Source organism: Cannabis sativa, chromosome 2 (genome assembly GCF_029168945.1).
Source record: "Cannabis sativa cultivar Pink pepper isolate KNU-18-1 chromosome 2, ASM2916894v1, whole genome shotgun sequence".
In the NCBI taxonomy this organism is placed as follows: domain Eukaryota; kingdom Viridiplantae; phylum Streptophyta; class Magnoliopsida; order Rosales; family Cannabaceae; genus Cannabis; species Cannabis sativa.
In genome coordinates, this window is record NC_083602.1 from 65097348 (window position 1) to 65169436 (window position 72089).

General features: G+C 29.8%; 1 protein-coding gene and 2 long non-coding RNA genes across 3 annotated transcripts; 2 read left to right on the plus strand and 1 right to left on the minus strand.

Annotated features, from left to right (window-relative positions):
• Positions 1-22880: 22880 nt before the first annotated feature.
• LOC133035077 (uncharacterized) lies at positions 22881-46928 on the minus strand. Its single transcript, XR_009686358.1, has 3 exons — positions 46328-46928; positions 23938-24027; positions 22881-23745 (listed from the first exon to the last, which is right to left on the minus strand). It is a non-coding gene; the product is annotated as an uncharacterized LOC133035077 (long non-coding RNA).
• On the plus strand, positions 23771-26217 carry LOC115720364 (WUSCHEL-related homeobox 2). The gene is made up of 2 exons (XM_030649516.2): positions 23771-24282; positions 25641-26217. Exons 1-2 carry the CDS (start codon positions 23913-23915, stop codon positions 26111-26113), a joined length of 843 nt encoding a protein of 280 aa, XP_030505376.2. The 5' UTR covers positions 23771-23912; the 3' UTR covers positions 26114-26217.
• A 12645-nt stretch (positions 46929-59573) lies between the features above and the next one.
• On the plus strand, positions 59574-61948 carry LOC133035078 (uncharacterized). Its single transcript, XR_009686359.1, has 3 exons — positions 59574-59893; positions 60749-60811; positions 61707-61948. It is a non-coding gene; the product is annotated as an uncharacterized LOC133035078 (long non-coding RNA).
• Positions 61949-72089: the final 10141 nt, after the last annotated feature.

A 72089-nucleotide genomic window follows, 5' to 3' on the forward strand; every position in this document is an offset into this window, starting at 1 on the left:
CTCTTTAATTTTTTATTAATTTCATATATATTAATTAATATTAAATATATTTTTTCCTTAATTTATTTTTTTTAAAAATATATTAAATAGTTATTAACTTCTTTTTGCCACGTTGTGGCTTCTGTTTTTTTTTTTTTTATATATAAATTAAAATTTTAAAAAATAATATACAATTAATAGTTTTGTTTATTATAGTTTTTAATGAGTGTGCATTGTGATATGAGCATATGGAAAGAGGCTCTTGCTCTTAATCTAGGGTCAATGACTTTAGATATGTAAATCTCTAATGAACTTTTTTTTGAACTGTAATAAATTATTTGGATAATAACTTTTATAATTTTAAAATACAAAAAGGTTTGTCATCATAACAATGCCACTTGAACTATGACATGTACCAAATCATGTCCCCTAAACTCTTGACGACCCGAAATGGTAAACAATCATTGAAATAGTACATAAACAATCACTGAAATAGTAAAATTGAATGAAATTATATAAAAGTCCTTAAATCCAACAATCTCAATAGTTCAGGGGTATTTTTAACGACCTGAAAAGTTCAAAGGGCATGATTTGGTACATGTCAAAGTCCAAAGGACAAAAATACTAATTAGCCTTTTTATTTTTATGGTAAAATTTTTCTCTTATATATTATATCACTTTTTTCTGCATTAATATTCCAAATTAATGTTTCACATTAGTGCTATGCTAGCAAATTAATTAAGAAAATGAACAAAAATAAATAAAGATAGCATTTGCAATATAGTTAGAGTTTAGGAAAAAAATTCAAAAAAGTTCAGGAAAAGATAGTTTAGAAAAAATATATTCTATTTATTATTGTAATTGTTACATTTTTTTGTATTATTTTTGTCATTTTATATTATAACTATTATTATTTTACACATTAACTCTCAATGCTCATTGTACTAAAAAAAAAAGTCTATATGATCAGATTAGCAGACACGGTTCATAAATAATCTAACAATAGTAGAGTTATTATAATGGGGCATATTTATAAAATCAATTGAGTATATTATTTTTATTTTTGTAAATTAAGATAGAAATGTTATTAACATATTTTTATATAAATAATTGAAAATATTTATAAACCTCACGCGAAGCGCGGTTTGTTTCCTAGTTATATTAAATGACAATATTATTTAATAATTTATTTTAGTTATTAAATAATTAGTTTTGGCATTTAAGTGGTTAGTATTGGAAAATTGACGTTTTTGAGAAAATAGAAATGAAAATTGTCAAAATTGCAAAATACCAAGTGGGGCCCATTAACTCTATGGCCGACCACTTGATGAGGCTTTTTCCAATTATTATTTTTATTATTTTAATGCCAAGTAATTGCTAACATAAACCTAGTGGTTACCTATAAATAGATAGTGATGGCTCACACTTAACAAGAGATTGAAAATCAGAAATTTTTGCCTTCAGAAAAATTGAGCCTCCTATCCTAGACACTATAGCCGAATCTCTCTCTCCCTCTTTTCTTCTTCAATTTTCGAAAACCTTGAGTGATAGAGTAGTGCCCACACACATCAAGTGGTATCTCAATCATAGTCTAGAAGATTGTGAAGAATCCAAACTGAAGAGAAGGATATTCGGGCTCAAATCTTGGTGATACTCTGCGACAGAAAGGATACAAGGGTTAGAGATCTGAGTGGAAGGAGACATATTATTCCGCTGCAACCACTGTAAGGTTTCTCATACTTTATATGCGTTTATTTATTATCGTTTCAGAAGTTCATATTTAGGATGTTAAACAACATACTTGTTAGTAAATCTAAGATCCTGGTAAAATATTTCCAACAACATGTAAAAGCCTATGTGAATGTTTTTTGACTATTTTATTTATAAAATATATCAAATTAAATGGATAATTATCTTTTAATTATTTTAATAAATATATTATAAGATAATGTATTTAAAAATATAAAATAAAAGGATATAACTTATTTTGTTATACAGTTATACAATATTTGTTTTTGATCTTTTTTTTAGAAATATTTAATTTTAAATTTAAATTAAAATAAATATTATCTTTTTATTTTATAAGATTAAAAGTGTTTTAAATATATTTTTAAATTTATATATATTTGATATACATAGTAAGAGAAAAATATACAATACGATACAACAATAGAAAGATAATAGTTGAACACAACTTTTCAAACTCTCTCTCTCTCTCTCTCTCTCTCTCTCTCTCTCTCTCTCTCTCTCTCTCTCTCTCTCTCTCTCTCTCTCTCTCTCTCTCCACTTAACACACATACACACATTAGTGTATTGGGTGTTTTCCAAATCTCAATCACAGTGTCCCATAAGTTGAGAATATACTGTGATCAAAAAATTATTTCATCTCGTTAAATCTAAAAGCCCACTCTTTTCCTGAGTGTTGATGCTAATCTAGAAGACTGGTATGAAGTCTTCGATGAGTTCTTATACTGGATTGAATGTTCATTTTGTTTATATGAAAAGTAGTGAGGAAATCCTGATTAGCAACAAGAGGTAAATCTATATACTAATTAATTAGGTTTGTATTATGTATTATTGTGTTAAGATATAGGATTTAAGGTTCATATCAAATTCAACAAATATTTTTTTAACTAAATACGGTTCTGATCTTTCGTTGCGACTTTGATATGAACCCTAAAAATTAACAGGTAGACACTTCCTAGGGTTCGATCTCCAAAACAACAATAAATCTCCTTTTTCCTAAACTACGAGTATTGCCACAAAGGGATGATCAGTACTTGTGTGGCACATTAGTTCCCCCTTTAAGGGCTTCTCTCATTTGTTAAACGATCATTGAGCTTGAGAAAACCATTTAGCCACCATTCTCCTCGGTCTTCACCTTGGGCAAGCACTAACCATTCTTAAGTATCAGTGCTCGTGTGTTATGTGAGTACTGCCCCTGGGAAGTGTCAGTACTCGTGTAACACAATTGTTCTCTATTTCTTGTGTAACTATTATTTTAAGGTTCAATTCTTAGTGCATGCATGTGATATTGTGTTTAGAGTGTCAATTCTCCTTGAGAGTGACACCAAATAATGCGCAATAGTCGTGTATGACTTCTTCTTTTGTATTTGATGATGTCATCTTGTCCTTTGTACTCTTGTACTCCCAACAAGTTAAGTACTTTTAGCTACTTGTTGGTTTCTTCTCGTATTAAGGTTTCGAGGTAAGTTACCTTTTCTTGGATTGATTAGAAGATAAACCCTAGGGGTGCGATTATTGACAGCCCATTATGGGCAGTAATCGGCCATGACTCCTTCTATGTCACGTGGCACTTAATTTTGTCTTTTGTCACTTGGTCGATGTCTTCTTTTTTATGTTGGAAATTATTTTACCAGGATCTTAGATCTACTCACAAGTATGTTTATTAACATCCTAAATAAGAACTTTCTAAAACGATAAATTAAACACATATAAAGTTTAGGAAACCTTACATTGGGTGCAGCGGAATATAATGACTCCTTCCGTTCAGATATCTAGCCCTTGATTCCTTTCTGTAGCAGAGCATTATCAATATCTGAACCTGGATCTCTTTCTCTGAATCTTTGATGTTGAATCTCCTTTGCTGATGATCTTTCTTCACGATCTTCCTCACTATGATTGAGGTATCACTTGATGTGTGTGGGCACTACTCTAATCACTAACGATTTCGAAATTCAAAGGAAGAAGAAAGAAGAAGTGGTAGCTAAAGATAGGGAGAAAGAAGGCTCAATTTTTTTCTGATTCAGAAAGTGTCAGAAGAAAAGTCTTATTTTTCTGAAGCCTTCACTATCTATTTATAGCATTCCACTAGGGTTAGGTTTGAATTATATGGCATTAAAATAATGAAAAAATCAACTTAAAAACCTACAATAGGTGGCCGGCGAAGCATTAGTGGATTGGGCCTTGGGCTTTGCAATTTTGCAATTTTAACACCTTTTGTATCTGATTTTCTCAAAAATGCCAATTTCCTAATTCAACCATTTAAATGCCAATTCTAACTATTTAATAACTATAAATAATTATTAAATAATATGGTCATTTATCATATTTATTAATTGAACCATACAAAGTATCATAATTAACAAATATGCCCCCATAAACTCTTTCTTTACAATTTCGCCCTTACTTAGTGAAAAATTCACAAATAGACATAGTCTAATTTGAGAATTATAATTGATTAATCAAAACCAATTACATGAGTCTTACAAGCAATATTATCTCAACTAGTGGGGGGACCATGGGTCTATATAACCGAGCTTCCAATAAGTAGATCAAGAATTTAGCACTAAAATTCACTAACTTATTAATTCTTCGTTGAATCCACGCATAGAACTTAGAATTGCACTCTCAGTATATAGAATGCTCTATATGTTCCACCATATAGACACATCATTAGTTATCCATTGTTATAATCCTAATGTGATCAATGATCCTCTATATGAATGATCTACACTGTAAAGGGATTAAATTACCGTTACACCCTACAATGTATTTATTCCTTAAAACACTTGACCCCGTATAAATGATATTTCAGCTTATGTGAAATGAGTACTCCACCATTTATGTTCGTTTGGTCAAGCTCGAAGGAGATCATCCTTTGCTTACTATTCGCCAGATAGAAGCTATAGATTCCATGTTTATGCTAGCGCTCCCACTCAATTGCACTACCGCGTTCCCAAAATGTACGTATCACCCTGACCTAAAAGTAGGCTTAACTAACAAATCAAAGAACACGAATAGCCTTTCAAGATTGAGCCTAATCATAACAGGATTAAGAACATTTGATCTAGGATCAACTTGGCGATATTAACTTGAATAGATTTTACGGTAAGTTTAATTAAATCTAAGTCAAAGTTCAATATCGGTCCCTTCCGATGCATACTCCATGCATCCAACCTGAGCTTTACTTTAACCAATGCTCTGGAAAGAACATAGCACTTCTCCAAATGCAAGTAAACTCTGTTGTAGATTATCATATCAGTAAAACCCTATGTCTGATAAATCTAGGAAACTTTATTCACATAGTCATGTTTACTTTCCAATGTGTTGACGGCACAATAAACAGGATCAAGTATGTGAAAAGGGTTTCAGATGAATTTATACATTATGTACATATAATCATGAAATAAATCATCTGAACCATGCAACATTAAATGTTATTTCTGATCTATATTAATAAGTAAATCTGATTATATTGAAATGAGTTTTATTTAGGGCATAAAACCCAACAAACTCCCACCTGCACTAATATAAAACAAAAGGTGCGTTTCAAATAATCTCAACACCTTGATATTCAAATCAAGTGTAGTAGTAGTAAACTCCTCGTAATAGGATCTGAAAGGTTGAATTAACCACAACCTTTTCTCCACCATTACTCTTCCTTTAATCACAAAATCATTGATAATGTGAAATTCCTCTCTATATGTATACTCTCTTGGGATACTGGATTCTATACCTTTGGCAACTACTTTTGGTTAATCAGGAAATTAACACTAGTAGTTTAAGGCAATTTGGAATGGTGCCAAGATGTATAGAACTTTCCTTAGACTGAATAAGTACCTTTCCTGCAGCTTTAACATTCAGTCTCTCTCTGGTAGACCTAGAGACTTCAAATAGGTTTTTACACTTCTCCAAAATCACTATTCCACCCCCAGAGTAATCACCATCTTATCAGAAAGATTTTCTAGCACAAAGGCAAATTTCGAAATCTGATATGGTGTAGTCTAAGAGTTTTAAACACACCCTTATAGACTAACATATAGTTCCTCTTCTTTATCTTAAGATTTACTTGATTGTCTTCCAATGTTCTTCTCTTGGATTAATCTGATACCTACTCATTACTCCCACTCAACAGCAGGTGTCTGGTCTAAGGCATACAAAAGCATATCTAAGACCTCTCACTGTTGATATAAGAAATTCTTTCATGGCTTTATCTTTTCTGGAATAGTTAAGACTTTTCCTTAGATAAATAAAATCTATACCTAAGAAGTTGTGAAGCTTCTATAGATTGCCATTAGAAAGAAAATGCTTCAGCATCTTACTAAAGTAAGTTGCTTGCATTAGAGTAAGTAATTACCAGGTATACCACAAGCCATAGGTTTAGATAAACTCAAACCTATAATACTAAGAACATGAAGTTTGTTAAGTCCATTGAATAGACTTATAAACAAAAATTTCCTTTTATGTCCTTGTAATAGAAAACTTTAGGTTATTCCATGTGAATGGATTAAACCATAGTTCTATTGGCTTTCTTCTTAGTTTCTTATCTTGACAAACCATTACTTGTTTAAACTCACAATGGATTTTAATCACTAGTGTCTCCCAAGTCATAAGAAGGTGAGTTCCTAGAAACTCCCCCACTACGACGAGGTACCGTGAATTATGTCTAAGAAAACTAAATGGTATTGATCTCTTCGGTTGTAACAAGACAACAGAGGCAGTGGGATCATCATATATCAAATAAGATGATAGAACACTTTTGGAATCAAGAATTAAATATCTCCTTTATTCGCTACTTGTTTTCAGACTTAGTCATTATCTTAGAAAAGTAGTATTTGTTTGAACAAACACTTTCTTATCTATTGACAATGGGATGGTCCACCCCTAATCACTTAGAACAGCTAACAAACCATGGTTAACAGTTCTAGCTTTTCTTAAGATTTTGATTAGGTCATCCATGAATCTAGTAATGATTTACATTAAGTATACAACCATTACATCATTCTGAAATTGTATTACCATAGAAGGAATTAGGCAACGACTAGTAACTAATCATCAACATGCAACTCGAAATTTCTGGGGAGGTAAGTTTGGATATAATTCAAAAATCAATTTAATGATCTTTGAACTGCATATCTACTAACTATTTCTCCACCCCTATCAGTTCGCAAGATCTTTAACCACTTACCTTAATGGTTTTAACCATTGCTAGAAATTAATGAAATATTTAAACATTTCAAATTTCTTGCTAAAAGGTATAATCTAGAGTTATCGTTTTAAGAATACAACGAAAAACTCATATCCACCCCTGAATGTACATCCATCTGCGAATGAGATGAACTACTTTCAGTGGATATGGGCATATTAACTCTTTGCAGAGATTGATCTTGTCAAATCCACTATGAACAAGATACAAATGCCATAGATTAAAAAAAATGTGGTAGTGTCGTTTGATGACTTAGATTTATAAAAGAATTCTTAGAATAGTGCAAGTGGATCCTGGTCACAGAATACCTAACTCATATTCCATACAGTTTGAATCCATTAATAAAATATGGATATTAAACACTTGAGAAAGTGTAACTGTATTATATCTGGAATTAGAAATATAAGAAAATTTCTGTTTGGATTGTAAAATTAAAGTCAAAGACTTAAATTCAACCAAATATAATGAGTAATTCTTTCTTGGACCACCACTACTAATACAAACTCTAAGTCAGATTTGCCCATACAAGTAGGAGATTTCTAAGATTGAGGATTTATATCAATTGGGAATAGAATTTCGGGATTATAATCATATGCGTCATATAAAATGACATGAAATGATTTATAGACCATTCATCCAATGATATGTTTTTAAAGCTAATTCGAAATGAATAAGCTAAGAGGAATTAGGATAATTTCGTTTAAAATAAGAATCCAACGATGCTTCTATTAGCAAAAGTCAAAGTAATCTTATTTATACAATCTTCTTGTTTCATATCGTAAACATACTAGTCTAAGGTGTCATCAATTGATGAACAGCTAGATGTCGCATATACAATATTTATCTTTCGAGATCTAACACTATTATGTATGTCTAATGGTAAAATCCACTAGGGATTTATCTCATTAGATAAACAAGCCAAGTTAGACCAACAATGAAGATTCGAAATTAAACTACAACTTAATAACAGAAAATAACATGGTTCAATATAAATTCATACACAATTCAGAAATTATAAACATATAGCAAGTAGGAATGACTAGTGAAAATACTAAAACATACAATCCTAAATAATTTCCAAGGTTTTCAACAAACTGATACAAAGGTCCCTAAGGCGAGAGTCAAAGCATCATTTATTGAATAGAGTTGTCAACTCATCTAAAATAGAAACCATTCTAGCAACGTTTTATTCGATCAAAATAAGAATCCAACGTTGTCCCGGTAGGCGAGAGTCAAGGTTATTCTCATTTTATGAGCTTCCACCATTGTTTCATGTTTTATGAGTTTATCTCTAAGTAGTCACCGTAGGGGAGAGTCTAAATAGAGACGAAAACTCACAAGACACTTATCAAATGAAATCTTACGGTGTTAAATGCGTTCAACGAATAACCATCCATAGGGGGACGAAGTCTAGCGTCTCGAGGTTATATTGAAAACATTTAACTTTTGTAAGACCAACAATGGAGATCGAATATCTTAATAATAATCAAGCTCATTATTTAAAGTGAGTTGTATTTTCTTTGATTCTCTTTATTTAATTTATTTATTTTAAATATATATTTATTTAAAATTTCCAATTTAGAATGAAAAATTCTAAATATAAATTTTAATTTAATATTTATAAATTTTACTTAGATGGATATGAAAATAACATGAATTATTTCCATCTTAGTAATAATTTCCAATAAATATTTAGAAAAATATTCAATTTAAGTTGTTACAAAATTAATTTAAATTAATTTACAACTCAAATTTAATTTTCTATAAATATATATTGCATTTCGAAAAATTAAAGTATATAAGAATACAATTTTCAAAAAATGCATATTAAAATAAAAAATAAATCCTGGAAAAATTATTCTAATTCAATGTTGGCCCAAAATTAATTAATAAAATTAATTTACAACAAAAAATATAATTTTCCTATTTAATTAAATATATAAGAAAAATTTCAAATATTTAAGTATGATGATGAAAATCAACTTAAATATTAATTTTCTATTTAATTAAATACACTAGAAAAATACTTCAAGCAAAAATATCACCTATCTAGATTTTCCTTTGACTAATTAATTCAATTTCTAATAATATACTTTAATTCAATTTATTTTAAATTAATCAATAAATGAAAAAAATCATTGATTTAAGTTGATCCAAGAATTAATTAAAATAATTAATTTACAACTTAATCTATTTTTCAAGATAAAATTCGAAATTCTAGCATTTAAGAAATGCAATTTCGAAAATTGATTAATAAAATAATAAAAAAAATATATTTTGAAAATTATTTAAATTTAGTTGAAAAAATAAATTTCAACTAAAAATAATTTTCTATTTAATTAAATGTCATGAAAAAGAAATATTTAAGTATGATGATAAAAATCAACTTAGATATTTAATTTTCAAATTAATTAAATGTATTAAATTCAAGAAATAAATAATTAAGTGTAGAGAAGGCTTAATTATTAATTTCTAGTTTAATACTAGGAAAAATATACTTAAAATAAATTGTACCAAAATTAATTAAATAATTAATTTCACAATTTATAATATTTTCCTATTTAATATTAGAAATAATAAGTAGTCTAGAAATAACTATCTAGAAAATATCTTATTTGACTAAGTATCTTTCCACAAAATTTGAAAAAAAAATATCTAATTTAAGTTGTATTAGAAAAAAATCTAGAACTTAAATATTTTTCAAATTTAAATTTAATTAAATATCAAAAATTAAGTTGTAACCACTTAATTTGAAAATATTCCATTTTAAGTTAATATTCGAAAAGATATTAACCTAAAAAATATCTAAAGAATCTTAATAACCAATGCCTAAAATTCCTCAACTTAATTTTGAAATTTTGAATTCAAAAGATATTGAGATTTAAGTTGGTTAGTTGAAGATAACTAAATATCAACTTAAATAGGAATATTTAATGAAAATTTTAAATTAAGTTTCAGAAAGAATCTAGATGGTTATAATTCTATATTTAATTAAATACGAGAAAATACATATAGTTTAGCTTAGAATATAAAATTCTTTAAACTAGGATTTTCTAAATTAATTTCAAAATAAATGAAATTAATTATGTTGCTAATCAATTTTAATTAGGTTAAACTAGTGTAATTAACCTAGTACAGTCATTCAAATCAGGCAAATGGGCCTTCACAATTGGGGTGGTTTGTGTGAGGGGGTGCTGGGTTCAGTATGTCGTACCCACTTCTATGGCTCCCAACTCTCACACAAGGCCCAAAAGAGAGGAATTTAACCTTAATAAGAACAACTGTTATTAATTGAATAAGCCCAATAACTAAATGGGCCTAAATAAATTCTATCAAGAACTATGATAATTTATTTTAGCAACAACAACCTATATGTATCTATAATCAAATTAAACACATAGGCTCACACAGGCACAGTTTGGATGGGTCCTATCATGTTGCTAGGTCATACACAGATGAAAGAAGATTGTATATATACCTGTTACAAATTATTATCTTGACCAAGGGAACCATCAGATCATTAGATCTGGCAAAAGGTAACCATGACTATTTGCAATCAAGTAATAATAGGTTTTAAAAAACTTACATACAAGCTAAAACCACATACTCCTGCAACAAGGTTAGCTGGATAGTTGGATGTAGGATTTATTTAATTTTAAATTAAATTTTTAATTTTGAAAATAATTAATTAAATAATAAAAAAAAATCGAAAATTTTTAAAAAAAATTTGAAAAATTCGAATTTTTTTTTAAAAAAAATTAAATTTAAAATTAAACCTACAATTTTTGAAAAATTAGGTTTCAACCAACCTAAATATCATTTCAAAAATTTGCTAACTACTTTTAAATTTTAAATGTTATTTTATAAATAAAAATTAAATAAAAAATTAGAAAAGATAAATAAATATCTTTTCAGATTTTAAATTTAATTTAAATAAATAAAATAACAAAATTTAAAAGTTAGCAAAATATCTTACATCTATTTAAAATTACATGATTATAAATATCTTATTTTAAATTTAAATAAGGTCAAAATATCTAAAAAGATTTAATTTTAAAAAAAATCTTAAAAGATAAGATATAATTAAAAATATCTTAAAAGATAAGATATCTTAAAAATATCTTAAAAGATTTTATAAATATCTTATAAAATCTGACCTTAAATTTAAAAAAAAAAATAAGATATAATCAAATTTAAAAATAAGATAGATTTTTAAGCAAGAAGATAGATACTAATTCTATTCAAATTCAAATTACACTAATATCTTGAATTAAATTTAAAAAATATTAAATTAATTCAAAATGATAATTAGAATTGAATTAGGAATAGTAATAGTATAAATACAAAACTATACAAAAAATTGGAAGTTAATTCCATGAAAAAGCATGAAAAATCGAAGAAAAACAAAAAAATTCGAAACTGTACGGACAGATTTGCGATCGCAAGAAAAAATCAGCACAGCCTCGATTTTTTCAAATCTTCAAAAAATCATAACTAATTCAAATAAAATCCAAATTAAGTTCTTTAAAAGGCTAACTTGCTTAATTTTTTCCATACTATCCAATAAAAATAATTCCAAATATAAAATCGCAATTATTGTTCACGAAAATTTCACAAACATCAATCAATCATCAAATAACACTCAATACAACATGATACCATCCAAAGAACATACAAACAATCGTTTTAAAGTCCAAATTTCTTGCAAGTAAATCAATTAACCTGGCTCTGAGGCCAGTTGTTGGAAATTATTTTACCAGGATCTTAGATCTACTCACAAGTATGTTTATTAACATCCTAAATAAGAACTTTCTAAAACGATAAATTAAACACATATAAAGTTTAGGAAACCTTACATTGGGTGCAGCGGAATATAATGACTCCTTCCGTTCAGATATCTAGCCCTTGATTCCTTTCTGTAGCAGAGCATTATCAATATCTGAACCTGGATCTCTTTCTCTGAATCTTTGATGCTGAATCTCCTTTGCTGATGATCTTTCTTCACGATCTTCCTCACTATGATTGAGGTATCACTTGATGTGTGTGGGCACTACTCTAATCACTAAGGATTTCGAAATTCAAAGGAAGAAGAAAGAAGAAGTGGTAGCTAAAGATAGGGAGAAAGAAGGCTCAATTTTTTTCTGATTCAGAAAGTGTCAGAAGAAAATTCTTATTTTTCTGAAGCCTTCACTATCTATTTATAGCATTCCACTAGGGTTAGGTTTGAATTATATGGCATTAAAATAATGAAAAAATCAACTTAAAAACCTACAATAGGTGGCCGGCGAAGCATTAGTGGATTGGGCCTTGGGCTTTGCAATTTTGCAATTTTAACACCTTTTGTATCTGATTTTCTCAAAAATGCCAATTTCCTAATTCAACCATTTAAATGTCAATTCTAACTATTTAATAACTATAAATAATTATTAAATAATATTGTCATTTATCATATTTATTAATTGAACCATACAAAGTATCATAATTAACAAATATGCCCCCATAAACTCTTTCTTTACAATTTCGCCCTTACTTAGTGAAAAATTCACAAATAGACATAGTCTAATTTGAGAATTATAATTGATTAATCAAAACCAATTACATGAGTCTTACAAGCAATATTATCTCAACTAGTGGGGGGACCATGGGTCTATATAACCGAGCTTCCAATAAGTAGATCAAGAATTTAGCACTAAAATTCACTAACTTATTAATTCTTCGTTGAATCCACGCATAGAACTTAGAATTGCACTCTCAGTATATAGAATGCTCTATATGTTCCACCATATAGACACATCATTAGTAATCCATTGTTATAATCCTAATGTGATCAATGATCCTCTATATGAATGATCTACACTGTAAAGGGATTAAATTACCGTTACACCCTACAATGTATTTATTCCTTAAAACACTTGACCCCGTATAAATGATATTTCAGCTTATGTGAAATGAGTACTCCACCATTTATGTTCGTTTGGTCAAGCTCGAAGGAGATCATCCTTTGCTTACTATTCGCCAGATAGAAGCTATAGATTCCATGTTTATGCTAGCGCTCCCACTCAATTGCACTACCGTGTTCCCAAAATGTACGTATCACCCTGACCTAAAAGTAGGCTTAACTAACAAATCAAAGAACATGAATAGCCTTTCAAGATTGAGCCTAATCATAACAGGATTAAGAACATTTGATCTAGGATCAACTTGGCGATATTAACTTGAATAGATTTTACGGTAAGTTTAATTAAATCTAAGTCAAAGTTCAATATCGGTCCCTTCCGATGCATACTCCATGCATCCAACCTGAGCTTTACTTTAACCAATGCTCTGGAAAGAACATAGCACTTCTCCAAATGCAAGTAAACTCTGTTGTATATTATCATATCAGTAAAACCCTATGTCTGATAAATCTAGGAAACTTTATTCACATAGTCATGTTTACTTTCCAATGTGTTGACGGCACAATAAACAGGATCAAGTATGTGAAAAGGGTTTCAGATGAATTTATACATTATGTACATATAATCATGAAATAAATCATCTGAACCATGCAACATTAAATATTATTTCTGATCTATATTAATAAGTAAATCTGATTATATTGAAATGAGTTTTATTTAGGGCATAAAACCCAACAAACTCCCACTTGCACTAATATAAAACAAAAAGTGCGTTTCAAATAATCTCAACACCTTGATATTCAAATCAAGTGTAGTAGTAGTAAACTCCTCGTAATAGGATCTGAAAGGTTGAATTAACCACAACCTTTTCTCCACCATTACTCTTCCTTTAATCACAAAATCATTGATAATGTGAAATTCCTCTCTATATGTATACTCTCTTGGGATACTGGATTCTATACCTTTGGCAACTACTTTTGGTTAATCAGGAAATTAACACTAGTAGTTTAAGGCAATTTGGAATGGTGCCAAGATGTATAGAACTTTCCTTAGACTGAATAAGTACCTTTCCTGCAGCTTTAACATTCAGTCTCTCTCTGGTAGACCTAGAGACTTCAAATAGGTTTTTACACTTCTCCAAAATCACTATTCCACCCCCAGAGTAATCACCATCTTATCAGAAAGATTTTCTAGCACAAAGGCAAATTTCGAAATCTGATATGGTGTAGTCTAAGAGTTTTAAACACACCCTTATAGACTAACATATAGTTCCTCTTCTTTATCTTAAGATTTACTTGATTGTCTTCCAATGTTCTTCTCTTGGATTAATCTGATACCTACTCATTACTCCCACTCAACAGCAGGTGTCTGGTCTAAGGCATACAAAAGCATATCTAAGACCTCTCACTGTTGATATAAGAAATTCTTTCATGGCTTTATCTTTTCTGGAATAGTTAAGACTTTTCCTTAGATAAATAAAATCTATACCTAAGAAGTTGTGAAGCTTCTATAGATTGCCATTAGAAAGAAAATGCTTCAGCATCTTACTAAAGTAAGTTGCTTGCATTAGAGTAAGTAATTACCAGGTATACCACAAGCCATAGGTTTAGATAAACTCAAACCTATAATACTAAGAACATGAAGTTTGTTAAGTCCATTGAATAGACTTATAAACAAAAATTTCCTTTTATGTCCTTGTAATAGAAAACTTTAGGTTATTCCATGTGAATGGATTAAACCATAGTTCTATTGGCTTTCTTCTTAGTTTCTTATCTTGACAATCCATTACTTGTTTAAACTCACAATGGATTTTAATCACTAGTGTCTCCCAAGTCATAAGAAGGTGGGTTCCTAGAAACTCCCCCACTACGACGAGGTACCGTGAATTATGTCTAAGAAAACTAAATGGTATTGATCTCTTCGGTTGTAACAAGACAACAGAGGCAGTGGGATCATCATATATCAAATAAGATGATAGAACACTTTTGGAATCAAGAATTAAATATCTCCTTTATTCGCTACTTGTTTTCAGACTTAGTCATTATCTTAGAAAAGTAGTATTTGTTTGAACAAACACTTTCTTATCTATTGACAATGGGATGGTCCACCCCTAATCACTTAGAACAGCTAACAAACCATGGTTAACAGTTCTAGCTTTTCTTAAGATTTTGATTAGGTCATCCATGAATCTAGTAATGATTTACATTAAGTATACAACCATTACATCATTCTGAAATTGTATTACCATAGAAGGAATTAGGCAACGACTAGTAACTAATCATCAACATGCAACTCGAAATTTCTGGGGAGGTAAGTTTGGATATAATTCAAAAATCAATTTAATGATCTTTGAACTGCATATCTACTAACTATTTCTCCACCCCTATCAGTTCGCAAGATCTTTAACCACTTACCTTAATGGTTTTAACCATTGCTAGAAATTAATGAAATATTTAAACATTTCAAATTTCTTGCTAAAAGGTATAATCTAGAGTTATCGTTTTAAGAATACAACGAAAAACTCATATCCACCCCTGAATGTACATCCATCTGCGAATGAGATGAACTACTTTCAGTGGATATGGGCATATTAACTCTTTGCAGAGATTGATCTTGTCAAATCCACTATGAACAAGATACAAATGCCATAGATTAAAAAAAATGTGGTAGTGTCGTTTGATGACTTAGATTTATAAAAGAATTCTTAGAATAGTGCAAGTGGATCCTGGTCACAGAATACCTAACTCATATTCCATACAGTTTGAATCCATTAATAAAAGATGGATATTAAACACTTGAGAAAGTGTAACTGTATTATATCTGGAATTAGAAATATAAGAAAATTTCTGTTTGGATTCTAAAATTAAAGTCAAAGACTTAAATTCAACCAAATATAATGAGTAATTCTTTCTTGGACCACCACTACTAATACAAACTCTAAGTCAGATTTGCCCATACAAGTAGGAGATTTCTAAGATTGAGGATTTATATCAATTGGGAATAGAATTTCGGGATTATAATCATATGCGTCATATAAAATGACAGATTTATAGACCATTCATCCAATGATATGTTTTTAAAGCTAATTCGAAATGAATAAGCTAAGAGGAATTAGGATAATTTCATTTAAAATAAGAATCCAACGATGCTTCTATTAGCGAAAGTCAAAGTAATCTTATTTATACAATCTTCTTGTTTCATATCGTAAACATACTAGTCTAAGGTGTCATCAATTGATGAACAGCTAGATGTCGCATATACAATATTTATCTTTCGAGATCTAACACTATTATGTATGTCTAATGGTAAAATCCACTAGGGATTTATCTCATTAGATAAACAAGCCAAGTTAGACCAACAATGAAGATTCGAAATTAAACTACAACTTAATAACAGAAAATAACATGGTTCAATATAAATTCATACACAATTCAGAAATTATAAACATATAGCAAGTAGGAATGACTAGTGAAAATACTAAAACATACAATCCTAAATAATTTCCAAGGTTTTCAACAAACTGATACAGTGTCCCGGTAGGCGAGAGTCAAAGCATCATTTATTGAATAGAGTTGTCAACTCATCTAAAATAGAAACCATTCTAGCAACGTTTTATTCGATCAAAATAAGAATCCAACGTTGTCCCGGTAGGCGAGAGTCAAGGTTATTCTCATTTTATGAGCTTCCACCATTGTTTCATGTTTTATGAGTTTATCTCTAAGTAGTCACCGTAGGGGAGAGTCTAAATAGAGACGAAAACTCACAAGACACTTATCAAATGAAATCTTACGGTGTTAAATGCGTTCAACGAATAACCATCCATAGGGGGACGAAGTCTAGCGTCTCGAGGTTATATTGAAAACATTTAACTTTTGTAAGACCAACAATGGAGATCGAATATCTTAATAATAATCAAGCTCATTATTTAAAGTGAGTTGTGTTTTCTTTGATTCTCTTTATTTAATTTATTTATTTTAAATATATATTTATTTAAAATTTCCAATTTAGAATGAAAAATTCTAAATATAAATTTTAATTTAATATTTATAAATTTTACTTAGATGGATATGAAAATAACATGAATTATTTCCATCTTAGTAATAATTTCCAATAAATATTTAGAAAAATATTCAATTTAAGTTGTTACAAAATTAATTTAAATTAATTTACAACTCAAATTTAATTTTCTATAAATATATATTGCATTTCGAAAAATTAAAGTATATAAGAATACAATTTTCAAAAAATGCATATTAAAATAAAAAATAAATCCTGGAAAAATTATTCTAATTTAATGTTGGCCCAAAATTAATTAATAAAATTAATTTACAACAAAAAATATAATTTTCCTATTTAATTAAATATATAAGAAAAATTTCAAATATTTAAGTATGATGATGAAAATCAACTTAAATATTAATTTTCTATTTAATTAAATACACTAGAAAAATACTTCAAGCAAAAATATCACCTATCTAGATTTTCCTTTGACTAATTAATTCAATTTCTAATAATATACTTTAATTCAATTTATTTTAAATTAATCAATAAATGAAAAAAATCATTGATTTAAGTTGATCCAAGAATTAATTAAAATAATTAATTTACAACTTAATCTATTTTTCAAGATAAAATTCGAAATTCTAGCATTTAAGAAATGCAATTTCGAAAATTGATTAATAAAATAATAAAAAAAATATTTTGAAAATTATTTAAATTTAGTTGAAAAAATAAATTTCAACTAAAAATAATTTTCTATTTAATTAAATGTCATGAAAAAGAAATATTTAAGTATGATGATAAAAATCAACTTAGATATTTAATTTTCAAATTAATTAAATGTATTAAATTCAAGAAATAAATAATTAAGTGTAGAGAAGGCTTAATTATTAATTTCTAGTTTAATACTAGGAAAAATATACTTAAAATAAATTGTACCAAAATTAATTAAATAATTAATTTCACAATTTATAATATTTTCCTATTTAATATTAGAAATAATAAGTAGTCTAGAAATAACTATCTAGAAAATATCTTATTTGACTAAGTATCTTTCCACAAAATTTGAAAAAAAAATATCTAATTTAAGTTGTATTAGAAAAAAATCTAGAACTTAAATATTTTTCAAATTTAAATTTAATTAAATATCAAAAATTAAGTTGTAACCACTTAATTTGAAAATATTCCATTTTAAGTTAATATTCGAAAAGATATTAACCTAAAAAATATCTAAAGAATCTTAATAACCAATGCCTAAAATTCCTCAACTTAATTTTGAAATTTTGAATTCAAAAGATATTGAGATTTAAGTTGGTTAGTTGAAGATAACTAAATATCAACTTAAATAGGAATATTTAATGAAAATTTTAAATTAAGTTTCAGAAAGAATCTAGATGGTTATAATTCTATATTTAATTAAATACGAGAAAATACATATAGTTTAGCTTAGAATATAAAATTCTTTAAACTAGGATTTTCTAAATTAATTTCAAAATAAATGAAATTAATTATGTTGCTAATCAATTTTAATTAGGTTAAACTAGTGTAATTAACCTAGTACAGTCATTCAAATCAGGCAAATGGGCCTTCACAATTGGGGTGGTTTGTGTGAGGGGAGTCTTGGGTTCAGTATGTCGTACCCACTTCTATGGCTCCCAACTCTCACACAAGGCCCAAAAGAGAGGAATTTAACCTTAATAAGAACAACTGTTATTAATTGAATAAGCCCAATAACTAAATGGGCCTAAATAAATTCTATCAAGAACTATGATAATTTATTTTAGCAACAACAACCTATATGTATCTATAATCAAATTAAACACATAGGCTCACACAGGCACAGTTTGGATGGGTCCTATCATGTTGCTAGGTCATACACAGATGAAAGAAGATTGTATATATACCTGTTACAAATTATTATCTTGACCAAGGGAACCATCAGATCATTAGATCTGGCAAAAGGTAACCATGACTATTTGCAATCAAGTAATAATAGGTTTTAAAAAACTTACATACAAGCTAAAACCACATACTCCTGCAACAAGGTTAGCTGGATAGTTGGATGTAGGATTTATTTAATTTTAAATTAAATTTTTAATTTTGAAAATAATTAATTAAATAATAAAAAAAAATCGAAAATTTTTAAAAAAAATTTGAAAAATTCGAATTTTTTTTTAAAAAAAATTAAATTTAAAATTAAACCTACAATTTTTGAAAAATTAGGTTTCAACCAACCTAAATATCATTTCAAAAATTTGCTAACTACTTTTAAATTTTAAATGTTATTTTATAAATAAAAATTAAATAAAAAATTAGAAAAGATAAATAAATATCTTTTCAGATTTTAAATTTAATTTAAATAAATAAAATAACAAAATTTAAAAGTTAGCAAAATATCTTACATCTATTTAAAATTACATGATTATAAATATCTTATTTTAAATTTAAATAAGGTCAAAATATCTAAAAAGATTTAATTTTAAAAAAAATCTTAAAAGATAAGATATAATTAAAAATATCTTAAAAGATAAGATATCTTAAAAATATCTTAAAAGATTTTATAAATATCTTATAAAATCTGACCTTAAATTTAAAAAAAAATAAGATATAATCAAATTTAAAAATAAGATAGATTTTTAAGCAAGAAGATAGATACTAATTCTATTCAAATTCAAATTACACTAATATCTTGAATTAAATTTAAAAAATATTAAATTAATTCAAAATGATAATTAGAATTGAATTAGGAATAGTAATAGTATAAATACAAAACTATACAAAAAATTGGAAGTTAATTCCATGAAAAAGCATGAAAAATCGAAGAAAAACAAAAAAAATTCGAAACTGTACGGACAGATTTGCGATCGCAAGAAAAAATCAGCACAGCCTCGATTTTTTCAAATCTTAAAAAAATCATAACTAATTCAAATAAAATCCAAATTAAGTTCTTTAAAAGGCTTGCTTAATTTTTTCCATACTATCCAATAAAAATAATTCCAAATATAAAATCGCAATTATTGTTCACGAAAATTTCACAAACATCAATCAATCATCAAATAACACTCAATACAACATGATACCATCCAAAGAACATACAAACAATCGTTTTAAAGTCCAAATTTCTTGCAAGTAAATCAATTAACCTGGCTCTGAGGCCAGTTGTTGGAAATTATTTTACCAGGATCTTAGATCTACTCACAAGTATGTTTATTAACATCCTAAATAAGAACTTTCTAAAACGATAAATTAAACACATATAAAGTTTAGGAAACCTTACATTGGGTGCAGCGGAATATAATGACTCCTTCCGTTCAGATATCTAGCCCTTGATTCCTTTCTGTAGCAGAGCATTATCAATATCTGAACCTGGATCTCTTTCTCTGAATCTTTGATGCTGAATCTCCTTTGCTGATGATCTTTCTTCACGATCTTCCTCACTATGATTGAGGTATCACTTGATGTGTGTGGGCACTACTCTAATCACTAAGGATTTCGAAATTCAAAGGAAGAAGAAAGAAGAAGTGGTAGCTAAAGATAGGGAGAAAGAAGGCTCAATTTTTTTCTGATTCAGAAAGTGTCAGAAGAAAAGTCTTATTTTTCTGAAGCCTTCACTATCTATTTATAGCATTCCACTAGGGTTAGGTTTGAATTATATGGCATTAAAATAATGAAAAAATCAACTTAAAAACCTACAATAGGTGGCCGGCGAAGCATTAGTGGATTGGGCCTTGGGCTTTGCAATTTTGCAATTTTAACACCTTTTGTATCTGATTTTCTCAAAAATGTCAATTTCCTAATTCAACCATTTAAATGCCAATTCTAACTATTTAATAACTATAAATAATTATTAAATAATATTTTCATTTATCATATTTGTTAATTGAACCATACAAAGTATCATAATTAACAAATATGCCCCCATAAACTCTTTCTTTACAATTTCGCCCTTACTTAGTGAAAAATTCACAAATAGACATAGTCTAATTTGAGAATTATAATTGATTAATCAAAACCAATTACATGAGTCTTACAAGCAATATTATCTCAACTAGTGGGGGGACCATGGGTCTATATAACCGAGCTTCCAATAAGTAGATCAAGAATTTAGCACTAAAATTCACTAACTTATTAATTCTTCGTTGAATCCACGCATAGAACTTAGAATTGCACTCTCAGTATATAGAATGCTCTATATGTTCCACCATATAGACACATCATTAGTTATCCATTGTTATAATCCTAATGTGATCAATGATCCTCTATATGAATGATCTACACTGTAAAGGGATTAAATTACCGTTACACCCTACAATGTATTTATTCCTTAAAACACTTGACCCCGTATAAATGATATTTCAGCTTATGTGAAATGAGTACTCCACCATTTATGTTCGTTTGGTCAAGCTCGAAGGAGATCATCCTTTGCTTACTATTCGCCAGATAGAAGCTATAGATTCCATGTTTATGCTAGCGCTCCCACTCAATTGCACTACCGTGTTCCCAAAATGTACGTATCACCCTGACCTAAAAGTAGGCTTAACTAACAAATCAAAGAACACGAATAGCCTTTCAAGATTGAGCCTAATCATAACAGGATTAAGAACATTTGATCTAGGATCAACTTGGCGATATTAACTTGAATAGATTTTACGGTAAGTTTAATTAAATCTAAGTCAAAGTTCAATATCGGTCCCTTCCGATGCATACTCCATGCATCCAACCTGAGCTTTACTTTAACCAATGCTCTGGAAAGAACATAACACTTCTCCAAATGCAAGCAAACTCTGTTGTAGATTATCATATCAGTAAAACCCTATGTCTGATAAATCTAGGAAACTTTATTCACATAGTCATGTTTACTTTCCAATGTGTTGACGGCACAATAAACAGGATCAAGTATGTGAAAAGGGTTTCAGATGAATTTATACATTATGTACATATAATCATGAAATAAATTATCTGAACCATGCAACATTAAATGTTATTTCTGATCTATATTAATAAGTAAATCTGATTATATTGAAATGAGTTTTATTTAGGGCATAAAACCCAACATTTTAACCTTTTGGTTTTCAAGGTGTATTCTTGGCGTGTGGGCCCTCATGGGGTATAATTAATTTTTTGCCAAACTTGGGTATAACAATTTAATTTAACAATTGATCATTGGATTAGATTTTGAAGCCTAATTAGATTGGATCAGATGATTATTTTCTAGTACAATTATTAATTGGATTGGATTTAATTTGAAGAAAAAAGTTGGAATGAATTAGACGCCCACTCTTTCTTATACGAAAACTCACAAACAAAATATGTTGGGATATAATTTGGCAAAATTATATTTCTAGGAACATTTTGTAGTTCTGCCACTAAAAAATCAATAAGACTATCTTCAATGGGAGATGTAAAAATTGTGCTATATTTGGCACAAATTGTAGTTCTGTGATAAATTTACACCAAATCTTAGCTTTGTGCTCCAATGCATAATTGCAAAATTTTGATGTAAAATTTAAAATCTAATTAATATTTTATTAAAAAAAATTCATAACTTTATAATCATTTTTATTATCATCTTAATATGTAAGACAATAAAAAAAGAATATAAATATTTTATAATTGAGAAATGCTAAAGGGCACCACTGGTGCCTAGCATCCTCCTACGTGTCAATATCGCTATTGGTGCAATTAAGTATCGGGTCCCATATAGTTTAATATAATAATTTTTATAGAGTATCGTTAGCCAATTGCAAGTCGACACATTTAGAAGGTGCTAGGCACCACTGGTGCCCAATAGCAATGCTCTTTATAATTTAATGTTATAGTTAAATATACTAATAAAATAATAAAAATAACATAAATGTAAATGAAAAAGTAGTGCATTTATTGTGGTGTAAATTTTACATCATAGCAAATGTTGTGCCAAATTTGGCACAAAATTTAATACGTGTCAAATTTAATTACATCACTTTTTGTCACACTATATTAAAATTCATTTGTTTTTGTTAAATGAGCTATATTTTAACTTTTCATCACTTATTTACACCTTCATTGGAGATGCTCCGAGTCCGGCCGGTTACAAATATATGACATAATTTTTACATATTGGTAGATGGTGTAGAATGGTATGAAAATTATTATTGCATCTTCATTGACACCCTCATTCTTAAATACATGACAAGTGGATATTATTGTTTACTTTTTTTTGATGAAACAGCTGAAAGTGGATATTATTATACTGTTGTTATACCTTACAAATCATTAGTAAAATATATGAGGTATTCATTGATTTGAGAGAGTGGGTGTAATTAGATCTCTTTGTATATTCGGTGCTAAGTCAAGTTGAGGCCATGCGCGGGCCATGAGGTTCACCACCCAAGCCCCTACCAAGTATCAACACGGCAACACCTTCACACTAGCTTCTTCATCTTCATCACCTGCGCAGTTCTTGTCCTGTGCTCCTCTCTCTCTCTCTCTCTGTTCCAACTTCAATTCCCAAAGCCTACCTATTACCTACACCTTATAACCCAACCGGCTGTCGTTTTCCCTTTCCCAATTCTCTCCTCACTGATCAACATGTCATTCCCAAGAATCTTACGTACGTAATACCCTTTTCACTCTCAACATTATTTCTACAACTTGCCTTATTTCTACTCTCTCCATTTCTATAAATAATTTGCCAGAGGGTACCATTGTCATTTCCTTCTCTATATTTTACTTCCACTGTTTTACTCCAAACGGCAAAAATAATTAAAACTCCACCTCTTCGGTTAATCTTTATTAGCCGCTACCCGCCATGTTTTCAGAGATTTGTAGCACCAATAACAATACGCATGTCCATCTCCCTTTTACTCTTTAACTCTTTAACTCTTTAACTCTTACTCTTATCTCTGCTCTCCCTCATTTGTTTGACTCTCTGTCTTTTCTCTATAAAACGGTGCAAAAGCCATGCAAACGAGTTAGCCCCATTTGTTATTTGTTTGTTTGTATCCTTCCTTCTCTCCTCTTCTCTTTTTCTCATTTTATATATATAGTACTTATAGTCTTTCTCTTAGGTATACACCACTAAACCTTGGCTAGCAATAATATCAAATATGGAAGATGATCATGATTATGTACCGGAACTGAACGACGGTACTGTTTGTGATGGTAACGAATCTGGTACTGGGAGTAGTAGTGGGCCTCAGGTCAACACATCTCGATGGAACCCTACGAAGGAGCAGATTAATTTACTTGAGAGTTTGTATAAGCAAGGAATAAGAACTCCCAGTGCTGACCAAATACAGCAGATAACCGCAAGGTTAAGAGCTTTTGGTCACATTGAGGGTAAGAATGTCTTTTACTGGTTTCAAAATCACAAAGCCAGGCAAAGACAGAAGAAGAAGCAAGAGACCATGGCCTATATTAACCGATATATCCATAGGAGCCCTCGCCCAATTTTCCCTACAAATAATTCCCCAAGTGGTATAATATATAAACTATATCAGTACATATATAAGTACTGATCTTATTATTATTGTTATATATCTCTGCTGTTTAAAAGATTATATTCACGTATGTGTTATCCGCTTCTTCAGTACATGGGATCACAACCGAGCCCATACTGTGGCAATTTTCTTCACAGTTAGACTACTCTTTTCTCTGGAATTATTACTATTTATCATGGAAAAAATAAAGATAATATAAAGCTTTTTCAAGATCAAATGTTTCTTTTATTGAATTTTTTCTATATTTTATATACATAGGAAAGAAAAAAGTAAAACGAAATAAAAATGATTACTGATCGTTTCTATTTTGTTGTTTTTTATTTGACTGAGTTGGTAGATAATATATGCTCTAGTAATAGTATATGTGTATATATAAATATAGAAAGATATATACATATATATATATAATATAAAGCCTTTTCAAGATCAAATATTTCTTTGTCATTGAATTGTTTAGATATTTTCTATATATGAGAAAAAATAAAAATAAAACGAAATAAAAATGATTACTGATCGTTTCTATTTTGTTGCTTTTTAGTTGACTGAGTTGGTATATATATGTATATAATATATGCTAGTATATGTGTATATATAAAGATAATATAAAGCTTTTTCGAGATCAAATATTTCTTTGTTATTGGATTGTTTATATATTTTCCATATATAAGAAAAAGAAAAGTACAACGAAATAAAAAAATGATTACTGATCGTTTCTATTTTGTTGCTGTTTATTTGACTGAGTTGGTATATATGTATACAACATATGCTAGTATATGTGTATACATAACCATATATGAAGATAATAGAAAGCTTTTTTCAAGATCAAATATCTTTGTTATTGAACTGTTTAATTATATGTATTTTCTATAAATTAGTAAAAAGAAAAGAAAAAATGATTACTGCAGATCGTTTCTGTCTTGTTGTTTTATTTGAGTACTACTGTGTTGGTATATATATATTTATATATAAATATTATATGTGTATATATAATCATATATGTGTGAGAGTAAGATCTTAGACTGGGACATCCACGCTGTCTCTTCATGCAGATGGACTCGATATACGTGTTATAGCGTACTTATTCGAATGTTTGTTGTAAACTCTAGCTGTAGGTTTTTGATATGAGTTGACGAGAAATAGTAGTTTTCTCTTCTTCCTTTGACTCATCCCATCATCTTTACATATTTTATAGCCAATCATATTCTTTGACTTTCTTTCGAAGGTAGTCAAAGCTTATGCAGTATGATGTAATAATAGTTAAAACATGTATATGCTTTACGCTTTTAGTATCTTATGTTTATTAATATATATATTTCCATTGCTGTTTTGATTCAGTGGTTTGCGGTCCATATTACATACCAGTAGTTCCGCAGAGGCATCATGAGCAACATACAGGAATTATCCACCAACCCCACAATTCCAGTAATGTTCCATCAAGTAGCAGCACGAGCATACCGAGTCTAGAAGAAATGGATAAAAATGCTAGGGCTGTCCCTTTTGGTGCTGCTGCTATAGAATATAAAGCGGTGTCTATTCTTCATAATGGTGGAAAGAACTCTTCTTATATCGGTTGCGGTGCTAGTCGCTACTATGCTGGAACTTGGGGCACTCCAATTACCTCATTGATAGAGGTGCCGACTTATGATTATAATCAATGTAACAAAGAGACACTTTCACTCTTTCCAGTCAGCCCAACAGGCCTTCTACAAGAAAAAGAAGAAAACATGCGTCTTTGTTCATCTGAAATTGATCAACCTGGTTGCTCATCAGATCGTGATAACCCTTTCTTTAACTTTTTTTCCCTTTAGTTAATTAAATATATATGTTAGAAGTACTACTGCTTTCTAAATAATCAGAATAAGTTAAGCATATAATTAGCAATATGGTTTGTAGTAAGAATATATTAATACTTTTAAATATTAGAGATTTTATCTCTAATATAATATGGTTTTCTTTAGTCGTTTTCTTTTAATGAATAAGAATAGTTAGTTTATCTTATCATAATATATGTAATATAAATAAAGGTTAATCTATGAAGTTGCTTTTGTTTAATTTTGGATGGTGCTTTCTATTTTGTAAAATATATACTGGCTTAATATATTACCCCAACGCACAACGCACGTATAACACCTATTGTTAATTATTTTTTTTTTTTAATTTTTATTCAGTTATGTATAATAATAATTGTGTAATTAGTTTTTTATTTTAGTATTATTAAAAACGTTATTTTTTTAATTAAAAAAATAACGTTTTTAATAATATTTAAAATTTAAGGCTATTAATATAAAAAAATATAATAATATTTAAAATTTATTGTCATTTGAATTTGAATGGGTAATTAAAAACTTTATTAACTTTCAAATTCGGCTACCAAATATGATGTAGCAATTCAATTGGAACAATACTCATAAAAGTATATTTAGGATGTAAACTAGATGCTCTTTCATATAAATGAGTTACTAAATTTATTTAACCCTTAATATATAAAATAAGTAGAAATATTTTTTAACTCCACAAACAATAAAGACTTACATTCTTTAATAATCAAACCAAATGAAAAAACAAAAAAAAAAAATTCAAATGGACTATATAAAGCTTGCACATCTACTAAACCATCTATCTCAGAGTTGATACCACCCTTGACGTTTGATCTAGCTTAATCCTTCTCTAACCCCAATAGCCTTAGTTTCGGATGAACAAAGTGAAGCACTATGTAAAACCATCCAAAAGAAAACTTTGCTCATTCCTAGCATTTATCACCACCAAATATGGTTGCATCCACATATCCCCGACAAGTAAATTAGTCGGAGATAACTCCAATATAGAGTTTTGAGTTGCTTTCCATTAGTCAAGAAAGATGCTAGCGAACACAAAAATAAATGAAGCAGAAGATATTTTATTTTTCCACACTTTTTTATTTTTGGCACCCCAAATTACCCAACAAAGAGTGGCTATCAAACACCTCTTCTCAATGCTTGAATTCTTAAAAAGAGAGAATGCACTAGTCTAAAAAAGACATAGCAGTTGAATCAAGATCGACAACACTAGCCTTTTTCCAACAAGAAGCAGCAATACTGGAAGAAACTAGAGCATGCAAGATCATCTCATTATGAAGGCCACACCTAGGACACAAAATATTAACCTTCACTCTTTTTGCAAGGACTATGGTCAAAGTAGTATAACGTTCCCGTTTCAAGCCTCCATAGTCCTTACACCCACAAAATAATGGCTCTTATACACGAGTACGTCAGTCTGGCTGCTTCATGAATTGATGACTTGCCCTACAAACCAACACAAGTGTTTCTAGCGTGTGTTTTTTTTTTCACTCGTACGCTTCTTGAGAAAAGTTCCCAAGAGATCACTCATCCTGAAATTACCCCAAGTCAAGCACGCTTAACTGTGGAGTTCTTTCATGATGGGCTACCAGAAAAAAAGATTCATCTTGTTGACATAGGTAGCACCAATCAATCCATTTAAGCCCACTTTAACTATGTAGTCTCCTACCTACATAGTCTCACGATCATCACACTTGACCTTCCCCAGGCGATGTGGAATTGCACAGCCTACTCGGTATTTTTCCTTACAGATCACGGGACTATTGACTGTCACAAGTAGGAAGGAAGTTGGTACCCCCACGCCACATAAAATTTTATCATTAGGTGGTATTTTTAACCTCAACAAATCATTTCAAAAATTTGCAGCATCAACTACAGTCCAGTAATCATTAGTTTTCTAAAGTAACTATTGTGCACTTTTCACAGTGAGTATACCAGATATCACGTGACCAATACATATGATCACCACCTGTAGCAAGGTAGGGGAAATTGAAAGAATAATCTCTTTGTCCTTGCTATTAAACAAATCAGTTAGCAACTAAAAATCTCATCCCAGACCATTGATCATCAAATTAGACACTTTTTGCATTCAAAAGAACTAGGTGAAAAGAAGTCACATAGGGTTTTCATCATTTTCCAGTCATGGCACCTCCAATGCAGCAATACTGGATCCATTCCCCACACGTCAACGAGCTCTTTTTTTCACTAATGATTGAGCTTCTAGAATGCTATGCCAAATAAAACTAGGGTTATTTCCCAATTGGGCAAAGGTAAGTGCCATTTAGAAAATATCTAGCTTTCAAAATATTTGAGACCAAAAAATCTGGACGAACAAGAAACCTCCATCCTTGCGTTTCTAGTAGCGATCGATTATGATCACGAAGCTTTCTAAAACCCAAGCCCCCTACACTTTTATGCTTACTTAATTTCTCCCAAGACATTCAATGGATACCCTTATCTCTAGAATTAGATGTCTTCCACCAAAACTTCACCATAAGTTGTTCCATGTCTCTGTTGATTTCCAAAGGAAGAAGGAAGACACTCATAGCATTGCTTAGAACACTTGCACTAAAGTTTTAATAAGAACTTATTTTCTTGCCTTAGAGAGAAACTTTGAATTCTAATTTTGGACCCTTTTCTGTACTCGGTCCTTTAAATATCCCAAAATTGAGTTTTTATTTCTCCCCATCGTACTTGGAAGACCAAGGTATGTACTATTAGCATCAACCATGGTCATCTAAAGAGAGTTGCATGCTCGAGTCCTCAAGTAACTGTTAGCATTAACATTGAAAAAAATTGGACCTCTTTGAATTGACTTGTTGGCCTGAGGCTTGTTCAAATAGACAAAGAAGTTATACTAAACATGAACTACCACAGACATGATGCCTTTGCAATATAGGTAGCTATCATCTGCAAATAGCATATGCGAGATTCTAATAGCCCCATTCGCCAATTTACAACCATGAAGCCATTCCTTGGTCTCAAATTTTCCAAGTAATGTTGAAAGTGTTGGATATTATTTTACCAGGATCTTAGATCTACTCACAAGTATGTTTATTAACATCCTAAATATGAACTTTCTAAAACGATAAATTAAACACATATAAAGTTTAAGAAACCTTACATTGGGTGCAGCGGAATTATAATGACTCCTTCCGTTCAGATCTCTAACCCTTGATTCCTTTAAACGTAGCGAGTATTATCAAGATGCGAACACGGATCTTCTTCTCTGAATTCTTGATGCTGAATCTCCTTTGCTGTTGATCTTTCTTCACAATCTTCCTCACTATGATTGAGGTATTGCTTGATGTGTGTGGGCACTACTCTAATCACTAAGAGAGGTTCGAAATTTTGAGGAAGAAAAGAGAGAGAGAGTGGCGGCTAGAGAAGAGAGTGGAGGCTCGGGTTTTCGATTCGGAAAGTGTAATTTTCATGAAGCCTTCACTTGCTATCTATTTATAGCATTCCTTCTAGGGTTTGATTTGAATTATATGGCATTAAAATAATGAAAAAATCATTTAAAAAAGATAACATAAGTGGCCGGCCCTAGGCTAGGTGGACTGGGCCTTGATTTTTGCAATTTTGCAATTTTACCACTTTTGTATCTGATTTTCTCAAAAATGCCAATTTCCTAATTCAATCATTTAAATGCCAATTCTAACTATTTAATAACTATAAATAATTATTAAATAATATTGTCATTTATCATATTTATTAATTGCACCATACAAAGTATCACAATTAACAAATATGCCCCTGTTAACTCTTTCTTTACAATTTCGCCCTTACTTAGTGAAAATTTCACAAATAGACATAGTCTAATTTGTGAATTATAATTGATTAATCAAAACCAATTACATGAGTCTTACAAGCAATATTATCTCAACTAGTGGGGGGACCATGGGTCTATATAGCTGAGCTTCAATAAGTAGATCAAGAATTTAGCACTAAAATTCACTAACTTATTAATTCTTCGTTGAATCCACGCATAGAACTTAGAATTGCACTCTCGGTATATAGAATGCTCTATATGTTCCACCATATAGACACATCATTAGTTATCCATTGTTATAATCCTAATTTGATCAATGATCCTCTACATATGAATGATCTACATAGTAAAGGGATTAAATTACCGTAACACCCTTTACCATGTATTTTATCCTTAAAACACTTGACCACGTATAAATGATATTTCAGCTTATGTGAAATGAGATCTCCACCATTTATTTTCGTTTGGCCAAGCTCGAAGGAAATCATCCTTTGCTTACTATTTGCCAGATAGAAGCTATAGATTCCATGTTTATGCTAGCGCTCCCACTCAATTGCCTTCTGAGTGTTCCCAAAATGTACGTATCACCACGACCTAAAAGTAGGCTTAACTAACAAATCAAAGAACACGAATAGCCTTTCAAGATTGAGCCTAATCATAACAGGATTAAGATCATTTGATCTAGGATCAACTTGGCGATATTGACTTGAATAGATTTTACGGTAACTTTAATTAAATCTAATTCAAAGTTCAATATCGGTCCTTCCGATGCATACTCCATGCATCCAACTTTGAGCTTTACTTTAACCAATGTTACTGGAAAGAACATAGTATTTCTCCAAATACAAGTAAACTCTTGTTGTAGATTATCATATCGGTAAAACCCGGTGTCGATAAATCTAGGAAACTTTATTCACATAGTCATGTTTACTTTCCAATGTGATGACGGCACAATAAACATGATCAAGTATGTGAAAAGGGTTTAAGATGAATTTATAAATCAATTAGACAAGCAATTGATAAAGTGAGCCAAAACATACACAAATGAATGAAAAATACTTCTGTTTCTTTATTGATGTTGAATAAAATAGATTATATTGAAATGGAGTTTTATTTAGGGCATAAAACCTAACAAACTCCCACTTGCACTAATATAAAACTAATTAGTACATATCAATTAATCCTATATTCTGACGGTGCTTTTCAAAGGTACATCACGGCCAGACTTTGGTAAATGGATCAGCTAGGTTGTCCTACTGTGTCAACTTTCTCAACTAGTACATCCCTCTTGCCACGTATTCTACGATAATGTGATACTTCCTTTCAATGTGTTTGCTTCTCTTGTGGCTTCGAGGTTCTTTTCTTGTTTGCTATTGCTCCATTGTTATCACGAGTAGTACCGAGAGGCTTTTCCATTCCAGGGAACAACTCCTATCTTTGGTGAAGAACTTTCTTAGCCGGACAAGTTCTTTAGCGACCTGGCTGCTATGTATTCGGCTTCCATAGTTGAGTCGATATTGCGGTTTGTTTAGCACTTCTCCAAACCAACTGCTCCACCCCCGAAGTAAACACCATCCCGGATGTTGATTTCTGTCTTCAAGACTTGCACTGGAAATCTGAATCGGTGTAGCCTATGGGATTTAAAGCACCACCCTTGTAGACTAACACAAGATTCCTTGTACTCTTTAAGTATTTCGGGGAATATACTTAAGCTGCATTCCAATGTTCTTGTCTGGATTAGGCCGATACACTCACGATTCCAACGGCATAACGGATGTCGGGTCTAGTGCATAACATTGCATACATTAGACTTCCAAGCTATGAGAGGCATAGGGAATTTTCGCCATGTCCTCATCTCTTGAGGATCGATCGGTGGCTGTTCCTTAGATAGACGAATACCATATCTAGAAGGCATGTTTGCCCCATTGGTGTTGCTCATGGAGAATCTCTCTAAGACTTTGTCTATGTAGGTCGTTTGAGAGAGAGCAAGAGATGTTTGTTCTTAGGTTTCTTATAATACGAATACCGAGAACATAGGTGCAGCTTCACCCAAATCTTTCATATCGAATTGAGTGTTGAGCCATTCCTTAATGTGAGTCATTTTCTTGACATTGTTTCCAATGATCAAAATGTCATCAACATAAAGGACCGGGAATACTACTATTTGGTCTTCCTTGAGTTGGTAAACACAAGGTTCATCTTCATTACGAAGAAAGCGTAGGTCTTGATGATTTCATCGAACCTCTTGTTCCATGAGCGAGAAGCTTGCTTAAGTCCATAGATAGACCTGTTTAACTTGCAAACTTTCTTTTCTGCCCGGGAAGAACATAACCTTACGGTTGCTCCATATAGATGGTTTCTTCAAGTACCCCATTAAGGAAGGCGGTCTTGACATCCATTTGCCGGATTTCATAATCGAAAGCGGACGGTATGGAGAGAAGAATTCGGATGGATTTGAGCATGGCAACGGGACTAAAAGTTTCCTCATAGTCCACGCCTTCTCTTTGGGTATAACCCTTGGCTACAAGTCTAGCTTTGAAAGTTTCGACTTCGCCTCCGGCTCCTCTTTTCTTCTTGTAAACCCACTTGCATCCTATCGGATGATAGTCGTCGAGTGCGTCTACATATTCCCGAGACTTTGTTCTTTTTCATGGAATCCATTTCGAATCCATTCGGTGACCATCGTTTCCGTTGCGGACTAGCCATTGCACTGTTTATAGGTTAATGGATCGTCATCAATACCGTCACCTACGACCATATTGATTTCACCATCCAAGCCATAACGAGCGAGGTTTGTTGAAACCCTCCCACTACGACGAGGTACGGTTGTCTTACGAACGAAACTTTAGTAGTAGATTGCTCGGTTGTTCAGGCGAGGGAGTGGGATTGTCCTCTTCACGTGTGGAAGAGAACGGAACATTGGAAGGACTTATATCTGAAAGCATTTCCTCCAACACTACTTTACTTTGTGATTTGAAATTCTTAATATAGTCATCTTCAAGGAAAGTAGCATTTGTAGAAACAAACACTTTATCATCCTTGCGACTATAAAATAGTCCACCCTAGTCTCTTTAGAATTACAGACAAACATGCAAACTTCGGTACGTGACTCAAGTTTGCGAGTCTTTCTTTCTTAAGACATGAGCGGGGCACCCCAGTTGCATAATGGCGTAAACTAGGTGTACGACCATTCCAAAGTTCTAAAGGTGTCTTGGGGATTGATTTAGATGGAACAACATTTAAAATGTCGGTTGCCATCGGAATTGCATATCCCAGGAAGGACGTAGGTAGAGTTGAAAAACTAAGCATAGACCTAACCATTTCCAAAAGCGTGCGATTCGAGTCTTTACGCAACTCCATTTTCTTGTGGAGTGCTAGGGGCGGTTAATTGAGATTCAATTCCAAGTTCAATTAAATGATCTTTGAAGCTTTGCATATCCATATATTCTCCACCTTTATCGGTTCGCAGATCTTTAATGATTACCTAATTGGTTTTGGGCCAAAGCATGAAATTCTTGAAACTTTGCAAATGTTTCGATTTCTTATGCATAAGGTAAATATGTCCATATCTAGAGTAATCGTCAATGAAAGTGACGAAGTACTCATAACCACCTCGGGCTTTGACATTCAAAGGTCCATGAGACATCGGAATGCACTAACCACTAGAGGGATTTTGGCACGCTCTCCCTTTGCGAGAAAGAACGTTTAGTCATTTTTCCTTCCAGGCAGGACTCGCAAACTGGCAATTCACCTAAGACGACATTTTTCAATGGACCGTCTTTGGTTAGCCTATTGAGTCTATCAAAGCCTATATGACCTAAACGTAAATGCCATAGATATGTTTCATTATCATCATCGATCTTTTGCTTTTTGTGGTTTCTAGGTTTAGCTACTTTAAAAAGTTCGTTATGTAGGGCAAATGGTGTTTCTGGTCTAAGAACATAAAGCCCCTGTTCCATGGATGCAACACAAATCTGAATGTCATTTCGAGAAATGGTAGAACCAGAATCCGAAAAATCTAATTTGTATTGTTGCAATTGTAAGCATGAAACAGAAACTAAGTTTCTACTGAAATTTGGAATGTATAAGACATTGTACGAATTCCAAAATTCGTTTTGAAACTTGAGTTTGGCTTTTCCTCTAGCTCTGGCAAGAAACCATTTCGCCATTACCAACTTTAAGTTTCAACTCTCCGGATTTCAAATAATTCCAATTCTCAAGCAATTGCAATGAACAACTTACATGGTTTGTAGACCCAGAATCAAGAATCCAAATGGATTTATCATTCTCTAACACACATGATTCGAAGACTAAAGCATTACTGCTTATTCGTTTGTTAATTGTTGTTCTTGCTTGTTCATTTTGTTGTGAAGTATAACTTGAGGAAGTGGAATCACTTTCTCTTATCTTCTCAACTAAGCTTGAAGTAGTAGGATTTATGGAGTTATGAACTATTTGCTCTTCAGAGTGAACAATTCCAGAAACACTGCTTTCTACGGAATTTAAAGTCCATCATGAGCATATGTGAAGTATTACTCTGACAAGGAGTTTATAACTTCAAGTTCAATTGCTAAGATATTAACTAGGAGTGGAATGAGAAGGGGATTATAGACACTACAACACATCAATAAAACAGAAGTAAGGTTTTGGCTCATAAATTCATACACAAGTTCAGAAAATAACAGTCATGACATATGTTATAGAAATACTAAATCTAACATAGTTTATTTTCCAAGGTTTCCAACATAATGAAATGCAGTGTCCCGGTAGGCGAGAGTCAAAGATAACATTAGTTGAATAGAGTTGTCAGCTCATCTAAAATTAAACATTTTAGCAACCTTTTATTCGATCAAAATGAGAATCCAACGTTGTCCCGGTAGGCGAGAGTCGAGTTATTCTCATTTTATGAGCTTCCACCATTGTTTCATGTTCTATGAGTTTATCTCTAAGTAGTCACCGTAGGGGAGAGTCTAAATAGAGACGAAAACTCACAAAACACTTATCAAATGAAATCTTACGGTGTTAAAAGTGTTCAACGAATAACCATCCATAGGGGGACGAAGTCTAGCGTCTCGAGGTTATATTGAATAAGTTTAACTATTGTAAGACCAACAATGGAGATCGAATATCTTTTGATTAAAAGCTCATTATTTAAAAAATATATATATGTATTTTGTATAATCATAATATTCGATATTATAATAATGAAAAATTACAAATTAAAGTTGGTTTAATTAAAATCAACTTTAATTAATTTTCAATTATTATTTAAATTTGAAAAATAAATTCAAATAAATATCGAATAAGTTCCATAATATAATAATGAAAAATTAAAAATCAAAATTGATTTAAATAAAAAATCAACTTTAATTAATTTTCAATTATTAATTAAATTCAAAAATTTGAATTTTAAATGGAACAAATTTGAAAATATCTTGTTTAAGTTGTTTTAGAAAGAATCTAAAAAAAATCAACTTAAATATCTTTCAAATCAGATTTAATTAAATTCAAAATTAAGTTGTAACCACTTAATTTTGTAGATATTTTAAGTTAAATATTCAAAAAAGATATTAACCTAAAAATATCTAAGATATTCCATTTTAAGTTAATATTTGAAAAATATCAACTTAAAAAATATCTAAAGAATCTTAATAACCAATTCCTAAAATTCCTCAACTTAATTTAAAATTTTGAATTCAAAAGATATTCAGATTTAAGTTGGTTAGTTATGTATAACTAAATATCAACTTAAATAGGAATATTTAATGAAAAATTTAAAATAAGTTCCAGAAAGAATCTAGATGGTTATAATTCTATATTTAATTAAATACAAGAAAATACATATAGTTTAGCTTAGAATATTAAATTCTTTAAACTATGATTTTCTAAATTAATTTCAAAATAAATGAAATTAATTATGTTGCTAATTCAATTTTAATTAGGTTAAACTAGTGTAATTAACCCTAGTACGATCATTCAAATCGAGCAAATGGGCCTTCACAATTGGGGTAGTTTGTGTGAGGGGGTGCTTGGGTTCGGTATGTCGTACCCACTTCTATGGCTCCCAACTCTTCTGAGGCCCAAGAGAGAATTTAACCTTAATAAGAACAATTTGTTATTAATTGAATAGGCCCAAAAACTAAATGGGCCTAAATAAATCCTATCAATAATTATGATAATTTATTTTAGCAACATTAACCTATATGCATCTATAATAAAATTAAACACATAGGCTCACACAGGCACACTTTGGATGGGTTCTATCTGTTACAAATTATTATCTTGACCAAGGGAGCCATCAGATCATTAGATCTGGCAAAAGGTAACCATGGCTATTTGCAATCAAGTAATAATAGGTTTTGAAAACTTACACATAAGTTAAAACACATACTCCTGCAACAGGGTTAGCTGGATAGTTGGAAGTAGGATTTATTTAATTTTTTTTTTTTTATTATTTTTTTTTTATAATAAATTTCGAATAAATAAATAATTAAATAAAAATTTAATATTCGAAAAAAAATAATTTCGGAATTAAAAAATAAATTTCGAAAATTTAAAAAAAAATTTAAAAAATTAAACCTACTTTTTATCTTATATCTATTTAAAATTACATGATTATAAATATCTTATTTTAAATAAGGTCAAAATATCTAAAAAGATTTAAAAAAAAATCTTAAAAGATAAGATATTTTTAAATATCTTAAAAGATAAGATATTTTAAAATATCTTAAAAGATTTTATAAATATCTTAAAAGATATTTTTAAAAATATCTTAAAAGATATTATAAATATCTTAAAAGATATTATAAATATCTCAAAAGATATTATAAATATCTAAAAAATCTGACCTTAAATTTAAAAAAATATAATCAAATTTAAAAATAAGATAGGTTTTTAAGCGAATAAATACTAATTATTCGAATTAAATTACGTTTAATATCTTGAATTAATTTAAAAAAAATTAAATTAATTCAAAATGATAATTAGAATTGAATTAGGAATAGTATTAGTATATATACAAAACCATACAAAAATTTGGAAGTTAATTCCATGAAAAGGTATGAAAAATTGAAGAAAAAGGGAAAAAACCGAAACTGTACGGACAGTTCTGCGATCGCAGAAAATATCAGCACAGCCCCGATTTTGTCAAATCTTCAAAAAATCATAACTAATTCAAATAAAATCCAAATTGAGTTCTGTAAAAGGCTAACTTGCTTAATTTTTTCCATACTATCCAATAAAAATAATTACAGAATCGAAATCATAATTATTTATCACGAAAATTTAACAAACATCAATCATTCATCAAATAACACTCAATACAACATGATACCATCCAAAGAACATACAAACAATCGTTTTAAAGTCCAAATTTCATGTAAGTAAATCAATTACCATGGCTCGATACCGGTTGTTGGATATTATTTTACCAGGATCTTAGATCTACTCACAAGTATGTTTATTAACATCCTAAATATGAACTTACTAAAACGATAAATTAAACACATATAAAGTTTAAGAAACCTTACATTGGGTGCAGCGGAATTATAATGACTCCTTCCGTTCAGATCTCTAACCCTTGATTCCTTTACGTAGCGAGTATTATCGAGATGCGAACTGGATCTTCTTCTACGAATTCTTGATCTTGAATCTCCTTTCTTTGTTGATCTTTCTTCACAATCTTCCTCACTATGATTGAGGTATTGCTTGATGTGTGTGGGCACTACTCTAATCACTAAGAGAGGTTCGAAATTTTGAGGAAGAAAAGAGAGAGAGAGTGGCGGCTAGAGAAGAGAGTGGAGGCTCAGGTTTTTCGATTCGAAAGTGTAATTTTCTGAAGCCTTCACTATCTATTTATAGCATTCCTTCTAGGGTTTGATTTGAATTATATGGCATTAAAATAATGAAAAAATCATTTAAAAAAGATAACATAAGTGGCCGGCCCTAGGCTAGGTGGTACGGGCCTTGATTTTTGCAATTTTGCAATTTTACCACTTTTGTATCGATTTTCTCAAAAATGCCAATTTCCTAATTCAATCATTTAAATGCCAATTCTAACTATTTAATAACTATAAATAATTATTAAATAATATTGTCATTTATCATATTTATTAATTGCACCATACAAAGTATCACAATTAACAAATATGCCCCTGTTAACTCTTTTCTTTACAATTTCGCCCTTACTTTGTAGTGAAAATTTCACAAATAGACATAGTCTAATTTGTGAATTATAATTGATTAATCAAAACCAATTACATGAGTCTTACAAGCAATATTATCTCAACTAGTGGGGGGACCATGGGTCTATATAAGCGAGCTTCCAATAAGTAGATCAAGAATTTAGCACTAAAATTCACTAACTTATTAATTCTTCGTTGAATCCACGCATAGAACTTAGAATTGCACTCTCAGTATATAGAATGCTCTATATGTTCCACCATATAGACACATCATTAGTTATCCATTGTTATAATCCTAATTTGATCAATGATCCTCTATATGAATGATCTACATAGTAAAGGGATTAAATTACCGTAACACCCTACCATGTATTTTATCCTTAAAACACTTGACCACGTATAAATGATATTTCAGCTTATGTGAAATGAGATCTCCACCATTTATTTTCGTTTGGCCAAGCTCGAAGGAAATCATCCTTTGCTTACTATTTGCCAGATAGAAGCTATAGATTCCATGTTTATGCTAGCGCTCCCACTCGAGTGCCTTTACCGTGTTCCCAAAATGTACGTATCACCCTGACCTAAAAGTAGGCTTAACTAACAAATCAAAGAACACGAATAGCCTTTCAAGATTGAGCCTAATCATAACAGGATTAAGATCATTTGATCTAGGATCAACTTGGCGATATTGACTTGAATAGATTTTACGGTAACTTTAATTAAATCTAATTCAAAGTTCAATATCGGTCCCTTCCGATGCATACTCCATGCATCCAACCTGAGCTTTACTTTAACCAATGTTCTGGAAAGAACATAGTATTTCTCCAAATACAAGTAAACTCTTGTTGTAGATTATCATATCAGTAAAACCCAGTGTCTGATAAATCTAGGAAACTTTATTCACATAGTCATGTTTACTTTCCAATGTGATGACAGCACAATAAACATGATCAAGTATGTGAAAAGGGTTTAAGATGAATTTATAAATCAATTAGACAAGCAATTGATAAAGTGAGCCAAAACATACACAAATGAATGAAAAATACTTCTGTTTCTTTATTGATGTTGAATAAAATAGATTATATTGAAATGGAGTTTTATTTAGGGCATAAAACCTAACAGAAAGGCCATCAACACATAAGATAAAGATGTTTACATCAAAAGTAGGCCTAATGATGTGGATATCGATGTTTGACATGTAGAACGAAAGATAACATCTCAGAGTTGAGTAGTCCCCAACCATAAAGGTCGACCTGGGAGCGGTCCCAAGCCCTATGCCCAAGTTGACTTCATGAACTCTGAAATGGGTGTTTGGATTCTGATAAGTTGTTTCCAACTCACTATCTTTCAATATTCTGTACCATGAAGACATGACACTACATGAAATGTCACATTTGCCAACATATTTTTGTGTTGGCAAAAGTTTAGTATTGCGCTGGTAAAATGAAATTTACTTCTGATGTGTTGGCAAAAGGGATTGGCAAATCAACGTTGGTATTAGAATTTTTGGCAACACAAAATGAAAAGCGCTGGCAAAAATGGCTTTTCTTAGCGCTTAAATACGCTGGTAAAAATTAGATTTCAGCCATTGAAAATATGCGCTAGTAAGACTTTGACCTTTTTCCCAATGCAGTTTGCGAACTATCCTGGTAAAAGTGACAAATTTCTTGTAGTGTGAAGCATTAAAGACTAGGCCCTGATAGTTGAAAACACAGGAATTAACACCTCAGATTTCAACTTGGCCACCTAGGGTTTCAACCGGCACCCAGGTTGAAAACACCAACTAGGGTTTTAGTTTTCGGGATCGTCTTAGGGAAAATGGGTCAAACTTTACATTGGGACATGAACTAGACATACCACGAATATATTTGAGACTTCAAAATAATATTCAGAGAACTTTCATTTTTAAGCACCCAGTTTGATAATATATCAGCTTGGGCCGATTCCAAGTATCAAAACAAAAATTCGACTCATGCATCTTCTTCATCTTCATAAAAAATGGGGAGATAAGTGCTTTCAGGGAAGAAACAACCCAACCATTGTTGAAAAACAAGGGACCAGCGCCTAGGTTAGGTTAACACTTGTCCCAGCATCCAGGTTGATATTTTGTCAACCTGGGCCAATTCTAAGGAGTTTTTCCAAAAAAGTCTTCTGTGCATATTCTATGTTTTCATCAAAGATTAAGATTCAACTATTTTTAGGGACCAAACGGAACTTCCAGGTGATATCATGGAATCCAATCGGGAATATATGGAGACACAACTAGGAATGGAACTCCCAAATTGTTAAACAAAAAAACTAAAATTGAATTCATATGACAAAAATTGCAACATCATAGTTAATTTTAACACTTATATTCAGTTTCATCTACTGCTCAAGAGACACAACAGTAGAAACTGTTGCAACAAATTCATTCAACCTTGTAGCTTGAGCCCTCAACTATTATACAAAGTACGTAATTGCACTACTATTAACAACCTCTTAAGTCGCAGAAAATATTTTATTCTCAACAACTAACAGTGATCTGATGGTAAACCATCAAAGAATAAAGAACCAACAACGAATCAAAACAAAATAAAATGCATGTCACAAAGACTGACTAAAACACTCAGAATCATGTCACAGAGATAAGACTAATTGCAATAGTAAAATTGAATCACAATAGCAAAATACAACCCTGACCAAGCCGCGCCTATGTCTAGGGAAGGCCAAAGAAAAAAAAAAACCTAGCTATAAATTTAAGAACAAGAAATCCTAATAATTTTTTTGAGATAAACATTAAATATAACATATATATATATATGTGTTTTTATCATAATAATCTTTTCGAGATGAATTTATGTACTTATTTATTTTTTAATTCTAAAAAACATCTTCTATTACAAAAAGAAAAGAAAAAACTGCTAGAAAACATGCACTACAAAAAAATTTACTTTTAGTCATAACAAAATTTGTGACTAAAATAGAAAAAATTGTAACTAATTATAAATTATTATTTTTATGTGGTGACTAAAAAGTCCGAGGTTAAAAGTATTAGTCACAAATATTACAATTTATTGTGACTAAATGTAATTTTAATCACAATACTTGTTGTGACTAAAACTAAATAAGTAACAATTTGTAGCTAAATACTATGTTTTAGTCACAAGTAATTTTTTTATTGTGACTAAAAGTCTCATTTAGTCACAAAAAAATTATATTGTGACTAAAAAATTGTCACTACAAGTAGCTGTTTTTTGTAGTGATGCTACAGTATTCTTTTAAACTATATCACTAATTTCTTCATTGATGAAATATCAAAAATATAATCAAGCACTTTCATTTAAAAAAACAAAAAAAAAACTACTATATTTAAAGAAATTATTCCATTTTATCGTAACAAATGTTTCTCGATCGATAGAATTTAGTGTAGCTTTTAATCATAAATTAAATACATCAATAATATTTGTTAAACTAATAAGCTTTCAATAATTTTTTTTATAAAGACTTTGAATAAAATTTACGTAACAAATTCATCAAAAAAATAAAATAAAATAAATAAATAAATTACATAACCAAAAACTGAAGATGAAGGGATCATTTTTGAAGGAGTTAAAGACGATAAAGAGATCATTTTTGTATAATAAATCCGAAAACTGAGGTAAATGTAGTATTACTTCATTAAAGTTGATGAAGAGATCATTTTTGAAGGATTTTCGTTAATCTATGCATATTCATCTTTCATTCATTTTGTTTAGTGGAACAATTAATTAGATTAACATTGAAATGCTCAGTAAAAGACATATGAATACCTATTTACTGAATAAAATATTGGGAAGAGACAAAACTCATGAGATCATTATTCATTATTTTCAATTAACCACCTAATTATTACTAAAAACATTGGGATGGGGGAATTAAAAAAAATAAATAATAATATTACATGTTACAGCTTTAAAATAAACATATGAAGTTTTTTTAAAAAAAATGGTGAAATGATAGTTTCAACATCTCATTATCATACAAAATTCTTCCTTACATTTAAATTTAACTAACAACAACAACACTGAAAGTCAAAACGTAAATAAATAAACAACATGAAATATGGTATAAAAAGAAATAATTAAAGTGTATAATACAATAATTTAATTATTGTTTTTCAAACTGTAAGTATATATAATAATGGTTTAATTAATTTACAAAAGGAAGAAACAATGTTTTTTTTATTTTTTTTTTTCATGTTTTGGGGTAAATAGCGACGTACCACTATCTCTAATAAATAGTGTAAAATTTGTGTTAAATTTAGATTAAAAAGAGAATTAATATTATTTTTGACCTAAATTTTATAAGTAAAAAGTGTAAAAGTGACTTCTCGAATAAAGACTTGGTGCATTACGAACCTTTCTTTTGCGGGAAGGCAGGCAGTCCATGTGAATTCAATTTTGATTACTGTGCATTTTTATTGAAGCCAAATTATGGTTTTACTTAAGTAGGTAGTTAATGACATTGAAGCAATTTGCAAAGCATACTTATGGAAAGAGCAGCATGCACTCAATATGGAGCTGGTTTAATAGCTTGGGATATGTTTGTCAAACAAAGTCAAGAGGTGGTCTTGGCCTGAAGAGGATAGCAGAATAGAACAAAACAGTTATATGTTCAAGTAAGTATGGGCGATTGCTAATAAAGAAGAAAATTTGTGAGTTAAGTGGATACACAGTTTATATATCATAAATGAAGATTGGTAGGGCTACAATGCCCCTGTCCAAGGGAGCAAGTACTGGAAGCAGGTGGTAGTTGTTAAAGATCAAATCAAAGCTCTACTGGATGCTCAACAATTTTTTTTGGATACAAGTTGTTTGTTCCTTCTCAGCAAAGGGTCCACTAGAGCCAAGAAGTTTAGGGACGTTTAACATACATACCCAAACGTAGCTTTATCATGTGGCTAGCAGTTCAAAAGTAGGCCGAGAATAAGAGAAAAATTGTTTAAGCTTAAGAGCATTAATGATCCTGACTGTTTGTTCTGCAATGTACATAAAGAATGTAGTGAGCATCTATTTTTACATGCTCATTTTTTTTTATCAATGCTTATAAGAAATAAAAGTTTGGCTTCAATGAAAAGCTTGTTCTGCATCTATTACTAAACTTACAATGTGGATTGAAAGAGCTAAGACCAACAAGTTTAAAAAGCAAGTATTGTCTGCTGCTTTGACTAGTTTAGTTTATCAGATTTGGAAGACTAGAAATGACAAGCTTTGAAATTCAAAAGCTGGAGATGTAAATAGAGTAACTTGTATAGTTAAAGAATCGGTGAAACAAAGAATTAACAGTGACTCATAATGATTCTTATCTTCGCAAATGTTGATATCTTGTATAGAATACTTGAGGTCTTTTGGTTGAAGATGCTCTTACAGCATCTCCAATAGAGATGAAAATAAGTGATACAAATGTAAAATATGTCACAAAACAAAAAGTGATCAAATTTTGGATCACAACATGATCTAAAATTTGCATCATAATAAATGCTATGTTTTTATATTTATCATTATGACATTTTTAATATTTTATTATTAATTTTAGTTAACAAGCTCCTTTACATTAAATGACTTGCATTATCATTATTACTATTAAATTTTATATTTATCTTTGCATTATTAGTATTAGTTTATAGTCTTTCTAATGAATTATTAAGTAGGCCTTAAATGACATTAAATTTTATGTCAAGATTTTACAATTATGCATTGAAGTACAATTGTAAAAGTTGATGTAAAAATATCATAAAACTACTTTTTGTGTTAAATATAGCTCAACTTTTAATCTTCGATTGGAGATGGTCATAATTTGTAAATTAGATTTGTGGAGTAATGAAAATACTATAGCTGATTTATATATAAAAAATCAATTAAAGTGTTAAATTTTTATGTAAAGTATATAAAAACTCTATATTAAAAATATAAATAAAATATTAAAAAAAAAATTAATTACACTAATGCGTAAAAGAGTAAAAAAATAATTTTTATTATAGTGTAATATTTAATCTATGTTATATTTTGTACTAAATTAAGCACAATTTTTGTTATGTGTATAATTTAGACCACAAGGGAAAAGGGATCTTTGGTTTGGTTTGTTTGAAGGTGAAATCTAATATTTTATTTTATTTATTATCTTATCTCATTTTTGATTGATTCAATAAATTGATAATTTTATTTTTTTTTTATAAAAAAAAAATTAATGGAGTATAGTTTTAAAAATTTAGTAGAATTACTAATATTTATATAAATAAAAAATAAAGAAAAAAATATACTGTAAAACTTATGCAAAACACTTTTTACTATTTTTTTTCTAGTATTTTTCTTAATAAAAATTTTGAGTACTTAGAGCACTTCTAATGGAGTATTATAAATGTGGTGGCGTAGATAGTTATTAGTTCATGTTTATAAAATTGAACTCTAATGTTAGAGCATCTCAATAGTTATAAATGTGGTATATTGTTATTTTTTAGAATATTTTTCTAAAAAATAATTCTAATGTTGATATAAAATGTGTGTCAAATTTGACTAAGCTAAAAATTGTGCTAAATTTGGCACAAAAGATAGCATAAATTAAATTTTAGCCCACAATAAATACTATCTTCTTTTTATTATACCTCTTTGTCACTTATTAATACTATTGACTTTGAATAAGATATATTTATACAATATTAAAATAATATAAATAAAATTAATTATTTTGTATATTTTGAATGGGCATTAATGGTAATATTAATTTTTATAGCTAATTTACACCTTGTGCATTGGAGCACAAATACAAAAATGAGTCAAATATAACTTTATGGTATATTTTAGATCAAATTTAACTTAAAATATACACCATCCATGGGAGATGGTCTTAGAGTATAATATGGGTAATAAATGCATATATACCACATTTATAGTACATTTTCCTTGCAAACAAAATTATAAATTTATTGTCCTTAAACCTAAAATCTTTTGTAAAATTGAAGTTTTCGTTCGGTCCCTGATAGTGTCTTAAATAGTACACTATCCTAACAAATTCAAACGATAGTACACTGACGAACCTTGATGAAAATTACAATTTTATTAACATTGAGTATTTATGTCGTAAAAAAGAATTATTGAGTTTATGTTCGTTACAAATTCAAAACTTTAGTGCTTACTCCACAATTATCCCTAATTTTTAACGGGATAAGTTGAGGAATACCTACTTTTTTTAATTACCATTAATTAAAAATACTCTCATATTATATTTCATTATATATAATCTACTCATTTTTATGAGTAAGTTGTCTAATATACCTTTGCCTTCCATTTAAGTGTAGAACATGATTTAATCTAATGATATAATAGGGATATCATTTATAAAAGTGAATATATCTTAAAGAATATAGAAATAATGATAAAAATTAAAACGAATAAGTGGGTATACAATAAAATTTTCACATATTTAACGGTATAGCTAGTATACCTTTATTTATTTATATGGTAAAATAAAAATAAAATATAAAAATAAATATGTATTGTTATCTAATTTATTATTAAGTCTTACGTTCATATATTAATTTAATAATTATAATGAAACATATATCCCCTTATAATAATGTTATGCACCGCAATATACCCTAAAAATAAACAACTTTAACCAAAATTATAAGGAGAACGGGATCTATCATCTATGGTTTTGTTTGCCAGGAAGAGGTGAAATTCAATTTTTTTTTTCTATTATGATTATATTATCTCATTTTGGATTGAATCAATAAATTGATAATTTTATTTTTTAAGAAAATATTTTTTATATAGGAAAAAAAATTAAATTTTAATGTAGTATAATTTTATAAAATTTAGAAGACTTACAAATAAATCTATATATCAAATTTATGTAAAACACTCTTTACTATTTTTCGTCATAAAAATTCTCCAAATTTCAATAAAGATCTTTCACGTCAACAAGAAAAATCCTTGATTAGAGATTATAGAGGAGAGTTGGGAGAGAAAAATAAATCATTTACTTATTCGACAGAACTGTTCGAACAACGAAGCATATATCGCGCATGCACGTCACATTTATTCCTTCCCATATAAATCTTTAATGGTTCTGTGCAACGGCATGCATTATTAATATTGATGATCATTAAGGAAGAGAATAATATTGACTCTAAATCAGATTTCTATACAAACATTTATGTGTTAAAAGAAACTCTTCCCATTAATTAAATATAAATAATAATAAAAAACTTACTTTTATTCTCGTCAATCGATATCGGCGGCAGCCGAGCCACCTTAACTCCTCCCTTCACAGGCCATAAAGAAAAGAGATAATTAATTTGAATCCAAACATGCATTTGCTGTTATCTCTCATTCTCTTTGGAACTTGGAGCTTTGATAATCTTTCACACTCCAATATAAATATTTATATTTATATCTTTAAAAAGAGTGGAAATTAATAACTAAAATCTATGAGTTACATATAACATTGCATTGTATATACACAAATCACAACAACAAAACTTATTATAACGGACTCCTTCTGTTGCGGAACAAAAAACTCTTGTCATGAGTAATTTTCTTATGAATAGAACATAGGTAAATATAATGAGAAAAATTTCATTTTAGAACTGAATTTTTTTTAGGGTATAAAAGATTCGAAGTTGGTGTTGGGAAACAGTAGAGAGGAATTCAACGCGTGGATGAGTGTTGATTGTGAAGTCAGAGCCATGACCTATATAAAGCCAATTGTAAAATATAAGATTACTCGTGGAAGATGATGGTGTGCTCCCAATACATAATTAATTACCCAATTTTTAATTTCTGTTTTTGTTTTTTGTTTTTATTCTTTTCGATCATTGAAATCATCGTTCTTTTGGCGACAAATATTTATTTTGAAATTATATTAATATATATATATGTAACAATGTTATGTATAACTAAGAGTCACGGGTTCGTACGTAATGTTTTATATAAAGATATATAATTATGTACATATATCGTTCTTAGTTGGTTCACTTCACATTTTCCTTCACGTCAAATGCATCCTAACCTCCACCTCTCATCATTCTCAGATAAAGAATCTCACATTATTAATTTGTACTCATGTTCAATAGTATATATGTGAATTGTAATTTTTTTTTTAATTATTATATGTATAAATTTATGATTATATAAATTAAAAATGAGGTGATTTGTAACTTTTTTTCAAAATATAAATTTTTTAACTTCTTAATTTTTTTTTTTTTTAAAAAAAAAAAACTGATGAAGAAAAATAAAAAAAGAGTTATTATTTTTTGAAAAAAAAAAAGGAAGAAATTATGGAGAAAATAAATAAAAATATATATTTTGTATCAATTAATATTTATGAAGTTAATAAAAAATTAAAAAATAAGAAAATTAACAAGAGAACAATTAATACTAATTAAATAGATTTCACTCACCTTCTTATATCTTCTTCTTTATATATATATATGTATATATATATATATATAAGGTATGCTTTTAATGGGTATTACCTATGTATGGGTATTTTATTCTTGACCATTAAATCAAATATCTAATGGTTGATATTTATAGTCATTAATTAAATATTAAAAAATTAATATTTCCTATTTTGTTATGCTCTATATTTCTAAAATACATAAAACTATTAATAGAAATAAAAAATTTATACATAGAATTGTTATATAAAACACTAAAAAAATTAACAAACTATTTTTTTTTAATAAAAATCATTTTAAAGATTAAAAAGAAAAAAAAATGTATATTTATCTTTTTATAAAATTTCTTCAAACTAAAATTCTCAATTGCATTACTGAGAACAAAAAAAAAAAAAATAATTCTAAGCTCTAAGCTTTAATACATTTAAAATGTATAAGATTTTTTCTAAACCTAAAATCTTTAATTTCATAATAATTAACAATCATTTATATGTTTTTATTTTTTAAAAATACTTGAGCTTACCAAAACCTATAAGAACAAAATCAATGAAGAAAATTTTAACAAAAAAAATGAATGAAGAAAAAAAGTGTCACAAACATTATTGAATAATGGCAGTTGCCAACACAAGAATTTCAACACAAAAAATTATACTTGAGCCCTAGGCAAGATTATCATTTTCCAATCCTAAGAATATAAATAATGAACAACACCTCATTAGTTATTCTAGAAAATGATGCATGGTAATGTCAAAAAAATCATTAGATGATAATAATATTTCTCTAACAATAATACCCTAAGTAAGAACTAAGAAGTATTGTAGCGTTTTATTTTTAAGAGCATGAATAATATTAAGACAATTGGATTCCACAATCAAGCTCTTATTCTCCTAATAAAAAAAACACATTAATATACATGTAAATGATTCTTAGTTTTACAATAATAAATTATTAATAAACTCACAATTTCATAAAATAATAAAGTAGTAATTTCAATTAATTTTTAAAAATAATTCATAATTTTTTTCAAACTATTGGTTGTAATTATTATTTCTAATTTTATAAAAAATAAATATAATTTTTTCAAGAACATAATTGTGTGAAACTTACCATAAAAGGTTATTAGATTGTTACCTTATTAATTTTTTTAGTGCCCATCAATGGATGTTACCTATTAAGAAGTGTTCCATATATATAGATATATTAATTTTAAGTAATCGCTTTTTAAAGAATAATATTAAAAGCTATTATTTTATATATATAAAAATTTATGCTTTCAAATCAAATTTATGAAAAAATGAATATGTATAATATTGTGTACAATTATATTAAATTTTAACAATTAGGAATATTTATTTTATTGCTAAGTATTGAAAAAATAATAAATATTAATATAATATTCCTTCAAAGTCCAGCACCAATAATTTTATTTATATATATAATTATAACTAGATAAATGTTATGTGTCTAGTCACGTATGTTAATTTTACTTTAGTTTTTTTTAATATCATAATTTTAAAATTAATAATATTTAATGTAGTGATAATCATTGAAATTTGAAATCATAATAGTGATTTAAATAAAAATAAAAATTACTATTATACTTTGTAATAATAATTAAAAAAAATACTATTCGTCCTAAATTTAACTTCGAAATTAATGAAAATGCTCATTTGTTAAACTATCACAAACATTCAAATTTAATTTAAAATAATATTTAAAATTTAACTAATTCTAAATATCAAAATTTGAAAATAATTTTTAATAAAAAAAATAAACAATATTAACAAATTTAATTATTAATTGCAACACTTTAGGTAGATTAATTTTATTTAGGTTTAACTAACTACAGGGATGCTGACTCTTTACGTGTCAACATCTAATAATTTATTATTTTTTTTTTATTTAAAAAAAAGTCACCCAATAATTTTTCATAAACTAAGAATTCTTTTATATAGCCACATTTTATATAAAATAGATATATGTATATAATTTTAAATTTTTCGTCAATGGCTGTATATTACACAAAACTACAATATTTTTTGGCACACATACATAATATAAACACTACTCATATAAATACATAAACATAAGAATAAATAGTTTTGCTTTAAAAGGATTACGTGATGTGGCTCCATTAATTCTATAGATGCTCATCGGTGATTTTTATAAAATCCTTTCTAATCAAAATAAAATAGGTAGAGCTCTAAGAAATGAAGTGCAATGGATAATTTTCGAAGCACCCTTAACTCACTTTCAAAGTTGTCTTTTGAAGAAGATCCATACACTTTGATTAAAAGCAAACATCATACGGAGACAATCAAAGAGAAGCTTGAATGGTATTTTGTAAATGACAAATGGAATTCTCAGTTCGAGCCTATGGTCACACAACATTTAGATTAACATCATTTAGATCATCGTGCCATTAGTGTTCAAGTTGTACTAATTTATTCAGCTACAGAGCCAAATGAAAAGAAAACACGCTTAAGATTAAAAAAAAATTGGTTAAATAATGCAGAATTTACTGCTTTATTAATCAAGCAAAATTGGAAAGGCCCAGGTTCAGATTAGGTTGTGCATCACTTTATCTTGAATCTTCAAATTTGTACTGAATCTCTACAATGTTGGCATACCGAAAAGCATGGAAATATGAAGTGAAACATTGCATAAATGCAAAAAAAGGTGGTTGCACTTAACAATGACCTTACCTGATCACATGATCTTATGACATAACTTATATATTCTGAGAGTATTCCTGATGATTTTCTTGAACAAGAAGAAACGTATTGGAAACAAAAATCAATAGTTAATTGGCTTCAATGTGGTGACCAAAACAAAAAGTTTTTTCATGCCCATAATTCGTCTCACAAAGCAAATAACACGATCAAATCCTTGATTAATGTCGCGGGTGTTCTTGAAAGCTCAAAGGATGGTATGACTGCTATCATTTCAACTTATTTTGAAGATATGTTTACTGCATCTCCTATAACTATTTCAGCTCTATCTCATACCATTTCTACAATCCCAACAACGATAACTGTTGAAATGAATTTGACCCACAACCATTTACAAGTGTCGAATTTTATTTTGATCTACAGTCAATGAGTCCAGACAAAAGCCTAGGAGGTAATGGTAAGTCGGCTATGTTATATCAAAATTATTGGGAGATTGTCGGTTCTTCAATTACACAGGTGGTTTTGGGAGTCCTTAATGATGGTCACGACATGGAAAGGCTTAACAAGTTTATAATCACTCTTATTCCAAAAGTTAAAAACCCAAGTTTAATGGGTGATTAATTTAGACCAATTAGTTTGTGTAATGTCATTTACAAACTAATCTCCAAAATGTAGGTCATTCGATTCAAAGAAGTTCTTCCTTTAGTCATCTCAGAAACCCAAAGCGATTTCCTCACAAATAGACTCATTATGGACAACATCCTCATTGCTTTTGAATTGGTTCATCTTTCCAAACACAAGACACAAGGAAAAAAGGTTTTTCTGCTCTAAAACTTGATATAAATTAAGCTTTTGATAGAGTGAAGTGGGTATACATTGCAGCTGTAATGGAAAAATGGATTTTGATGCTCGATGGATTGACTTAATTTTAAAGTACTTATCATCTACCATTTTCTCTTTCTCCCTTAATTGTGAGGTAATTAGGGATGTTACACCAAAGCGAGGACTACGTCAAGGTAATTCATTATCGCCATACTTATTTCTAATTTGTTCAGAAGGCCTCTTTAGGCTATTGCAACACGAGGAAGTAATTAGAAATCTTGAAGGATTGTGCCTCACTTGCCATGCACCATCAGTACAGTCACACCCTCTTTTTACAGATGATAGCCTTATCTTTTGCCATGTAACCAATAATCAGTACTTGCTATTTAGAGGGTTCTTGATATCTACCACAAAGCTTCATGTCAATTTCTTAACACTCAGAAATCAGTCATGTCCTTCTCTCCAAATATGATGCCGACTGCCTAGAATTTTTTTACCAGACGGTATGCCGATAAGTGAGTGCCATGAACAATATCTTGGTCTTCCTTCATATTTTAGCAGGGACAAAAAAGAACTTTTCAGCAATATCGAAGATCGTATTTAGCAATTGCTTAATGCTTGGAACGAATTTTTTTCCTCAATTGGAGGTAAAGAAGTTTTTTTTTTTTTTTTTTTAAATTGTTGGTACAATTGATTCTTACATATGCAATGAGTTGTTTTGGGTTTCCAAAATACTAGTGCAACCAACTAGAGGCGATGATGATAAATTGTTGGTGGGGATCAAACCAAAATGGTTCTAAAATACATTAGAAGAACTGAAAACTTTTATGAAAATCAAAATTTAAAGAGGGTATGGGCTTCCGTTCTTTTATGCATTTTCACCAAGCTTTATTAACCAAACAAGCTTGGAGAATCTTTGAAGCCCGTGATTCATTACTAAGCTGATTATTAAAGAATATGTACTTCTCTAATAATACTTTTTTAGAAGCATGTGTTGGCCACTCTCCTTCACTTACATGGCAGTGCATTTGTTGGGGACGAGAACTTCTACTCAAAGGTCTCTAATTCAAAGTTGGGAACAACTACCGAATTAACATTGGTAAAGATCCATGGATCCCGGGCCATAGTGAATTTCAACCTCTATAAGACCTCCATCACTTACAGTGAGGCACCTTATTACTGATAATAAGGAATAGAATATCACACTTTTAAATAATTATTTTAAACCAATTGATGTGGATTGTATCTTTCCTATCCCTTTGAGTTTCTTCCCAACCCTTGACCAACTTATATGGAATGTCACCACTATTGGCATCTACACAGTGAAGTTGGTGTTCCATTCAGCCACTACCTTAGAAGAATTATATCAAGAAGTGACCTCAAATTTGTATAGCAATTGGTGGAAATTTTTCTAGAATCTAAAATTACCTTCTAAAAAAAATATTTGTGTGGAAAGCCATCCAAGGAGCCCTTCTAGTGGCTACAAACTTACATAAGAAGAAAATTCTTGATTCGACTGCTTGCTCCAAATGTGCCCATGCTTGGGTATCGATTGGGCACGCTTTGTTCAGATGTGGATATGCCAAGTTAGTGTAGAAACATTTTCATTTTCATCATGATTTTGGGAAAGCTCGACAAATGGTAAACAATGATTATTTATTTTATCTCTCCACTGTTCACACTCAAAAAGAGATGGAACAAATAATTTGCATCATTTGGGTAATTTGGACTGAGCGAAACAAAGTACTCCATGGAAATTCAGGTCGAGGATGGGTCATATTTGGCTATTTTGTGATCAACTATTTGGATAATAATCACAAAGCCAAAAATCTCTCTCAACCTCAAGCTACACAAATCTCAAATTCAATCTCCAGTTCTTGGGCGAAAGATGGTCTCCCGTGGAAACCACTTGATCTCCATGGCTTTAAGCTTAATGTTGATGCTGTCGTTAACATGGTCACGAAAGTTTTTGGGAGTTGGTGCAATTGTTCATAATCACGAAGGTCGGGTGATTGCTGTTTTTTCTAAACCAGTCCAATGATGTTTTAGATTAGACGAAATAGAAGCTAAGACCCTCTTTCATGGCCTCAACTAGACTACCCAACTAAATTTACCAATCACTTAAGTTAAAACTGATGGACAAAGAGTCTCATCAACCTTGAACACTACATCTCACGAATTATCTTGTTTCTTAGATTTGATTATAGATGTTCATTGTTATCCTCTTCTCTAGTATTATTATATGTCATGAGAAATGCTAACCAAACTGCTTATGAGTTGGCTAAACATATGCTAGAGTTAGATAGAGATACTTCTTGAATAGGAGAAATTCTTCTTATTTTCTCGGTTATTGTAAGCGATTTGTGATTTATAATAGTTGTTGATTTTTTTTTTTTTAAAAAAAGAATAAATAGTTTTTCTCTCTCAATTTTAAGAGTTAACAATTATTGGGGTTTTTGTTTATAATTTTTTTTGAGCATTGCTATTAGGCACCAGTGGTGCCTAGCACCTTCTCGACATGTCGCGTTGCGATTGACTAGCGATATTCTCTAAAAACTATTATATTAAATTATATGAGACCCGATACTTAGTTGGACCAATAGCGATATTGACACATAGAAAGGTGCTAAACACCACTGGTATCCTTTAGCATTTCTCTTTTTCTTTTTAATTATACATCAAACAAAAGGATTATAAAGTGACGCGATGAACATGTACATAGGGGTGTTCACAAAGTATCCGATCCAATCCAATCCGCACGATCCAATCCAATCCAATCCGCAAAATGCGGATATCCGCACTTGTGCGGATTGGATTTGATTGAAAAATCTAAAATCCGCACTTGTGCGGATTGGATGTTGTTTGACCTCAAAAAGTAACCGATCCAATCCAATCCGCACTTAATTATATATATTTTTAAAAAATTAAAATATGTAATATATATTAATTAAAAAAAAGACACAAACTTCTAATTTCTTAATCTTTTTTAGTAATATATTGAGTTGGTGCATTTTATTCATTTTGTAATAAAAAACACAAGAAAAATAATTCTTATTCACATAGACACATACACATAAAGTTTAAATATATATATACTAGCTTATTTATTTTAGTAATTAGATACATATATATTTTAGTGTAAATCTAAAGATAAATATATATATATTGATATATATGTATATTGGTTTAATTTGTATATAAATAGAGATGGAAATAGATTATTATTGGAGATTAAGAAACAATAGTCTTTTTTTAATTTTTTTTCTATGAAATATTAAATAATTTATTATTAGAAAAATAACCGATCCAAAATAACCGATCCAATCCGCACTATTGCGGATCGGATTGGATTGGATTTAAACTCTTATGCGGATCGGATTGGATCTAAAATATGAAATCCGCACTTAGTGCGGATTGGATGTTGTTTGACCAAAAAAGTGCGGATTGGATCGGATGAACACCCCTACATGTACACACTGATGTGTACAATCATGTCATTGATTATGTGTTAAAAAAATTATGCATAAATTAAAATCATTAATCATTTGAATGAAAGATAGTTATTATTTTATTAATTAATATATAATAATGAAAATAAATAATTACAAAGTAATTAAATGAATAACAAACTAAAACATTAATGCCATCTGTTTGGTACATGCCATTTGTAAGAAAAAATAACAAAAGTACAACTATGTGTTGTACTTAAATTATCTAACCACTCAATATCTCCTATGCTAGCTTTCTCTTTTTTGAATTAAGAAAACCTAAAACAAATTTTTCTTTTAATTCTACTTACAAGAAAATTAGAAAGTATAAACTTGAGCATTCCACAAAGTATTATTTGTTGCATCCCAAATATTGTAGACCAAGGTATGTTGGCTAGTTTCTCTTGTGAAATGGCAAAAGTTTTAGCACTTAAAATTCAGTCATTCAATATCATCTGTTGGGTGTTGGGTTTTCGAAAAGTGCAATTTGATTCTAATATTTATTTAAATGTGATTCTGAAGTTTAATAAGCAATTTCTTTAACTTCTTCTTTGGGTTTAGTTTTATCAAATTTAGGACATAGTTTGTCTATTTTCACTCTGCTAATCTTTCTTTATGTCTAGATTTATTAATATTATTGCTTATTCTTTGGTTAAATATGTCTTCTCGAAAATTATTACCAAAATTTAGTAGCTCGGTTATCTTTCTTGTATTAACAATCTCATTATTAGTAAGATAAATTGATTAAATCAACTTCCCTTTGTGTTTGAAAGGTGGGTTTTGCGGATATTTTCTCAAAAATAATATAAACTAAAATATTAATTAAAAAAAAAAAGAAAAGGGAAGAAATGAAAATCTGCTCTAGTCTTCATATATACTCTATATATCACACGTTTTGTTGAAAACCAAATAATGCAACTATAAATGTAATTTACTGTAACATAAACAAATTATTTTAAAAAATAAACAAAATGAAATTAAATGAAAAATGTTTTAAAAAAAATAATATTCCGATATTATTTTTAATCAGTTGAAATATAAAGTTGACGATAATAGTTCCTTATTAATTATTATTAAAGTTAATTGATATAATTTATTTTAAGTATATTCTTAGCTAATTAATTCATGTGGCCCAGCGTTATTCAACTAAACTGAGCATATGAACTGGAGAAACACGTAGAATGATGATACATAATTCTTGGTAATTAAATAAATGGAAAACAAATTAAATATGAAAAAAAAAGGTTTTAATGTGTGCACGGCAGTCTGAGACTCTGAGTGAATGTGTACATGTTTTTTAGATTGTTTTTTAATAAAACAGAAAAATGGGGAAGTGGAAAGTGGGATGAACCCGGGCACCTAAGTTAACTATGACGTAAGTGCATAAATGGCTGTGTTGTGCAATATTTTTTGTTTGCATTGAACTATGTGACATATTATTTGTTTAGAGTTTGCTGTTAGCCATTTACGTTTGATTCAAAAATAATGTTTGTCTCGTTCAAATAAGAATAATATTATTCATAAGATATACGGCGGTCTCACCAATTTTAAAATGAAGAAGGAAGAAAAAACATAGTCTAAATACAATTCCCTAACGAACTGAACTTGTTATAGGCTAACATATTGGTATTCTTTTATTTATATGGATATTAATACTATAGACGTGGGAGAGGAAATATATTTAAACAAAATAAAACAAAAACATCCAATTAAAATAATATGAAAATATGAGATTCTGTATAATCTGATCTCTTCCCATATTTCAAGGGGAATAATCATACGAATTACAGACTGACTTATTCCACTTTTTAAGGAACAATTTTATACATAATATTTAATAAATTTTTATGTATTTTTTTTATGAATATATTATTATTTTACTGTTTTTTTTATTAAATTAAATAATTCATTCTCTTTTTAAATTTTTATATACTTTATAATTTGTACGTATTATAATTTTGTGTTATTTTTTTATGAAACAATTTTGTGTTAAATCTCAATCGTGGGTATTTTTACTCTTTAGTATATTTGCTATTATTATTTGTTTAGAAATTATTTGTGTTCATTTCAATATGTAACTTATTTTATTTTATTTAATATATTTTTAATCACACTAACATTTATTCTACTTTTCTTTTCAAATCACACTAACATAACATTTATCCAAATACAAAAAGTTAGAGTTATATCTTAGTATTATACTTTTTCTTTTTAACATGAATTTGATTTTTGTACATATATATACAGTAGAAAATAAGTTGTGATTCAAGTTCAGTTGTATTTTATTTAACAATAATTTATATATATATATAGAAAAGATATGAGGTCATATTTTAATTTTTAATTAGATTTATAAATGAAGAAATATGAGGCGGTGATATGTTACCCTACAATTATTTTAAGGTAGTGTTTGGTTGGAAATAATGAAATGGAATGGAATGAAAAAGAAACAATTTTCATTCTCGTTGCATTTAAAACTATTGGAATACCATTCAGATGGAATGGTCTTTCCATCATTGTGGTGGAATGACTATCTATTTTAAAATTGAAAGAAAGACCATTCTAATGCAAGATTTGAAAAAATTTAATAATTTTTTTTATCAATTTTAAATTTTATTCCATTCATATTCCAATTTCCATTCTCATTCATATTCCTATATTTTCATTCCTCCCAACCAAACTCCACCTAAATGCTTATATCTATTGTCCCTTTAATTGTCTCATATTTTAATTTTTAATTAGATTTATAAACATTAATTAATTAATTAATTAATCCATTTATTTTATACCGTCAGTTATTAGTTTTATATAATACTATTACTTAGTAATAATAGTAATAAAAAACCAAAAATATCAACGGTATAAATCTTTATCATTAATTATTAATCAAACAAAATATCTATCACAAAATAATACTTCTATCGTAATTAATAAACTTTGTGTACTATTAATACTAAATCACAGTAACAAACTCTAAATCTAAAAGCACAACCATATCCTCCTAACCAATCCTCTCTTAATTGCTCTCTCTCTCTCTCTCTCTCTCTCTCTCTCTCTCTCTCTCTCTCTCTCTCTCTCTCTCTCTCTCTCTCTCTCTCTCTATTCTGTTTATTCTGTTGCTATTCATGCATGGTTTGTATATTTTGCAATATAAATTTATGCTACTGAATTAATTCTCCAATATCTTTGATGATATGACGTAGTACATCTAAAGTAATCCTACCAATTTCATATATATATATGACATAATATTTGTTCTTTTTTCAATACAGTAATATTCATCATCTACTACACTTGATTTAATACAAACATGGAGGATTTTTGAAGCCAAATGTCAACACAAACATTGAGGATTTCTAAAGCCAATTGATCAAATTATTAATAATTATAATTATATCCAGGGCCAGTCTGAGCTAATTAAACGAAGGAGGCGGCCGCCTAAGGCCTTCACCGCTCAGCCCCTATTTTTTTTTTAAAAAAAATTAAAATATAGTTAGTAATAAAATAAATAATAATAGCTTAGTTGTAATTTGATTACTTTAACAACTAAGAGGTTGAGAGTTCAAATCCCAATAGCATAGGGCCGACCCTCATTATATGGTAAGATATGTTTTATTTTAATATACTTGTATATATAAAGGAGAGATATGAGGTGGTGACATGCCGCTCTAAAATTATTTTAAAATTATTTTTCTCTTCTCTCCTTAATTCTCTCATTTTTTTAATTTTTTATTAAGTTTATAAATATTAATTTATTAAATAATTACGAAAATTTATATATCTATAACAAATCACGTATTAAATAAGAAATATTATTTGCCTAATTAATTTTCTTAACTTTTGTCTACCAGAATAATAATTAAAATTCCCAAGAGTTCCCGCAACAACTATGCTATTTCCCCTGAATGTTTGACTCAGCCTACACAATTTCGTTCAGTACTAATTGTATCCTATTTTAGAGTATAGTTCCAGATTTCAGTGTCCTTCAAGTATATGAAATTAACCCATTTCACCCATAATAAATCATGTTTCTATCAGTATAAAAATATATTTTTAAATAGTAATTACATAAAATAATTGTTTGTTATTTTTTTTTTTTAAAAAAAATTACTTATTGTTTTATAATGGGATATTTTCATTTTTTTTTTCTTATCAATTTTATAAAAACTGTTTCACTCTTCATTTATTATTTTTTATTAGATTTTTATAATTAATATTTTATATATATTAGGTTATTTATAATTTCATAATTTCGAAACTATATTATTTGAATATTATTTACTTACCAATAAAAGGGTATAATATATAATTAGATTGGATGAGTAATAATTTATATATCTATATAAATCTATATATTTATATAAAGCTAAGACTAAGGCGGTGATATGAAAGTTTAAAATTCAAAATAGAATCTAAGATTAATATTGAGATTTGGGAAGCTAAGATATAAGATTAATGTATTGATGACAATTGGTGAGATATGGTGAGACAACATGATGTGAGATACGATAATAATAACGTGTGAGATTTAATTATGATAATAACTTTAAAATTATATTGGGACATAAAAACAAAATATTATGGAGAAAACTCCAATTTTTCCCTCCACAATCATATTTACCTACTTTTACAATAAAAATTTGTTTTAAAAAAATAAAACAATTCAAAATTCTATATAGAATTTTAAATTGAATAAGTTTTAAACTTCTTAATAAAAATTAATAATATAGAATTATATAATATGATTTTATTATTACTATATATTAGAATTATATATATTTTTATTATTGTACTAAAAAAAATTAAATTAGCCTGGAGCTATATATATTGTTAAGTCATAAAATATAATAAATTCTAAATTTTGACATTTTTTATATAATTTTTCATAGTATGAGTAACTATTCTACTAATAACACGAGAAAAATAAATTAGTCATAATTCTTTTAATTATTTTAAACTGAACAAATGAAAATTAATTAATTAATTATAGAAATATTATTATATTATAAGTTTCAATAAATAAATCTATCATTTGCATAAATTAAATTGGATTTCAGAAACAATATAAAAAATTGATTAATTTATTAAAAACTCATTAATTTTAAAATCATTGTTATCACCATGTGAGAATTATATTTTTGCCCTTGTATGCTTGAAAATGGGAATTTGGCCCTAAGGGTAATGGGGTAATTGTGCATTTTGGTTTTTGAGTCATTAAAAGAGAAATATTAAGCAAATGGGATTTTAATTTCTGCATTTTTCGAGCCCTAGCAGCTGAACCCCCTTCCCTCTCTCTCTCAAAACTCATTTTTCTAGCTTTAATTTTGTGGTGATTTGCTTTTGGTAGTAAGCTTAGTTTTGGAGATTTGGGACTTTGTTCTTGCTTGGATTTGAGGTAGCTTTTCTTACTTTCTAATTGAATTTGTTGCTGAAATTTCTGGGTTTCTTCTTTTTCAAAAATCGAACCCCTTTCCCTCTTAAGCTATTTCTTTCTTTGATTGAATGTGTGAGTTGTTTCTTGGATCAAAGCTTTGTTTAGTAATCTTTGTGCTTGTGTTGAGGTAGCCATTTTAATTGATTTATTTTGAATTGCAAGCTGCTGTAAAATGATGGAAAATTATGTTCCATGTGTGAATATGTTCATCTTTGCATGTGTGTTGGATTAAGGGGATAATCTTATTGTTTTTGGCATGTATGTATTGCAAAGATATAAAATTGTTCCTAATGGTTTTAAAGGCATTTGCTTGAGTTATATTAAGAATAAATTTGCGTCAAGATGCTGATATTTTTATGGTTATGCAAGCTCTTGATTTGAGATTTTTGTTCTAGTAAAAGCTTGCTAAAAATTGATGATTATTGATGCATATTTTGGTGTTGTTGGAGAGTGAATTAGGTATAATTCTTCTCTAATTATTTGATTTATGCTAGGTGAAAGTTTATTATGATTGTGGGCTAGTTTAGCATGAAAATTGGTGTTTTTGGATGCATTTTCGTGGCTACAAACTGGGTTCGTGGGTTTTTAAACCCGGTAGCCGCGACCATTTTATGACAGCTTATTGTATTTTTTTTTGGGGTTTTTGTTTTGGCCAAAACTTTTGACTCGAGACTCCGTTTGGGACGTTCTTTATATCTTTGGAAAGCTCGTTTCGAGCTCTATGTGGATATCTATAATTTAAATGCCAATTTTATATATTTTGGAAATGGATTTGGGAATTAATCCTATACTTGTGTATCATGGGATTGTGACTAGGATTACTGATACTTGGTCAGGAGCACCCGGAGATTTGGAATCTCCATATTTGCGGGACATCAGGTAAGACAGTAGTTAGCACGTAGAGTTATTCGTGGTGGCGCTTATATGGAATATGATATATATGAGTAACTAGAAACCGGGATTAGAGTTATTACTCTAAAGTGAGCAGTTTATTGGCCTAGGGTTATTACCCTAGTGAATTATTAATAAGTATTGATATGCCATGATATATGTATGTATATTGAGATTATGAATTGTGCGTTTATGGCATAAATAAGCTAGACTCGGTAAACTAATACCTTGAGTTTAATTAAATGCGGTCTAGGGTTATTACCCTAGAATATTATGAAAGTAAGAAAGCGATGATGTATGGTAATATTGTTAATCCAGTGAAGACATGAGTCAAGGTTATTACCCTCAATAGATATTATTTTGAGCATACTGTAATATGTTATATGAGTGATTATTTAGTATACAAGTTAGAGTTATTACCCTAAGATTCTATATGTTATAGTATAAATTATGGGCATGCATTTATGTTAAGAGTTATGTGAATAAGACATAACTGGGTTAGACCTGGTATATATCACCAGGATAAGCCACTGAAAGAACGTAATGTATGGATTACGTATATATATAAATATTGTTATGCGAGCAAGGCATAACCGAATTAAGCTCGGTAACTAGAACCGAGATGAACCGTTCTAAGGCCTTATTGTAAATAGACGTGTAAACGTAACACGTAGGTCTATGCCACATAGACATAAATAGACGTGTGAGCGTAACACGTAGATCTATGCCACATAGACATAAATAGGAGTGTGAGAGTAACACGCGGGTCTGTGTCATACAGACAAATGTGAAATGGCATTAATATTTATGTGATGTGTTAATTATGTTTATTAATAATTATACTGTCTTGTTGGGCTTGGCTCACGGGTGCTCAACTGTGCAGGAAAGGGTAAATCTGTCTCTGATCAGCCATGAGTGCGAGAGCTGGGCGATGTATGTACATGTTCGGGCCACACTAGACCAAGCAGGTTGGGGTCTACCAGTGACATACTTTTAAAACTTTGATTTTGCCGCCTAGGTCGGCTAGTGAAAAGACTTGTAATATTTTGTAAAATAGATTTGGGATCCCGAAACATGTAACTTTTGATTGTAAAGTAAAGTTGATTACAAGTTTTATTTTCAATATGTTTTCGATTAAAGTTGAAATTGCTCGTGTTTATCTTTTTAGTAATCCCGTTTAGGGGATTAGGGTTTCTTAATCACCTTGGGTAACGTGCCTATTTATTAGGGTGTTACATCATAAGAGGAGATGAAAAATCCTCCAACCAAGAACATTCATTATTCACCATAAAAGCAAACTTAGCCAAAGTATGGGCATAAGTATTAGTAGATCTGTAAACATGAGTGATTTATGCTCGTAGTAAATTAGACACTAAGGGCTCTTTTGGTTTGCCGTATTGTATTGTATTGGGTTGTATTGTATTGGATTGGATTGGATTGGATTGTATAATTTTAATACAATACTACGTTTGGCATTGAATTGTATTAGTATGTTGTGTTAAATTATACAATGTTTGGCTCACATTGCATTGTATTGTATTAATTAAAAAAATTTGCAAAAATTCAAAAATTGAAAAAAAAAATCAAATAAAAACTGAATTTTTTTTAAAAGAAACTAACTTTTTTAAAAAAAGAAATGAAAATTTTTAAAGTGTTTAAAAAAACTAAAAATAAATAAATTAACTAAAAACACTATTTTTTTTTTTAAAAAAAAAAAATTCATGTCATATCTCATTCTAACCCGAATATAAATGTCAATTGTAAATATATTGTCTTAAAAAAGTAACCAAATTGTTTTTGAAAAAAAGTTTACATAACTAAAATAGACCTTGTAGCACTGTCAAAGTTTCAACTATTAAACAAAGTTCAACCGACCAAATCAAAATTCAACCGACCATATAAAAGTTCAACAACCAAAACTAAAGTTCAAACGACAAAATCAATCCTCACCTAACACTCCAAACGTTCTCCTATTTATTATTAGATCATTCACACATGCTATGTCACTTTCACCTATTAAACTCTCCAAATATTTTAACCGAGTCTCATGTCTAGCAAAAGTACGATCTAGAAATATACGTCTCCTATGACGGTTGCGTACCATTTTATACAGTAATAATTGCAACATCATACACATGGTCATAAATTGAAAATGTCATGTGAAAAGAATAATCATAATCTTCTTTTGTTGCATATCCATATCTATTAAGCATTCTATGTACATAAAAAAAAAATGTCATTTAACAATCATAAACACTAAATCAAAAACTATATTATCATGAACTATATTGCATAACAAACAATATCATAGTCACCTGTGATGGTGTCTACCTAAAAGCTCCCCCAATACACTACAACTCACTCACAGGAAACAAAAAGAAAAAGCTAATAAAGTTTGCATAAGTTAAGCACTTGATGATGATGATGATATATAATTTGTACAAATTCACTGCCATTTGCAGCATAAAAAAGTTCTCACTATTAGATCATTTACCACTTCCCTTTAGGGACAAATCACAATTTGACAACTATTTGTTGTACTTACAAGAACCAACTAAACCTTTCTTACAATATAATAAGAGTCGGCACTAAATATATTATTAGACTATCTTTGTTTATCTTACAAAGAGATTGATGAATAGGAAGTATAATGTAACAAACATGATCGTCATTGCAAACTCATCTAAATAAGTTGGATGATCAGGAAGATGTCTTACTGCATTAATCTAAATGCAACCTGGCAGAAGACAATTACAAAAAGAACTTGAAAAGCCAACCATCCTTTAATAAGAATAATGAAAGTCTAAAACATATTCCTACTTAAATGCATCCTAATGTACATCTGCTATATGCATAGGTAATATGATCATTTTAATTTAAGAACACAAGTAACATGTTCTCATCATCAAAGAGCAGAGAAATACAGTACAAGTTGATATATACTACAGGGCCAAGCATAAATGGAGCATGCTCAACCACAATTTACTGACTGAATTTAAATTTTTAACTAAACAAACCTTTGCCATTTATTATTTCTGTCTTCCAGATATGATTATGAGCTATACATTTGTTTGAACTAGCCCAAATATCTTGGATAAGCTTATGAAGAGTTGCCGTTTCTTTTTCCTTTTTAATAATTTTACAGACCCAGAAGGTAAATGATGAAACCTGGAAGTTGACTGATGACATTTGGGATAAAAAGATTGAAGACATGAAAGCTGAAGCTTCAGCAGTGGTTGAAGAAGAAAAATAAAAACCTTAACTTCTAATGGCTACCCATTTTCTATAAAAGTAAACATCTTTCCCTAGTATTTAGAAATTTTATTCTATGTTGTTTCCACTATGAAATCAAAGGGAATTCCAAGGAGCAACTGCATATGCTGTTTGAATTTGTTGGGTTTTATGCCCTAAATAAAACTCTATTTCAATGTAATCCATTTTATTCAACATCAATAAAGAAACATAAGTATTTTTCATTCATTTGTGTATGTTTCGGTTCATCTTATCAATTGCTTGTCTATTTGATTTATAAATTCATCTGAAACGCTTTTCACATACTTGATCTTGTTTATTGTGTTGTCAACACATTGGAAAGTAAACATGACTATGTGAATAAAGTTTCCTAGATTTATCAGACACAGGATTTTACTGATATGATAATCTACAACAGAGTTTACTTGCATTTGGAGAAATGCTATGTTCTTTCCAGAGCATTGGTTAAAGTAAAGCTCATGTTGGGTGCATGGAGTATGCATTGGAAGAGACCGATATTGAACTTTGACCTAGATTTATTAAACTTACCGTAATATCTATTCAAGTCAATATCGCCTAGTTAATCCTAGATCAAATGATCTTAATCCTGTTATGATTAGGCTCAATCTCAAGAGTGTTATTCGTGTTCTTTGATTTGTTAGTTAAGCCTACTTTTGGGTTAGAGTGATACGTACATTTTAGGAACACGGTAGTGCAATTGAGTGGGAGCGCTAACATAAACATGGAATCTATAGCTTCTATCTGGCGAATAGTAAGTAAAGGATGATCTCCTTCGAGCTTGACCAAACGAAAATAAATGGTGGAGTACTCATTTCACATAGCTGAAATATCATTTATACGGGGTTAAGTGTTTTAAGGATAAAATACATTGTAGAGTGTAACGATAATCTAATCCCTTTACAGTGTAGATCATTCATATAGAGGATCATTGATCAAATTAGGATTATAACAATGGATAACTAATGACGTGTCTATATGGTGGAACATATAGAGCGTTCTATATACTGAGAGTGCAATTCTAAGTTCTATGCGTGGATTCAACGAAGAATTAATAAGGCAGTGAATTTAGGTTATAAATTCTTGATCTGCTTATTGGAAGCTCGGTTATATAGACCCATGGTCCCCCCACTAGTTGAGATAATATTACTTGCAAGACTCATTTAATTGGTTTTGATTAATCAATTATAATTCTCAAATTAGACTATGTCTATTTGTGAATTTTTCACTAAGTAAGGGCGAAATTGTAAAGAAAGAGTTTTTAGGTCCTATTTGTTAATTATGATACTTTGTATGGTTCAATTAATAAATATGATAAATGACAATATTATTTAATAATTATTTATAGTTATTAAATAGTTAGAATTGACATTTAAATGGTTGAATTTGAAAATTGGCATTTTTGAGAAAATGAGATGCAGAAATGATAAAACTGCGAAATTGTAAAAAGTGAGGCCCAAATCCACATAGCCATGGCCGGCCACTTTTATAGGGTTTATCATCTGATATTTTCATTATTTTAATGCCAAATAATTCAAACCTAACCCTAGTGGAATGCTATAAATAGATAGTGAAGGCTTTAGGAAATTTACACTTACACATCTGATTTCCTTCAGAGAAAAACCTGAGCCTTCTCTCTCTAACCTAGCCGCCACCTATACTCACTTCTTCTCTCTTGAATTTTGAACCTCTTAGTGATAGAGTAGTGCCCACACACAACAAGTGATACCTCAATCATAGTGAGGAAGATCGTGAAGAAAGATATTCAACAAGAAGGAGTTTCAGCACTAAAGAAGGAGAGAAAGAGATCCAGGTTCAGATCTTAATAATACTCTGCGACAGAAAGGATACAAGGGTTAGAGATCTGAACGGAAGGAGACATAATATTTCGCTGCACCCAATGTAAGGTTTCTCATACTTGATATGTGTTTATTTCATAATCGTTTTAAAAGTTCATATTTAGGGTGTTAATCAACATACTTGTGAGTATAGATCCTGGTAAAATAATTTCCAACAACTGGCCTCAGAGCCATGGTAATTGATTTTCTTGCAAGAAATTTGGACTTAAAACGATTTGTTTGTGTTTTGGATGGTATCATGTTGTTTTGAGTGTTGTTTGATGATTGATTGATGTTTGTGAATTTTCGTGAAAAATAATTGAATATCTGTTTCTGGAATTATTTTGATTAGATAGTATGGAAAAAATTAAGCAATTTACTTTTTTACAGAACCCAATTTCGATTTAATTTGAATTAGTTATGATTTTTTGAAGTTTCGAAAAATATCAAAGGTGGTGCAACTACCCACGAGCGCGGATGAGGGGCATCCCTCGGACAGCACGCGCACAGACAAGATTTTGTCTGAAACCGAGCCTCGCGCGCGGAGAGGCTGCATGCAGCCTCCTGCGCAGAGGTTTCTCGATCGGTCATGCACACACTCATGCGCGTGCGGGCAGTATGCTGTAAAGCTCGCAATTTTTTCGTTTTTCTTCGTTTTTTCATGCTATTTCATGGAATTAACTTCCGATTTTTTGTGTGCTTTTGTATTTTGATTTTTACTTTTCAATTTTCAAATCTAATATGAGAAATAAATTAATTTGAATTTTTTAAATTTAATTTTAGATATTAGTGTAATTTGAATTTGAAAACAAGTAAATATCTATCTTTTTGCTTGATTTTATATCTTATTTTTAAATTTAATTATTTTATCTCATTTTTTAAATTTAAAGGTCAGATATTAAATATTTTTTAAATTAAATATTTTTTAAAATATTTGACCTTATTTAAATTTAAAATAAGATAACTATAATCATTTAATTTTAAATAGAAGTAAGATATTTTGGTAATTTTTTAAATTTTGTTATTTTATTTAAATTAAATTATAAAATCTGAAAAAAAATATTTATTTTTTTTATTTTATATTTAATTTATAAAATAACTTTAAAAATTTAAAAGGTAGTTAGCAATTATTTTTGAAATGATATTTAGGTTAGTTGAAACTTAATTTTTCAAAAATTGTAGGTTTAATTTTTAATTTTTTTTATTATTATTTTTAAAAACTGAAATATTTTTTTATTTAAATATTTTTGAAAATAATTATTTAAATTAAATAATTCCTACATCCAACTATCTAATTCATCTTGTTGCAGGAGTATGTGTTTTAGCTTGTATGTAAGTTTTATAAAACCTATTATTGCTTGATTTCAAATAGTCATGGTTAACTTGTTGACAGATCCAATGATCTGATTTTAACCCATGGTTCAATTGGTCAAGAAAATAATTTGTAATAGGTAAATTTTACAATCTTCTTTCATCTGTGTATGACCTAGCAACATGATAGGATCCATCCAAATGTGTGCCTGTGTGAGCCTATATGTTTAATTTTTGTTATAGATGCATATAGGTTGTTGTTGCTAAATAAAATATCATATTTTTTGATAGATTTTATTTGAGCCCATTTAGTTTTTAGACCTATTCAATTAATAACAGTTGCTCATTTTAAGGTTAAATTCCTCTCTTTTGGGCCTTGTGTGAGAGTTGGGAGCCATAGTAGTGCGTACGACATGCTGAACCCAGCCCCCCCTCACATGAACTACCCCAATTGTGAAGGCCCATTTGCCTGATTTGGATAACTGTACTAGGTTAATTAAATTAGTTTAACCTAATAAAATTGATTAGCAACATAATTAATTTCATTTATTTTGAAATTAATTTAAGAAAACCATAGTTTAATGAATTATATTCAAAGCTAAACTATATGTATTTTCTTGTATTTAACTAAATATAGAATTATAACCAACTAGATTCTTTCTGAAGCTTAATTTAAATTTTTCATTAAATATTCCTATTTAAGTTGAAAATTAGTTATTTCTAACTAAGCAACTTAAATCTGAATATCTTTTGAATTTCAAATTTCAAAATTAAGTTGAGGAATTTTAGGAATTGGTTATTAAGATTCTTTAGATATTTTTTAAGTTGATATCTTTTCAAATATTAACTTAAAAAGGAATATTTTTTAAATTAAGTGGTTATAACTTAATTTTATATTTAATTAAATCTAATTTGAAAGATATTTAAGTTGATTTTTTAGATTCTTCTAAACAACTTAAACAAGATATTTTCAAATTTGTTCCATTATTTTCGAATTTATTTTTTCGAATTTAAATAATAATTGAATTTAATTAAAGTTGATTTTTTATTTAAACGAACTTTAATTTGTAATTTTTCATTATTAAAATATGGAACAGATGATTAAATAAAATACATATTTTTTTTAAAATGATGAGCTTTAATCAAAAAGATATTCGATCTCCATTGTTGGTCTTACAATAGTTAAATTTTTTCAATATAACCTCGAGATGCTAGACTTCGTCCCCCTTATGGATGGTTAGTCGTTGAAAACTTTTAACACCGTAAGATCTCATTTGATAAGTGTTTTGTGAGTTTTCGTCTCTATTAGACTCTCCCCTACGGTGACTACTTAGAGATAAACTCATAAAACATGAAATAATGGTGGAAGCTCATAAAATGAGAATAACCTTGACTCTCGCCTACCGGGAAAACGTTGGATTCTCATTTTGATCGAATAAAAGGTTGCTAAAATGGTTTTATTTTAGATGAGCTGACTACTCTATTCAACTAATGTTTATCTTTGACTCTCGCCTACTGGGACACTGTATTTCATTATGTTGGAAACCTTGGAAAATAAACTATGTTAGATTTAGTATTTTTATAACATATGTGATTATTCGTTATTTTCTGAACTTGTGTATGAATTTGAACCAAAACCTTACTTCTGTTTTATTGATGTGTTGTAATGCCAATAACCCTCATCCCATTCCACTCCTAGTTAATATCTTAGCAAATGAACTTGAAGTTATAAACTCCTTGTCAGAGTAATACTTCACATATGCTCATGATGAACATAAAATTCCAAAAAGCAGGTAAGCTGGGAATTGTTCACTCTGAAGAGCAAATAGTTCATAACTCCATAAATCCTACTATTTCAAGCTTCACTGAGAAGATAAGAGAAAGTGATTCCACTTCCTCAAGCTATACTTCACAACAAATTGTACAAGCAAGAACAACAATTCACAAATGAATAAGCAGTGATGCTTTAGTCTTCGAATCATGTGTTTTAGAGAATGATAAATCCATTTGGATTCTTGATTCTGGGTCTACAAACCATGTAAGTTGTTCATTGCAATTGCTTGAGAAATGGAATTATTTGAAATCCGGAGAGTTGAAACTTAAGGTTGGTAATGGCGAAATGGTTTCGGTTAGAGCTAGAGGAAAAGCCAAACTCAAGTTTCAAAACAGAATTTTGGAATTAGACAATGTCTTATACATTCGAAATTTCAGTAGAAACTTGGTTTCTGTTTCATGCTTACAATTGCAACAATACAAATTAGATTTTTCGAGTTCTGGTTCTACCATTTCTTGAAATGACATTCATATTGTGTTGCATCCATGGAACAGGGGCTTTATGTTCTTAGACCAGAAACACCTTTGCCCTACATAACGAACTTTTTAAAGTAGCTAAACCTAGAAACCACAAAAATCAAAAGATCAATGATGATAATGAAACATATCTATGGCATTTACGTTTGGGTCACATAGGCTATGACAGACTAAATAGGCTAACCAAAGACGGTCCATTGAAAAATGTTGTCATAGGTGAATTACCTGTTTGCGAGTCTTGCCTAGAAGGAAAGATGACCAAACGTTCTTTCTCTGCAGAGGGAGAGCGTGTCAAACAACCCCTAGGGTTAGTGCATTCAGATGTTTGCGGAGCTTTGAATGTAAAAGCCCGAGGTGGTTATGAGTACTTTGTCACTTTCATTGACGATTACTCTACATATGGACATATTTACCTTATGCATAAGAAATCTGAAACGTTTGAAAAGTTTCAAGAATTTCATGCTTTGGCTCAAAACCAATTAGGTAAAACATTAAAGATCTTGCGAACTGATAGGGGTGGAGAATATATGGATATGCAGTTCAAAGATCATTTAATTGAACTTGGAGTTGAATCCCAATTAACCGCCCCTAGCACTCCACAGCAAAATGGAGTTGCAGAAAGACGGAATCGCACGCTTTTGGAAATGGTTAGGTCCATGCTTAGTTTCAACTCTACATACGTCCTTCTAGGGATATGCAATTCAAATGGCAACCGACATTCTAAATGTTGTTCCATCTAAATCAATCCCTAAGACATCTTTAGAACTATGGAATGGTCGTACACCTAGTTTACGCCATTACAGAATCTGGGGGGTGCCCTACTCATGTCTTAAGAAAGAAAGACGACAAACTTGAGTTAGGAACTGAAGTTTACATGTTTGTCGAAAATTCTAAAGAGACTAGGGGTGGACTATTTTATAGTCGCAAGGATGATAAAGTGTTTGTTTCCACAAATGCCACTTTCCTTGAAGATGACTATATTAAGAATTTCAAACCACAAAGTAAAGTAGTGTTGGAGGAAATGCTTTCAGATATAAGTCCTTCCAATGTTCCATCCTCTTCCACTCGAGAAGAGGACAATCCCACTCCCTCAGTCGAACCAGCTGAGAGAACTACTGCTAAAGTTCCTGTTTAGAAGATCACCGCTCCTCGTCGTAGTGGGAGGGTTTCAATAAAACCATCTCACTATGGCTTGGATGGTGAAATCAATATGGTCGTTGGTGACGGCATTGAAGACGACCCATTAACCTATAAACAGGCAATGGCTAGTCCGCAATAGAAACGATGGTCAGTCGGCATGGATTCAGAAATGGATTCCATGAAAAAGAACAAAGTTTGGGAATATGTAGACGCACCTGATGACTATCATCCAATCAGATGTAAGTGGGTTTACAAGAAGAAAAGAGGAGCTGGAGGCGAAGTCGAAACTTTTAAAGATAGACTTGTAGCCAAGGGTTATACCCAAAGAGAAGGTGTGTACTATGAGGAAACTTTTAGTCCTGTTGCCATGCTCAAATCCATCCGAATTCTTCTCTCCACAGCTGCTGCTTTCGATTATGAAATCTGGCAAATGGATGTCAAGACTGCCTTCCTTAATGGGGTACTTGAAGAAACCATCTATATGGAGCAACCAGAAGGCTATGTTCTTCCAGGGCAGGAAAAGAAAGTTTACGAATGAGATAGGTCTATCTATGGACTTAAGCAAGCTTCTCACTCATGGAATAAAAGGTTTGATGAAATCATCAAGACCTACGGCTTTCTTCAAAATGAAGATGAACCTTGTGTTTACCAACCCAAAGAAGACCAAGTAGTAGTATTCCTGATCCTTTATGTTGACAACATTTTGATTATTGGAAACAATATCAAGAAAATGACTCACATCAAGGAATGGCTTAACACTCAATTCGATATGAAAGATTTGGGTGAAGCAGCCTATGTTCTTGGTATTCAGATTATCAGAAACTGGAAGAACAGATCTCTTGCTCTCTCTCTCAAACAACCTATATTGACAAAGTTTTAGAGAGATTCTCCATGAACAACACCAATGGGGCGAATATGCCTTCTAGATATGGTATTCGTCTATCTAAGGAAAAGTTTCCTACTGATCCTCAAGAGATAGAGGACATGGCAAAAGTTCCCTATGCTTCTGCAGTTGGAAGTCTAATGTATGCAATGTTATGCACTAGATCTCACATCTGCTATGCAGTTGGAATCGTGAGCAGGTATCAGTCTAATCCAGGACAGGAACATTGGAACGCAGTTAAGTATATTCTGAAATACTTAAAGAGTACAAGGAATCTTGTGTTAGTCTACAAGGGTGGTGTTTTAAATCCCATAGGCTATACTGATTCAGATTTCCAGGCATGTCTTAAAGACAGGAAATCTACATCTGGGATGGTGTTTACTCTTGGGGGTGGAGCAGTGGTTTGGAGAAGGGCAAAATAAACCGCGATATCAGACTCGACGATGGAAGCAAAATACATAGCTACGGCAGAAGCTGCTAAAGAGCTTGTCTGGCTAAGAAAGTTCTTCACCAG

What these genes read in the sequence shown, in the direction of transcription:
- LOC115720364 (XM_030649516.2), top strand. Translation starts at nt 23,913, where the DNA reads ATGGAAGATGATCATGATTATGTACCGGAACTGAACGACGGTACTGTT. An exon ending in TACAAATAATTCCCCAAGTG is followed by an intron (nt 24,283 to 25,640) that starts GTATAATATATA and finishes GTTTTGATTCAG; the next exon opens with TGGTTTGCGGTCCATATTAC.